Consider the following 60,948-nt stretch of genomic DNA (forward strand, 5'->3'; position numbering starts at 1 on the left):
GGGAGCCAGTCCTGCTAGAGACCCTGGAACAGCGAGCAGAGGGGCTGCCCTTGCCTGCTTCTCAAGCCAGGTCTGAGCCCACCGAGGGAAGGAAGACCTGGGGGGGTCACCGCCACAAGTGGGGGTGGGGAACAGGAGAAACATGTCCCCCAGCCCAGCCAAGGTGTCCGAAAGCAGCAGCCGAGGACAGTAGAGGGGTCCACGCGCGGCCTCGTCCCGCATCCTGCGGCCCAGCGGGCTCTGGTGGTGACCGGCATGGCTGCAGCGCCACCTTGTGGCCGCGGGAGGGACAACGCCCCCACAGCACCAGGCCGAGGAAGGTGGCTGCGGCACCAGGCCGAGGAAGGTGGCTGCGGCGCCAGCCCTCCCAGCCGGGCTGCGGAGTTGGGGGGAACCAGGTGCCGGGTTGGTTCCCTCCTCTCTGTATCCCCCTACCCTGACCCCCCACCGGGGGCATTTGAACTCTGTACCCAGAAGCAGCCCACTGGGTCGAATCCTCCCGGTCTCCATCAGCCCCAGACCCACTCGAGAGACAGGACAAGCAGATACAAAGCACAGTGTTTACTAAAGGCACAAAGTGGGGAGCCTGGAGGGGAGCTGCTCTTCCAGCAGTGACTCCACACTAAACTGAACCCAACGCCCCCTCTGCCGGCCACCCCCGCCCTCACACCACCTGGTGGAGAGCTGTTAGCACCAAAGGGGGGCTGGGGGGTGCCCCACCTGTGTGAGGGGGGCAGCCAGGCTGGAGGACCGGCTTGTTGCCATCTGAGTCCCCGGAAAAGCAGGCATGGGCACCCCCTGAACCAGTCACTGTTTCAGAGAAGGAACTTCCTGACCACCACCCCCAATGCATCCTCCTTCGTTGGTGGGGGTGAGGAGCTCAGGCTCAGAAGACAGGACCCTCCTAGGACCTCTTCTTACCTCCAGCACACCCCCGGAGCCAGGTTGAAGACCTATTCCTGCCCAGCCCCATCAAGAGGGCTGCCCCCGGGGAGCACTGAGCCGGGTGGGGGCTTCTCCTGACCCCACAGGCTGCCAAGCGGGCACTAAGTCCAAACAAGGGGCCAACAGGGAGGAGTGAGGCATGGCAGGTGGCTACTTCACACACAAGTGCAGCCCAGAGGGGGGAGGGAGGCCGCCTGGCCCTCCCAGCCTCCAGGCCTGCCCCATTCCCCAGGGTCACAGCACATCGCCCTCCTCCATGCTGAAGCTGCTCCTGCGGCTGCTGGCCTTGGAGGCCTCAGGGGACATGGTGGAGAAGAGGGGATCGGAGGCTAGTGGCAGCAGTGAGTTGTCCAGGAGCATGAGGTCCAGGTCCTTCTTGGACAGGTTGGGGAACAGGGAGCCATGCTCTGGCCCCAGAGGTTCAGGGTAGCCTGGGGGCCCTTCGTCGCCTCCGCCCCCAAAGCTCAGGCTGTGGCTTAAGTCCAGATGGTGGAATGGGGATGGTGGCTGGGGTGGCTGGGCTGGTGGGGGTAGCGGGGCCTGGGGGGGCAGAGCTGGCAGTGACTCAGGGTCAGGGACCTCGGCCCCCAACAGCAGGGCGTCCCCCGGGCCCTCCTCGCTGGGCAGCTCCTGCTTCACCACCTGCTGGGCCAGCTCAGCCATGTTCATGCCAGATGGGGAGGTGGTGGGGAGGCCGTGCACTCGAGCCTGCATCTCCAGCTCCTGTGGGTGGGGCAGACAGAGGGCTAAGGGCACACACCCATGGGCACCAGCTGCCCCCTGGACCCCTGCCATAGCCCTTGCCCCTCCCCCATGGCACCCAAGACCACAACAGGTCTCAGCATAGGGTAGCTCTAGAGTCTAGACCAGTGTTTTATCAAACTATAAGTTGCAACTCATTAGTGGGCTGTGAAACCACTTAGTGAGTCTTGACCAGCTCTTTCTCTATTTTCCTTAATTGAAACAGACTTGCCTAGACTAGACTAGACTAGAAATTACCAGAATGCACTGCATCTATTAAGGATGAGGGCTCTTTGACGAAACTTTGATCTTTCACATTGAGTGTGGCTATGTGTGCTGGATTGTAATGTAAATTAGAGTATCTACTAAGAGACATAGGAAAAAAAGAGAAACAGAAATAGGAAAGTTTAAAAGCTTCAGTACAATTGCCCTTTATACAGATGACCAGCCTCAGGTCCAAAGCGGACAGAGGCCCTCACCACAGAGCCAGGACTAGACTAGGACTCTTGGCCCCAGGTGAGTCTCCCAAGCCTTTGTTCAGTTTGCCTCCTATGCTGATCCTTAGCATTACCCAACTCTCAGCCTCCCCCACACGGTAGGTCTGCACTCTCCTGCCCCCTAGAGGTTAGATATAAACATGTGCTTGCATTGATCAAGAAAACGTACGCAGGTCTGGCCGGGTGGCTCAGCGGTTGAGCATCCACCTAGCATCCAGGAGACCGCGTGCGGTTTGAGTGCCAGTCAGGGCACATGCGAGGTTACAGGCTCAATCCCCAGTGGGGGGCGTGCAGGAGGCAGCCAATCAATGACTCTCTCTCATCATTGACGTTTCTATCTCTCTCTCACCCTCTCCCTTTCTCTCTCTGAAATCAATAAAGATATTTTAAAAAAGAAGAAAAGAAAATATATGCAGAAGTGATAAGTGTCACCTGAAGAGTAACATATGGCTTTAAGAGCCAGTCTAGATGTACCTGCCCATCGCCCTTGGTCCCAGAATGAAGGTCTCACAGAACAGAACCTCCAGCTGATATTTGCTGCTTAAAGTTGCTGGGAATGTTTGTTACCAAAACAACATCCTGACTGATACATCTTCCTTTCTCATGGCATCATTCCCATGACCTCAGTGTAAGCCCTGCCCCTGAGGTCAAGATCCAGGCCAGGGGCCAGGAATCAGAGCTACCCAAGAAATCCAAGTTCAGGGCCCAGACCTGGATGCGGAGCCAGAGCTGCTTGTTGGTCATCTCCAGGCGCCGAGAGTGGTTCTCAAGCTCCCGGGACTTCTGCAGGTCCTTCTGCATCCTCCGGATGTAATCGACAGAGGCTTTGAGGATGGTGCCCTTGTTCCAGCGCACATCCCTGCAGGCCAGCAGAACCAGAGTGCATGCTCAGGGTAGCCAAGTATTTGCCATGCACTCGGTGGAAATAAATCCCTGCTTTGGTTTCAGAAGCCGATGTCACCTGTCCCAACTTTGCTCACAAACCCCAGAACCAGCCAACCCCTATCTGAGGATGAGGCTGATCTACATATGCACAGAGCAGGCCCTCCCAGGTGACTTTGTAGCCACTATCCACCTCACTAATCCCATGGAACCAAACCATTCAGAACAGCCTCCTTCCCTAGGCCTTCCATTTCTGCCACCAAAACCCATACCTGTCCTTGACCCTCACTACTCCTACCCCTGGACCACCTCTGTACCAGTCCAATGTCCTCAACAAACTTTTCCAGCATGGTTCCTCCTCCAGGAAGCCTCCCTGACCCAGCCTCACTTCCAAACATTTGCTCATCTGTCTTGAGTTTCCTGATTTGGGTGAAGGATGATCTTTTTTCCCCAAATAGTTGATAAGCTCTTAGGAGGCAGCAATCAAGGGATTCTCTTCCCTCCCTTCCCTCTGGCAACCACCATGGGGCTGGTAGTTCCAGCTCCTACCCAGCCCCTATCCTTCCCCCAGAAACCCAGCTCACAGATCGTTGGCCTTGGGGATCAGCATTCCCAACTCCTTGATGCGGTCGTTAATGTTGAACCTCCGTCTCCTTTCAACTAAAGGTAACAAATTCCGGAGGGAGCAATTAGAGGCAGGAGAACCCCACCTGGGGAGAAGGGCCCAGCCCAAGGAAGGGTGCCTTAGCCCTTCTGGGAAGTAACACGTGCCCAAAGGAATGGGATTTCTACGGGGTGAGGGGGTCTGGCACAAGCCAGGCACAATCAGGGGCTCTGCAATGAGGGCTTGCAGGTCAAGCTGCCTGGGTTAGGACGCCCCCCACAGCCCAGGACTCCTTCCCAGGAATTCCCAGGTTCCACACCCAAAATAAAACAATCTAATAAACTCATTCACTCTGAAGTGCTGGGGATTTCATGAATATCTCTTCCGTGGAGCCCCTCTCCCACCCCTTCCAGAACAGGGCAGTCTGAATCAATCTGGTCCTGCCAAAGGCCTTGGGTAGGGAAGGCTTCCTGGAGCCTGGGCAGAGACGGAGGCAGGGGAAGGGGCTGGGTGGGGAGGACTCACTTAGGTTGTGATTGTCCTTCTTCTGCCGCTCCTTGGCTAGGGCCCGGCTCTCAGCATCTGGAGGCCAGGAGAGAAGCAAGGAGGAGCTGGGAGGGAGGTAGAGGAGGAGGGGGAGGAGAGGGCCAGAACACAGGGAGGCAGGTAGGTGGTACCTGTAAGCTCTCGCTTCTGGGTCAGGTCAGCTGGGCAGGAGCTGCTAGTGACACCCACCAGTGAGGCTGTGACCTGAGGGTCACCACTGTACACGTTCAGGTGGCTGGTGGACAGCGGCAGCTGCGGGGCGAGGTGGGGAGAGGGACCCGGTAAGCAGTCCCCTCTCCGTGAGGTGTCTTCCCCAGGGCCCACGAGCTGGGGGAAGCTGTTCTATTGTCACCCGGGGCACAGCTTTAAGGGATCTGCTGCCAACAGCAGGGATGTCAGAATTCACCCTGGGCCTCTTCAGGCAGAGATTCCACCTGAAAGTCTGCAGAGTCCAGAGCTAGATAAGATGCAGGCCCTTAGGAGCTCCAGCCTATACACCGGACCTTGGAGGAGACTGATCAGCCAGGTACTAGAGAGAGAGGATTTGCGCCCTAGGCATTAGGAGGTCCAAGGGCAGGGCACCTGATCTATTCCCAAGCTTCTCCAAGGTATCCTGGAGGTGTGGAACTTGAGTCCTGAGCAGAGCTGTGAGGAAGATCCTACAGGCTGGTGGGGGAAGGGGAGGGGGGGTGGCAGGGGCTGGACAGAGAGTGGTTGTCACCGCAGCTCAAGCTGCAGGAATGTAGTGTGATTCAGACTGGACAAGAGGTGAGGCTGGATCCTGGAGTGCTGGGTTCAACTTGCAAAGACCCTAGGATTGGGGAATGGGTAGCCAGTGGGGGTTTAAGCAAGTGCCTGACAGGAACAGATCTGAGCTCTGGAAAGATCTCCCCAGCTCCTGCCACAGAAACATACAGAGCAGATCACAGGCCCAGAACCCTACAAGGTCCGCAGGTGCCCTACAGGGCACAGAGACCACTAAAGGGACCAGACACTTGTGCCCGCCCTCCCCCTCTCCCTCCCTCTCTCCTTTCCTAGACCTTGGTGCCCTTGCTGGCAGTAGGTTTTGGACCCAACTGGCCCTGGCCAGCTCCTGCTGAGCCACCGGACAACGTCACAGGGCGCGGGGATTGAGGAATGACTCCTTAAGTCCTCACTGCAAGAACTGGGGGTTTCCCCATGGTGGCAATGGGCTGGGGCCAGGATCAGAGTAACAGGCTCAGGTCCGAGGGGCAGCAGTGAACAGCTGAGGTTCAAGACCTCCAAAAAAGGGGTGGGGCCACCTGCAATTCCACCTGCTCAGTGTGAATACCTGTCACCTTTATGCACAGCTAGCCCCCAATCTCTTGTCTTATCCAATCTTCCCACAATCCTGGGAGTAGAAGGTATCCTCCCTACTTTGCAGCTAACAGCACAGGCTCAGAACAGTTAAGAGACTTCCCAAGGTCACAGCCAAAGCCAGAGCCAGGCCTCGGATTCCAAGCCTGGCTCCTTCCCACCTACTGCCCAGGAGGCCCAGGGAGCGTTCAGCTGCCAGAGGCTGCTGGAGGAAGGGGACAGAGCCAACCCATGTCCCTCGCCCCATGGAGTGAGGGGCACAAGCCTGTGCCCACTGGGCCCTAGGCCTGGTAGAGGACAGGAGCCCCAGGTCCCAAAGGAAGTCACCAGCTTTGGGCCTCCCTGTGGCCACACTGCTGCCCCCAGGAATGCTCCCCCACCAGGGTGAAGCCGAGCACCGGTGCTTCCTGCCCCCACCCCACCAGGAAGCTCCCCCGCCCCTGCCCAGGCACCTCTCCCAGCTGAAGCCCCATCATGTCTGCAGGCTGGGTGAGTCCCTCTGGGTTCATACTTCTCCTGGGCCCTGGGCCCTCACTGCATGATTTGGTGGAGGTGAACCAGTTCTGGTTCTCTCCAGACTCAGAGCCAGGTAGGGCCTCTGCCCCTCCCTCTGACACAGCGGCCCCTCCCTCTGATGCAGCGGCCCCACCCTGGCCAGCGGTACCGTATTGGGCATCTGGGATTCAGGATTGATGAAGCCCAGGACATCGTCCAGACACATAATGTTGTCGATGACGTCAAACTGAAAGAGAGAAAAGTCTGCCTGGGGAAGGCCCACCAGGAGAGGGGCAGGGAAGGGGCCTTGGACTGCCCCTGACCGGAGGGCACCTTGCAGCCCACCTTACTCAACCTACTCATCTGGGGTAGAGGGAAACAGCCCAGAGAGAAGAGGAGCTCTGAGGTCCACAGGCCCCAGGGCCCAGGCCAGGTCTCTTCCCAAGGAGCCGAGTCGCCCGGGGGGATCGCTTTATACACTTCTGTCTGCACCTGGCTATGCAGGTGTGCTGGGCTTTCCTGGAGGAGTCTCCTAGCAAACTGGGCTCCCTGAGGACAGGGCCGTGTCCCCCTCAGACTGGGGACCCTGAGGGCAGGGCTGTGTCTCTCCTCAGACTGGGGCTCCCCGAGGGCAGCACCTTGCCTCCACCATTAGACCAGGGGTCCCAGGAGCACAGCACCTGGCACGAGCTCTGTTGGCGGCAGCCACTGGCCAGCTCCCCTCACTCACCTCCCTCTCAGGGTTGGAGCCAATGTGCAGCATGGCCATGGGACTGTTGGGCGCACTGTTGCCCGCTGAGGAGGACACCACGTGGCCAGCCCGCACCCCAGGGGAGGCCGCTGGCAGGGGCTTCGGGGAGCCCTGGGCAGGGCTGATGTGGGCAGCAAACTTGTTCCCGTAGGTCTCAGACAGGTACTCCCGCACCTTCTGGTCCCGGGACTGCTGCAGGTGGTAGGAGGTGGGGTTCTCCAGGTAGGACTGCACCTGTGAGGGGAGATGGCAGGGCTCTAGGGTGTCCTAGGACCAGGGCAGGAGGGGACAGCCGGAGCAGGCCTACCTTCAGCACCTCCCCAGGCACAGGCGGTGGAGACTGGAAGTGGACAGGGGTGCTGATGGCCGGAGTGGGCGGCCCCCCCAGCTGCTGCTGCTGCTGCTGCTGCTGCTGCATGTAGTGCATGACAGCCTGCTGCTGCATGCGCTCCCGCTGCTCCTCCTGCTGCGCCTGCTCCCGCATGAGCTGCATGCGCAGCCCGATGCGTGACGCCATGGCAGCTGCTGGTGCTGGCTCCCTGTGGACAGCGGGACAGGTCTGTGAGGCACGGAGGCTTGGGGGAAGGGCCAAGACAAGAGGGATCGCACCCACTGTACAGGAGAGGACACTGAGGCCCAGAGAAGGGAAGGGACTTGCTCACGGTTACGGAGCGAGTGAGTGACCCAGCTGAGGCTGGGGGACTAGTTTCCTGGGTCCTCGGGCAGAGTGGAGACTCCCGGCTTCACTCACTGCAGGTGGTCGGCCCCCAAAGCTGGCATCAACCTCACTCTGCTCTCTCAAGCCACATGGTGGCACTGTCAGATTTGCTCTCAGGTACATCCTCATTTGCCACCACCTAGCTGCCACCATTATCTGGCTTCCTGAAAGAGCTGCCTCAAGCTCAGACACCCCTCTTTTCTTGCCTCACAAGATTCTACTCACAACTCAGGAATCAGAGGAATCCTGTTAAAGCGTAAGTCAGACCATATCCCTCCTCTGCTCAGAACTCACAGTGGCTCCCACCTCACTCAGTAAAAGCCGAAGCCCTTACCAGAAAAGGGCATCTAGGATCTGTGCCCACCTATGGACCCCTCTGACCCCATACCCTCCTGCTCTCCCCTGTTCCACCTGCTCTGGCCAACCCCAATCCCTCAGACACCAGGCATGCTCTGGCCTCAGGGCCTTTGCGCTTGCTCTTCCCTCTGCCTGGGACGCCCTTCCACTGGTACCAAGGTGGCTCATACCTTCATCTTCTCCAAGGCTCACAGACACTTTCAGAAACTTTCCATGACCACCTTATTTTCAATTGCAAAATCCCTACCTCTTTTATGTTTTTCCACATCACCTATCATCATCTTAAATGTTATGCATTTTTGCTTTAGTTCTTTTATTCACTGTCTATCTCTTTCTTACCAGGAATGCAAGCTCCCCCAAAGGCAGGCATTTTGTTTGTCTTTCCCCATTGTCCCTTTGGCCTCTAGCCCAGGGCCTGTGATGGCAGATGCTCTCTTTCAGTATGTGCGGGAACATTTGCTATTTACGAACCCGGCGCTGGCCACACAGCAGCAAGCCCACTGTAGTCCCTGAGCTCGTGGAGGCTATAGTCCAGTAAGAGAAAGGCAAGTCCACAGGCCATTACAGCCCTGTGCTGGGCGCCAGTCCTGCCAGGGCTCAGAGTGGGCTTCTCATCACCCAGCACGTCAGCCTGATCTCTGATGGGATCATGTGGGACCGGGGACTACGGCCTCCAGGCCTAGTCTGGGAGGAGGGAGGACAGGACAAAATGAGTCTTGCAGCTGGGCCCACTCTGCCCCTAGCTCACTAAGTGACCCTGGTTATAGCCCTCCCCCTCTCTGAGCCTCCACTTCCCTGTGCGCAATATGACAGGGTTGGACCAGGGGATTTCTAAAGGTCCTCACAGCTGAGATGGGCTGAGATACTGAAAGGTGCAGGGCCCCTGCGGGTGCCCAGCCTCCATATACATCCTGGCAGGGGCTGGAGGGTCCCATTCCAGGGATATTGCAAGAGGCAGCTTACTTCATGGTTGAGCAAATGCTATCAAACAGCAGGCATGGGCTTGAATCCCGGTTCTGCTGCTTCTTTGATGTGTGACCTTGGGCAAGTCACTTAACCTCTCTGAGCCTCAGTTTCCTCATCTGTAAAAAGTTTCTACTTTACAAGATTGGTCAGAGTGTTAGGTAACAATAATGTGTCTTGAGCAGTACTTGGCACTTGGGAGGCTGAGTGGGTGAATAATGGATGGGCACAGACTGGCAGGGTCAGCTGCACTGCAGACCAGAGCCAGAGCTGCACCTTAGGGCCTAAGACTGAGCCTGAGACCTCTGCGGGTGGCAGAGGAAAGCAGTACGGGCTGACAGGCTTTGTCAAATGCCAGACACCAGACCTAAGCATGAGCGGGAGGTACTGGCCAAGATTCCGTGTACTGGCCGGCACGGGCGTAACGGCGATCTGCGTCTGTGTGAGCACTTACTGTGCGCGGGGTGCTGGGCGGGCCCTTTAACCTCCAACAGCCCCACGAGGCAGTTTGGGCTATTATGCCCCTTTTGCAGAGAAGGGAAACAGAGGCGCAGGGAAGCCAAGGGTCTTGCAGTGAGGTCAAAGGCTGGTCCCCCATCCCAGGGCATCCGGCTCTCTGGCCCATGCTGGGGGTGTCTGGAGACCACCACGTCTCCATGTGGAGCTGGGAAGGTTGCGTGTCTGGTTGATCCAGGGCCAGCTCTGGAGCCCAAGCCAGCTGACCCCCAGGCTCCGTCTACCACCACAACTGCTTCCCTACGGCACCATCCACCTCGAGGTCTGAGCACTCAACCACCCTCCCTCGCCACCGTCCTCCCTTCTCTGCCCTGCTACGCCAGGAATTAGTCAAGGGGCTGCCTCAGCCCAGGGGTCTCGCCCAGCTCCCAACAGGATCGTCCCCAGGGAGACAGGGGCAGACACCCCCCTTCTCTGTCCTGCAGCAGGGACATGGGTATAGCGGCCACCCCTTTCCTGTGCCTTTACAGAGGGGCAGCCTGTCTCCAGCTCCACTGTCCACCTCACACAGTCCCGTGGGCTCTGACCCCAGCCCAGCCGTCCCCCTTGCAGCTGCACTCACACTCACACAGCAGCACTGGGGAGCTCTTCCACCGCAGGAACAACCTCACTTCAATTGGCCTCTGCAGGGAGGAGACTGGGCCTGGCAGTGCCAGCCGGCAAGGGAGACTGGGGGAGAAGGAGCCCCTTGTTTCTCTGACAAAGGGCTGGGCTAGAGCTGGCTCTGCCCAAGGAGACCCAGTGGGCCCTGCTCAGCCCGTGCTGGCTGCCCCAGCTTCAGTCTGCTCGTGTGCCAGAGGGACGCAAGTCTCCCTGCACCACCTCCCTAGGGTCTGTGTGTGCCTCCTAGGACAAGATATTGGAGACTGTGAACTGTGCGGGGTCTGTGCATCAAACGCTATGGGTGGTCTTAGCCTGTCCCCTGTCCTCTGGCTGGATGACTCAGTGGCCCATTGTCAAGGTTGTCATTCCCTCACAGAGCTGCTCTTCCCACAAAGTCCCAGCCTCCTCCCCTGGCCCCTGGGCTGGGTGGGATGGGTGTGGGGTTCAGGAGGGACTTGAGAGGGTCAGAGGGCAGATGAGGTGGTCCAGGAGAGACCCTGGGCATGCTAACCACCTTCTTACCCCCCAAGCACACCTGCCCACCGTCCAAGCCAGAGAGACCATTCGTGGCCTCCCCAGTGCTAGGTCTTGACAGGAAGAACTGAGAGGAGGGACAAGGGAGCCAAAAGGCCCCAGGCATGGTGAACACACAATACAATACACAGATGTTGTATTATAGAACTGTACACCTGGAACCTATGTAATTTTATTAAGCAATATCATCCCAATAAATTCCATTTAAAAAGTTAAAAAAGCCCTTCCGAGCGTGGCTCAGCAGTTGAGCATCAACCTAGGATCCAGGCGATCGGGGTTTGATTCCCGGTCAGGGCACATGCCCAGGTTGCGGGTTCGATCCCCAGTCGGGGGTGTGCAGGAGGCAGCCGATCAATGACTCTCTCATCATTGATGTTTCTGTCTCTCTCTCCCTCTCCTTTCCTCTCTCTGAAATCAATAAAGATATATTTTTCAAAAATAAATAAATAAAAAATAAAAAGTTAGAAAAAACAAAATGCTCCCAGACCCTTCCCACCATCTAACCTCCAGACCCATGGGACCTGGAAAGGGTCCACCGTGCATGTCCTCAGTAATGTCTCAGTAACACACACTGGGGCTGGAACTGAGTTGTGAAGAAGAACCTTCTCCCTGGTCCCACCCCCGAGTAACACCCTCCTCCTTAAGGGACCAGGGGGTCTGATGCCCCAGAGAAGTCCTGCCCCTGCCCAGTTGCATGAAAATGTAGCAGGGGCTAAAGTTTCAGCCAAAAGAATGAGAGCCACCCCCATCTGCACCCAGAACCCACAGGCCACTTCCTGCCACTCTTTACCTAGAACCTCCCACCCGACTTTACCCCTGCCCTAAGCTGACGCTGGGCTCTGGCTTAGTTATGACCAAAATGAGCTTCACAGTCCAACAGAATCGGCCGGAGCCCCTGCTCTGCCCAGACTGGCTGGGTGACTTTAGAAAAACCACCACGTAATCTCTCTGTGCCTTGGTTTTCTCCTTGGTAAAATGGAACCAATAACATCAGCTCCTCATGGGTTGTTGTGAGGATTCAAGGAGACTGAGTGTGCAGAAACGTCCTCAGCCGAGACTTGAGTCCCTGCTCCATTTTCCATGGGGCTGGGGAGGGGCAGGAATCCTCAGGGACAGGCCCTTGGATGCTCAGCAACAGGTGGCTGCTGGGCTCCCTCCTGGGGCAGGTTTCGCCCCAGCATGTGTGGGCCTCCCCTCATCAGTCACTCACACCTCAGCGTGAACAGGCTGAGCAGGCCTCTCCTGAGGGAAGATAGGACAGAGGAAGAGGAGACGCAAGGAGAAACCACTGGACCCCCGCAGGAGAAAGAGGGCCCCAGAACAGAAGAGTCTCAGGCAGAGGAAAAGGGTCTCATACAGCAATGCGTGGAAAAAGCAAACTGCAGAGTGCAGCGTACAGCCTTGGGCCACCTGAGCAGGAAATGGGTAAATGTGTAGAATAGATCAGAGGACCAGAAAGCCTCTTGAATGCTCGCCATGAGTCAGGGCTGTCTATGTGCTTTTCAAACATTAACTCATCTATTCTTCACAACAGCCCTATGAGGTCACTACTATTACTGCCCCCGATTTTCAGGGAGACACTGAGGCACAGAGAGGTAAAGTAACTTGCCCAAGGTTTCACAGCTGATAAGCAGCAGAGTAGAAATTTGATCCAGGCAGCCTGGTTCACAGCCCCCACTCTTTATCCACTGTTCTGAGCTCCCCTAACACCCCAAACTGTTCAGAGTGGTTACCTCTGGGAAAGGGAGTAGGAGCGGATGGTGGAGTGGGGAATGGCAAAGAGGGGTTTTCATAGTTTCTTATTCCATTTTCAAATCACTTATTCTTAGGATGTGAATATGTGTTACTTGTGTAATTCTTTTAAAACAAGGGAAAGGAAAAAAAGTTAAAAATAAAAATAAAACAAGGGAAAGGACCCAACCTGCTTCCAATCATGTCCAAAGTTGGGAGTCCCATCATGTCTACCTGGAGTCTGGCCCAAGCCCTGCCCTGCTCGGTGCCATGTTGTTAGGCTAGCCGAGGACCCTGGTTGAGGACACTGACTAGCCACCAGAGGCAAAGGGCCAAGGTCAGAAGCCACATGCCAATTGGAGTTCTAGGGCCGGGGCCCAGGGCCCATCTTAGTTTCCACTCTATCCCCAGACAAGAGCCTTCAGAGACAGCACCCACTTCATGCCCTTTACACTACTCTTAGCTGTGGCAGGTCCCTTCCACTGCTGGGCCCGGAACTGCCCTGGGGATTTGTCTGCCTTTCAGGTGACCCTTTAAAAGCAGAAAATGCACATGCGCCACGAGCCAGCAACTCAGTTCCTAACTGAAGGAGTACAGAAAAGCATCCATGTGCTCCACGAGGAAATGCGCTAAGGTGGTCACAGCAGCTGTGGATGGCAGCCCACGCTGGAAAACACCCAGGTGCCCATCCGCAGGAAAATGGGTAGAGAAGTGTAGTCTGTCCAAACACTAGAGTGCCACTCAAGGAAAATCAACCCGCTACTGCTACACACAAGTCAGGTGACTCGCAGACATGATGTTGATCGAAAGAAGCCAGACACAAAATGCATATGGCACGATCAATGTCTATAAAGTTCAGAAACGGGTGAAACAGATTGTCTGTTAGAAGTCAGGATCCTGGCTACCCCTGTGGCAGTGACTGGACAGGGCACAGGACAGCTTGGGGTGGGGGAAGGGAGGAATGTTCTGTAATTTGATGTGGGTGTTAGGGACACGGGAGTGTCAAGTTTATGAAAACGCATCCAGCTACTCACAATTTGTTTATCTACTCTGTGTTATACTTTCATTAAAACTATTACATAAGAATAAGGGCAGACATTAAATAATTTAAAAGAAGAGTTGTACAAATTACCCTCCCACCCAAGTGTGGCTACGACCTTAAAGTTCCTTTGGTACCAGGCAGCTTCAACACAACTGCCCCGTGTAGCTGGGCACATCCTCTTTGGAGAAGCAACTGGCAGTACGTATCCAAGCCTCCGGGGAGTAATCCCAAGTGCAAAAAAGACAACCATCATGTTATAGGGAGAAAAATCTAAAATAATCTCAGTGCGCAGCACTGGATGCTCACATAGAGTATGGTGTGTCCCTCCGATGGGCTATCATGTTTACAATAAGCAACGTGGGGATGCGTACATCCAGTGACAAAATGTAGGGTGCAAACTGTATATAAAATCTGGTCACCATCCTGTACAAATATGTGCAGGAAAAAACCTCAGGGGGATACATAAAAATATTACTGATTTCTTTGGATGATGCAATTGTGTGGTTTTTTTCCTTTCTACCTTTTGGAATGTCGTTCTTTTTCTATAGTGAAATGTATCTCTTTCTAATTGGGAACAGTATTTTATACTAATAGCTAACGCTAATGGAGTACTTACTGTGCGCCAGGTATTGTTCAAAGCACCTTATTTAATTATCACAATTATTTCATGACGTGAGTACCAGTGCTGCCCCTCCCCCCCTTTACAGATGAGAAAACAGGCACAGAGAGGTTGTCGCTGCCAAAAGTCACAGGGCTAATGAGTGGCAAGGCTGGACCCTGGCAAGTCTGGCTCCACCACCCTAAAGCCTCAGGTGTAGAGTTTGGCCTCAGTCCTGCACTTGAGGTGAGGGGGGTGCCACATTTTATTTTGGGGGTGCCCACTGATCCCCACTATAATCAAAGAGTTTCAGTTGATCTCTTTCATCCAGCCTGGGGGCCAGAGAGTGCCTGGGATGATGAAACAGCCTGGAATCCCCAAACACAGGCAGAAAAAACTCTACCCTTCCTCAAAGGGCAGAGATAATTTCCTGTATTCCCAGAAAAACACATGTCTGGCGGCTGAAACAACAAAGTGTGTGAGCCCAGAGGCCAGGACGCCTGTTTAAGCCATTTATTACGTTCTGTGCCTCTGTGGTTGGAAGAAGTTGTCTTCTGATCCAGTCTGTTACAAACTACCAGTTGCATGGGAACTGCGCTGTGCGGCGGAGGGAAATCAAACCGACCACCAAAGGAAGGCCTTCTGCACAGGTGCCCCGGCTCCCGGAGGCAGGGGAAGGGACCTCGTGACCTCCTGGGGGAACTTGCAGCCTTGGGAAGGGAAGAGAGAGAAAGATTCCAGGATTGGGCTTGTCTTGTTTGCTCTGAGCCCCCTCTGGCAGAGGAGGCCGCAAAGGAGGCCAGATGAACAGGGAAACAGAACAAGTCTGTCTACAGAATCCCCACACCTTAGGACAAGGCCATTCCAAATTATCAAGGCGGTCGTGGGTCCCGTAGGGCCTGGGGGCATCAGCTGGGTCAGATCCAAAGAGAGCTAGGTGGGGAGGCATCATAAGATTCCCAGGAGCCAGCAGTCCTGCCCACAGGAGTCCGTGGGAACTTACCATCAAGTCCTTGAGCCTGACTCAACGTCTGAGCCTGGCCTCAGTCTTTCCATCAGGCAAGTGGGGCTTGCCCACTAGGGCCACCTCTCCTACAGAGCTGGGATGCCTCTGCCAGGGTGAAAGCATGGAGCTACCACCATTCCATCACCATTCCATCACTGTCCATACCCACAGGGGGCATCCCTGGACAAGTCTCTTCTTCCTGTTTTGTTTCTCTTGAATTTTTTGAGAAAAGGGTCCCATCTACTCTCTCTCTCCCTCTTACACACACACACACACACACACACACACACACACACACACACACTCACGATGAAGGCCCCAGTCTGGGGCAGAGCAGTCTAGTGGTAACCCCAGCTCTTTCTCCCCGGATAGGACAGGGCAAGATGGCCTTAACCAGCTTTTCCCATTACTGGGCACCCTCTTTGCTTCCTCTCCAAATGCCTTGGGTTTTAAAAGTTGTTTATTCCCCCCCTGCCCCCCCAAAGCTTGTAGATCACGTAATCCACAGCAGTGCTATGAGAGACGCAGTGGACAATGAATGATCCTGCCTTTGGGTTCTGAAGAGATCACAGTAGGCGGGCACTCAGCACACAGGAGGTGCTTACTAAGGCGGTGGCTGCTACATTGCCAGACCCAGCGGCCCTGAGGTCCCGAAGGCAGCAGGGGGGCTCTTTCCACTGTGCAGACAGAGGCCACACTTGCCCCTGGGCATGTGCGTTGTTTGATTGGAAGGCATTTGGTGAGGAACAGGAATAAGGTCAGTGGTTCATGCTTCTAACATTTTCATTTTAACATCCTGGCCTTTTTCCCTTGTATTGAGGTATAATTTATCCCAGCGAAATGCACAGATTAAAGTGTATAGCTCGACGTGCTTTTTTTTTTTTAATCCTCACCCAAGTATATTATTTTTTTCCATTGATTTTCAGAGAGAGTGGAAAGAATGAGGGGAGGAGGGGAGAGAGAGAGAGAGAGAGAGAAAGAGAGAGAGAGAGAGAGAGAGAGAGAGAGAGAAACATCAATCTAAGAGAGACACATCGATTGATTGCCTCCCACACAGGCCCCAACTGGGGGCCAGGGATGGAACCTGCAACCCAGGTACGTGCCCTTGACCAGGAATCAAACCCAAGACCCTTCTGTGTGCAGGCCAACGCTCTAACCACTAAGCCACGCCAGCCAGAGCTCGATGCACTTTTACAGGTGCGCACACACATGTAACCACCACCTAGATCAAGATGGAGAATGTTTCCATTCTCTGGAAAGCTCCCTCCAGGACCCTCTCCCAGAGGGACACTTGGTCTGACCTCCATCGCCATGGCCACATGTCACCTGACCTTGGACAGACATAAAGGCTATCGTGCAGGATGTGGTCCTCTGTATCTTTCTGCCCCATAAACTGCCAAGTGGGAACACTCTTGGCGCAGGCTGATCAACCCCTATTTGTGATGAATAAGACTGGGGAGCACACAGTCAATTACAGGAGGAAGCTAAGGCCCCAAAAGGGTGAAGCAGAGCAAGACTCAAACCCAGGAGCACTCCGCTCGGCCATGCTGGCATCTGCCTCTCCAGGACCCAGTGCAGGGTTCTGCAGGAGGCTGCAAGGCTGAGGGGAGGGCAGTGCAGTCGGGAGTTGATTTTGAATCTCTGTTGAACACAAGTGGGAGGTGGGGAAGAGGGAAAGGAAGGAGAGGCGACGTGAAGGGATGCCACGGGAGTTCCCAGCCCACTTAGTGGCCTCCAGTGCTCACAGCTCATCAGCCACACATCCCAGCTCAATCCCACTGGAAAGGGTAGGAGCTGGCACCTCCTGGCTGGTAGGCCTATTGGCCCGGGGCAAAGCAGGGCAATTATGCAGCAAAGGGGGCAGCTTCGAAGGCAATCCCAGACCAGAGAGGAGCCATCCTGTCCCATAGGGTCTAGCTGGACCCTGGCATGAGGCCAGCCCCAGGAGAACTGCAACTGGGCTTTGAAGGACAGTGGGGACAGGGCGACATGTAGCTGAGGGAAGCATGCAGAGGAAAAACAAAAAAGGTCCTGAGTGGTGTCCACCCTTGTGACATGCATAGATACAGCCCAGCCACACATGCAGTCTCTCTCTTTCCCTCTCTCTCTCTCTCTCTCTCCCCCATACACACACACACACCAGATCCCGAACCCTGCCCCTCAATGGGCAGCTGCCTTTCTCCTGGGTTCAACTGGGGCAAGGGCCTCTCTCTCCCTTGCTCCCCTGCACCCCCCTCCTGGTCACCTGGTGCACTTGAGCATCCTGCCTGCATCCACGCTGCTTTGTTCTCTGGTTGTTTCCTGGCCACCTACCAGTCTCCCCACCTGCAAGGAAGCTTCCAGAGCAATCACCTTTCTTCTTCTGGAATCATGCCCCCCCCCCCCAGTCGCACCCCTCAGACTTCCCAGAATGAGACCCCGGGCCTTCAGAGGCTGCTTGTCCAATGACCCAACACCTGCTCAGTTATCACCACTCTCTCCTGCAGCAAACACTCCCCGAGTCCCTATGGTGGACCAGACACTGTGCTGGTCCATAGGACCTTCTGCCGGATCTCCCTCTACAAACATCTCATGGGACAAATAGCACCTCTGGCAGACGAGAAAGCCAAGACTCAAAAAGTGACCTACCCGAGGTCACACTACAAGAACACAGCGGAGTGAGGGTGCAAGCCCAGGTCTCTCTCAGGTGTGTGTCCACCACCAGCTCTAGCACGGGTGAGGAAGCCAGGGCCCGCAGGGAAGACCCATGGAGATGGATTTATTGCGGTAGCCTTAGGGACCCAGCCTTTGCTTTTTCACCTGCAGGCTGCTTGGACAGGGAGGGCTGGTTGACTCCAGTATGAGAGGACGCAGGCAACAGGGCCACAGAGGACACACAGCCACAAGTGGAGTGGCTCTGGCTCCCATCTGAGGGCTCCTATCCCAGCCCCAGTGCAGCAGCCACCCCACTCCTGCCCTCCCTGCCCCAGGCCCGGCCCACAGACCCACCAGTGCCTGTCCCTGGCTCTTGGGGGCCCCTCTCCTCCATCACTTGCACCCACTTGCCTCTCCAGTCTCCCTGCAGCTTGGACACTGCAAATGAATTCCTACTATTTGGTTCCCTTTGTAAGAGTTTCCTCTGCCTCTGAGTACTTTGAAAACAACCTCTTTATAACTGGAGACTCCAGGCTTTGCTAAATTAAAGAAGACACTGGAAGAGGGGAAGGGACAGGAAGGTGGGGAAAACACCTATAAGCAGGGACAATTGCATTAAGTTCACAGAAGGTGGCCTATTATCTCTTATCTCCCGGTACAACCAACAGGTTTACTATGTACCAACCAGGCAAAGGGAGCAACTGAAGCAGAGAGGCCGACAACTAGCTGAGGGTCACGCAGCTGTAGGCAGAGGATCTGGGCACCTGGTCAGGGAGTCCACACTCTCAATCTCTGCCTACACAGGGTCCTGAGCGCATGGAGCACAGCAGTGTGCTAGGCATCAGGTGGGGAGTCTGTCTGGAGAGGGCCTGAGGAGGCAGGTAAGGGGTCTTAAGCCCATTAGTGGAGGGGCCCTGGGTTAGGAAGGTGGGGCAGGACATGGGCCCACTCCGCTCTGGCCTCCTCCAGCACTGTTCTCCATTCAGTCCCTCCTTCCCCTCATGCACGGCCCATCCTCCCATCCCTAGAACCAGCCAAGGCTGCCCCCTGCAGTTCCCTGACAGCTGTGGTCCATCCCCCTCACCCATCCCCCTCAGCTGCATCTGGTCCTTCTGAGTCTGCTCTCCAGCAAACAGTTGGGTTTAGCAGAAAGTGCTCTGGACACTGACAGACCAGAGTTCAAATCTCACTTTGCTGCTTATCGTCTATGTGACCAGGAGAGGTTCTTAACCTCTCAGAGCCTCAGTTTCCCCATCTGAGGGGATCAAGAGATCTGAAGTGGGTGATGTGCCTGGCACCTAGGGGGTGGTCAACAAGTGTCAGCTCCCTGGCCAGGTGAGCATCGTCAATCTGGATGGAGTTTAGATGGGAGTGGGAGGGCCTTTTAAGTCCTTGCCACTCAAAGTGTGATTCCCCAGGCATCGCATCCCCTGGGAGGTTGTTAGAAATGCAGACTCGGACCCCAGCCTAGCCCTACTGCGTCAGAGCCTGTGCTTTACTATGGCATCCTAGGAGACATGCAGGCCATTGAGTCACTCTGCTTGCAGACTTCTGGAGTCTTGGCCACCTGGTTCTAAGCATGACCACTGGTGACAGGTAGGAGGGGACAGCAGAGAGGTACAGGTTCCTGGTGAAGTGAGACACTGTAAGAGTCAGGCAGAGCCCTTCTGAGCCCCATGGTGAACCTGACCAAACAGCCCTGACTCAGGCCCAGGAGTCAAGGTGGAGGCTGAACTCAGGGCTCCAGGCCAGCTCCACTCTGGGCACTCACTGGTGCAGAGGGACAGTTCAGGCCTGTGGGGAAACAGCCTGGAAGCTGACATGGTTACCAATGGAAAGGCAACCCAGACAGGCTATGTGAGACACACACACATACACACACACACGCACCATTGCACATACATGTACACTTAATATCTCAGCACACCACCCAGCACCTTCCTGCCCTAAGAGCAGCTCCAGCAGAGCAGACGACCTTGAGAACAGTGTGTGCCCCCTGCAGCTGGCCTAGAAGACCACTCTTTTTTTTAAGATTTTTTATTGATTTTTAAGAGAGAGAGGAAGGGAGAGGGAGAGGGAGAGAAACATCAATGTGAGAGCGGAACATCAATTGGCTGTCTCCTGAACACCCCCTACTGGGGATAGAGCTCACAACCTGGGCATGTGCCGTGGCCAGGAATTGAACCAGCAACCTTTTGGTGCATAGGATGATATTCAACCAACCGAGCCACCCCGACCAGGGCTAGGAGACCACTCTTCCCTCCACACTGTTTCGTCCCTCCCTCTCATCTCTCTAAGCCCCAAATCCATCTGAGCAATGAGAAATCCAAGTCCTGCTCACTTGAGGTTGACAAGGACCCACATTTTAATTGTCTGCCTGCAACATGCCTGCTGATCTACACCCCCCCATGCATGAAACTGACCACCGCAGGTTGCTGGCAAGTAAAAAGCAGGATGGAGCTCTGGCTGCATGTTCCCCTGAGAGGCAGCAACACACAGTGGAGGCTGTGACCATCTCCCACACACGCTCACACAGAACAAAAGCAGAGCCCATCCTCACCCCGACCACACAGCTGCAGTGGGGTAGAGCCCCCACCCACCCTACCCACAGATGGGTGACAGCTACACCCCCATCTTTAGTTCAGAAACACACACCTCACTGACCTCGTTCACTACCGCAGATGGGACTGCCAGGGGCCCCCAGGCTCACGGTGTCCAAAGAAACCCTAAAATGTGGGGCCAGAACTCAAGCAGGCCTAGGAGGCCCAAGAAAGGACCATGGACAAGGGGGGGTCAGTTGGGGCTGCTGCAGGGTATGTGATACCACAGGTTGTGAAAAGGCCCTTGGCCCCAAAATATCTACCCCCGGGTCCGGAAATCCCTCCCAACCCTTTGAGAGTCACTGTCAGGAGAGGCTCCCACCTGAAGCTCTCGTCAGCTAACACCCCTGGGAGAGGCGGCTGACAGCTGGCCTGAGAGTGGCGAAAGATGGGCAGGGGGAGGGGAGGCCCAGATGGGCAGTGCTCAAAGCTGTGACCATCACCTCACCAGGGCTGCCCTGCCTGTGAGCTCCTGCCAGGAGGGGGCACTGTCCTCCCAACCTCCCAGAAAGCTTCTTCCCCAGAAGCCAGTTCTCTTGGCCAAGGAGGGGTAGGTCCAGCAAGGGGAGGGGCCTTAAGCACCCCCGCCCCATACATTCCAGGGGAAATCAAGCCCTGTCCTAACTGTCTCCATGAGGAAGGCAAAGTGCTGGGGATCCGGAGGGGTTGGGAGCACCGAGAGAAGGGAGGTGGGGGGACAGGCGGGGGAATTAACCAGGTTCCAAAATAGCACAGTTGGTTCTGCCTGGCTTCACCCTGCGCAACGTCTGGCAGCTTCTGCTTTCAGTCTGACTCACGACTTGTGCGGGTAGGACAGGGCGGCCAGTGCAGGCAGAGGCCTCTGGATAACCACAGACTTCTCCCTCCCTACATGCACCTATGGCCAGGCCTCCTGCCCTGCCCTGCCCATAAGCTGGGCTTCTGGGGACAGTTGTTAGGGGCACAAAACCCAGGAGCTCACTCGCAGCAGTCCTATCCCAGCCCTCACCCACCCAGGGCTTCCCCAGTCATGGCAGCTGCCCCAGCCCCAGAACTTGGGTTTGCTCCTGTCCTGCCAGGTAACCTCTGCTGGCACCGCCCCCATCTCCATGGGAAAGTCAGAGAGACCTGCTCTGAAGACCAACCTGTCCCCCCATAGGAGGAATGACTTCCGCAGCTACAGTCCCACAAGCCGAAGAAGTGAGTGAGCTGCTCCACCAGCGCTACTCCCCCAGAGGCATGAGAGAAACAGTGGTCTTCCTCTCTAACTGCACGGAGCAGCTCATGCACCCCTTTTTTCTGTCCTTAAACTCCACAAGCAACACTGTGCCCTTGGCTGGGCAGAGAGAGGAACCGAGTACCCTGTTTCTGTGCGTGTTGGGTGGGGAGGGGTATCAGTAACCTCACTCTCCCCTTTCATCATCTCACATCTCCGAGCCCCCTCCTCCTCAGCTCCCCCCTGGGAGGCAGCTGCCTTATACTCACTCCTTCCAGATCAAAGATGCTGAAGCCCCAACCTGAGACTCCAGCCCAGAGCCTTATCATCAACTCCACCCCCTCGGTCCCTGTGCAAACCATGCAAATTGTCCCTGTCCTCCCAGCTCTCACGCCAACTCCTGCCCGGAATAAGTACAGCCACCTTTCTATCCAAGTGGGACAGGTACAGAGTGGCTGTGTGCTCTGCCAGCACAGGCCCTGTCCACGGGCTGGGGGGTAGACGGCACTAGTCAGATGCGGGGGGGGGGACACACATCAAAGGGAAAAGATTGGCCAGAACAGGCAGACAAAATCCTGCCCTGCCACCCTGGCACACGCACTGTGACCAGACCTGGTTTGCAAGTGAAAACATCAAGGGGAAAGGCTGTGGGTGGTGGGCAGAGAGCTGAGTGGAAGGGCCCAGGGTCTGGCATGCCTGCCTTTATAGCCCAACGTGGAGTTTCCAGTGTGAGTGGACCAGCCAGACCCAGCGCCTACCCCATCCCTGTTGCCTGTCCTTCCATCCCCACACCAGCAGGCTTAGTACACTCTGAGGCCTGCTCTTAACTCTTCCCATGCCCTCGGCCCCAGAAGCCATGAGGCTGTACAGCGTGAGTCTGGGGGAGGGGCGAGCAGTCAAGAGGGAGGAGGCCCCTCTCCAAGAAGCAGGTACCAGGCACAGCCTTCGCCAGGAACAAAGAAGGGTGCCCTTGAATAAACTGACTCCCCCCCCATTGCCCATGAATTGCATACTGTTCCGCACAGAGATGCAGGGAGAGCACTAGAAGGTTCAGTACCGATGGACTACAAGGCAGCCGTGTGGAAGCCACGGAGCTAGTGGCCCCAGGAAGGGAAGAGGCACAGGCAGCGAGAGAAAGGAGAAGGAAGTCAGAGAAACCACCCCCGGCAATCACAGTCTAGATGCCAGAGCTGGGAGGGGACCTGAAGGAGGCTCCGGGCCATGCACTACCCAGCAGTCTGTCCCAGGCTCTAGGAGAGGATGCAGCGCAGACAGGCCCACATGCCTTGGACAGGGCCTGGAAAGGGCCGCCAGTGTCTGGCACATGGTAAGGACATTCACACTGGGACCCTTTCCTCCACTGTGAATGCCTGGAGGGATCCTGACAGCTTCCTCTTTCTCTCTGTGGCACCTGGCACATAGTAGGTGCTCCTTAAGGATTTGTTGAACACAAAATGAACGTGGTGACGGACCCCAGTGGGAAGGGTCTGTCCAGGGGAGCTGGGAGGGGGTGGCAGCTCCACAGGCCTGGAGAGAAGGGAGCTGTGGAGAAAGGGCTTGACAAGTGTCACATTCCAAGGGACCAGCCAGACCACCAGTCCTGGGTACAGTGAGTGCAGCAGAGGCTGTCAGGGCCCCAGCCACATCCCCTGGGTACTCAGTCAGCCAGCCCACCTGAGCCTCCCAGCTGCCAGCACCTGTATCCGTGCTAGAGCTAACGGAGGCAGTGCCCTGCTTTCGCCCAGCACCCCTTAGCCAAATAGTAAGGGGAGCAAGTGAATATACACCCTGTTCCCTCACCAGGCCCCACTGCGGGTAACTCTAAGGCTCCATCTACAAAGGTCCCCAAGGAGACTGGGCCTCAGGTGCCTGCATTAGCCACTGGTCCCTAACACACATTTTATTGGCTTCCTTCCCTCTCCTGTCTCACTAGTCTACCCCACTATCATTGCTTCCTGGGGTTACCTCCCCAGTAAACGGCCTGTACTCACACCCTTGTCTTAACCAAGGAGGCCTGAGGAAGCAGCTTTGACCTGAGATGAGCAGCTAACTCTAACGCTTAGAAAGAAAAGCCAATAAAGGGGCCAGAGTAAAATGAGGGCTGCCATCCTGTGGAGACTGGTGAAGCTGGTGCAGCAGCCAAGGGTGTACCTGGAAGTCTCCCACCTGTGGAAGGAAAGACCCCCCTCAGAAGCAGAGCTGGTAAGACGGAGAGGAGAAACAAGGACCTGACAGGGTTGCAAGTTACGTGACGAAGAAGCCTCCATCTCAAGGGTGGTGATGGCTACATTAGGTTATAGGAGGCAAATGCCTAGAAGACTAGAAGCCCAGCATTGCCTCCCGCCCCCAGGCTGTACCTAGAACAGAACTACAGAACCCCAGCACTCTAGACCTCAGCAAGCCTGTTTACCCAGCAGCGCAGCTGTTACATTCCACGCTCACAACTCAGCACTGGGGACACCAAGGGAGGCTGATTGATTCCACACTAAAAGCATGTGTTTTGAAGTAGGTACAGCTGAATCCCAGATCTGTTGCTTACTGTCTGCATGATCTTCAGCAACTTAGCTTCACGGGGTCCCAGTATCCTCCTAATAATGTCCATCTTGGAGAATTTCTGCAAGGATTAAATGTAAAACATCTAATATAGATGCTCAATAAATATTTGATGGATACGTGGATGAATGCATAGATATAACAGATGCATGGGTGAGTATAATGTGTGCATGGATTAATCGATGGATGCATGCATGCATGGATTAATGGATGCATGGATGGATGGATAAATGTGTGGATGGATGGACAGATGATGAGTGGATGGGTAGATATTTGAAAGGCGACAAAAGAGAGAAGTACTTGTCTGTAGTCTGATTCCTGTCTAGTTAAATATCCCTTTTGGCCAAATGACAAGACAATGAAGGCCCATCATTCTATTTTGTCTGTTGGAGAAATCTGTGTCTCCATTTATCAGAGTGACAGATACAAAGTGAGGTCCTCCTCATGAGCCTTAACTACTATAGGGGGAGGCTATAGGGCTATGTCAGATCAGAGGGCATCCTCCTGGCTCAGTCACCATCACACCCGTTCCCACCACGTGGTCCCACCATGCCCGTATCCCTTTCCCCTCAAATCCAACTCCACCCAACCCCTGCCCAGGGAAGGTGGGTCAGGGGCCAGGCAGAGGAAGGGGAAGCCAAACAAAAGCAGGGCAAGGGGGGACAGGCCAGGCTGGCTGAGCAGAGGGAGCCAAGAGCAGAGTGTGGACAGGTGGGATGGGGTGAGCAGAGATCAGAGAGAAGGGACTGAAGAGCACAGAGAAGGGTTTTATTGTCTTTGGAGAAAAAGAGAAAGAAAATAGCCCTGAGAGAACAAAGAAACAGAAGTAAAATGGACCGAGCAACAAACAAATGTCATTCCCTGCTCCATGGCCCCCAGTGGCTCCCCACTGTCTGGCAAATAAAGTCCAAACTCCCTAGTCAGGACTTCAAGGCATCCAGGGTCCTCCCCTCCCTAAACAAGCCTTGGGCTCAGCTTGGGGACCTCCTCACTCCCTCTCCCCAATAATCTGGGCCTCCAGGTGCTCCCCCTGCCCCCTCCCCCTTCCCACTGTCCAATCCCCACTCATCTCTGGAAGCCCTCGGACATGCCCACTCCTGTGGCCTTGGATGAAGATGTGTTGACTGGTAGTGGGAGTGGCACAAATGGAGAAAGATGAACCCAAGCAGAGTAAGGAAGGAGATGAGGCTCCAGGCTGGAGTGAGAGGGGGCCTAGCATTGCACAATCTGTGGTCACTGCAGAATGCCCTGTCCATTTGTTAAGAGGGCTAAGGTGGCACTGAAGGAGGGAACCAGGCCTCAAGTTCAGGACAGAGAGGGAACAGGAGGGAGGCTGAGGGAGAAAGAAGCATTTCAGCTCTGCCGAGCCCCAGGGAGTCAGGGTTCATGGAGTGGATAAGCTGAACGCAGAAAATGAGAAATGGGGCAACCCCCTAAAAGTTGTGTCTGGGTACCCTCCATGGCCTGAGAGGTGTGGGTGCAAGGCAGAGATAGGACCCCTCACAGCCTAGAGCTGGGCTGTTCCCTTGGCAGGCTCCCCAGCCTCAGAGGCCCCTTCAGGCTGGGAAACCTGAGGACATGGGGCAGCTCAGGACGGACTCTCAAAATAGAACCAACCAGAGGCCTTAGCACCCCTGCCTGCAGTGAGGTCTAGGCTGAGGAAGGGGGGCTTCTCTGCCAGCCCATGGAGCACAGGCCCCAGCCCTGGCCACACCTCACCTCTACATTCCTGTGCCCTCCTAAAGAGTATAGGGGATATAGTGTAGGTGGAGCAGGGAAACTGAGGCACAGAGCTGGCCTCCAGCTCTGGAGACTTGCTTCACCTGTTCAGCCATCAGCACCATCCCTGAAAATTAACCATGATGCTTCACACAGCACATGGGGACCCTACTGTTCCAGGGTCTCTTTCCACCCTGGGGACATATACTTCTAGAAAATTGCCTGTCTTGGTCCCTGAAGTTGCGCTGCCTTTCCCTGAGCCCTGACCTGGAGGCCTGTGTGTGGCAAGTAAAAGGTTCAGAGCACAGACTCGAGGCCCAAGGTTGTCTGGGCTAGACCCCAGCTCTGCCATTTGCTGGCTGTGACTTTGGGAAAATCACCGAAGCCTCAGTGCCCCATTTCCTCAGCAAATAGGAATAACACTCTTTGCTTTTGCACCTCACAGCTGATGGAGAAACAAACCTATTCCTCTGGCTCCTCAGGTATCGGAATGGTCTCAGGACACTCACACCCTAATGACCAGCCCTCTAGCTTCCTTCTTATGAGGGCCCAAGGCTCAGGCCCTGGCAAGGGGGTGCGAAGGAGCTGATGGAGCCACTGCTGTTGATAGAGCTGGTGCCAGGCTCATTGTAGGCACGGGGCCCTGGGCATACAATGGAGCTGTGTGTGCACCAAGTGTTACCCTGGAGCAGAGCTGGGCAGGCTGGCATCTAGGGTCAGGCCAGGAATTCATTTCCCTGGAGAGGGCCTCCCCACCCCCTCCCAGGCTGCACAGCCCTGTGGGGGGTGGGGGTCAGGCACCACCCTTTCCCCCAGGGAGCCCAGGCAGTGGAATGGGGACATGCCTGGAGGGCACTGGGGAATAGGGACTCCTTCAGACTGGGCTGCTCACTAGTGAGGTGTTTTGGACCCATTACGTAATCTGGAGCTGTGGCCTTCCCCGAGGGCAAAGATCTGTGGAGCCAGAAGAAGGTGCAAGAAAAGTTTGCTCCCCCCTCACTCGTCACTCCTCAGCCAGTTGGGCCCTGGGCTCAGCACCAGCCCGGGGCTGCACTGGGAGAGGAGCTGCTCACTCCCCAGGGGAATGAGTCACCAGCTGGCTGCAGCCTGGACGGCAATTCGGGCAGGTGGAGCCTCTCCCTCCCCTCCCCGGAGAGTCTTCTCGAGCTAGAAAACCACAGGGCTGCGATGGGTGCTGACCACGGCAGTCCAGCCCAGGCCAGGCTACTTCCTCGGGGGCAGGGGACCACCTACTGCCAGGATGCGAGGTCCTGAAGACCTCCTGCCCCACACTGACTCTAGCTGTAGCCATGGGTGACCCCCCAAAATGCCCCCAAGAGGGTGTCAGACTGCAGGCCAAGGCACCTAGTTACCCCTCGGTGAGAAACTGGGTCTGAGGCCGGGGGGGGGGGGGGAACATGGGCCTCTGGTGGGTGGGGAAAGGGGGGAGGCCTGGCCACCCTATACCTCGGGCTGTGGCCAAAATTCGGAGATGTGGTCCTCTCCGTGATTCACTTCCCATTCTCCTCAGAGCCTGGGACAGGGGGCAGCAGGGGATAACTGCCTGACTCACACCCAGTCACAGCGACACAAATATGTGCCCGTATGGCTGCCGCCCACACTCCCAGAAGGTCACACACAAAAGTCACGGTGGTGGCCCCAGCCCAGTGGATACAGTTGGATGCCCACCCTTCGCCTCACACCTATAGGCCCCCACCTCTCCCGCTGAGCCACAGCTCAGCACAGCACATCCTGGTGCCCCAAGGAGCACCAGGGCACCCTACCGGGGCACTGCAGGAGAACCTGAGGGCTCTGCCTGGGACAGGGAGAGGACCTTCCCCACCAGGCCCGCTGAGCCCTTCGTGTACGTGGGGGGAGGGGGGAGGGGAGATCTGCCCTGAGAACAGAGGCTGTAAGAGCCAGAAGGAGCTTTCTGAGGCTGAGTCCATCACCCTCATTTTACTGATGAACAAACTGAGGCTCAGGTTGGGGACTGTCTTGTTCAAGTATCTGAGGGAGGCTGAGCCTCGACCCAAGGGCTGAGGTAGCTTAAGGCTGGTCAAACAAAGTAGGGGAGGGGGAGGGTGGGGGAGGGGCAAGATGGAAAGGAAGGCGAGATGGAGATGGGAAGATCTGCCACCATACTGAGGGACCGCTGTTCTCCCAGCTGTGCTGGTACCATTTAATTCATTCATTCATTTCAAACATTTCTTGATCACCTGCTACATGCCAGCACTGTGGCAGGGGCATTTCTGACCAATCTCAGCCCTCAGTCCTTCCTCGGAGATTTTGCTCCTAGGATTGAGTTTTGTCTTCAAGGCACCCGCATGCCACAGGTACCGAGGCTGGAGTGGCACTCAGACCTCTCCTCTGAAGAGTGGTCTTGCAGCCCCTGAGCCTGTGGGAGCCCTACACCCTCTGGGCATCAGTGCTCATGTCTCACCCGAGCCCCTGCACAGGTCACCTCCCAGGGTCGATGCCAAGTCAGAGGACACGGACGTCAGGTGGCAAGGAGCCTGGGAGGTCACCCAGTGGCAGAACCCCGTTTTCAGACAAAATTTATTAGGATCCTTGATATGTGAAACATGAGACTAAAGCAGCTCTGAGGGGACGGGAGGGGCCAGACCACCTGGCCTCCAACTGGGGGCCCCCAAAGCACCCCTGGGGGTTCTGAGGAAGAGTCTGAAAACCACAGCTTTCTCTAGCCTCTCCTTGTTACAGATGCCCAAGGGGAGGAAGTCACATATGTGGACCCCATAGCTCAGAGAGAGCTAGGACCACAGACCCCTCCAAACCTCCAGGCCAAGTCCCCCCACCCCGACTCCCAGGGCAATGGCATCCCATCCTCACAAGGGAAAGGGACACGGCAAAAAGTGTTACGGATTCAGCTCCTACGGTGTGCCCAGCAATGCTCCACAAACATCAGATGCTTCACAAACTTCAGATGCTCCACAAACATAGGATGCTTTGTTTCCCACAATAATTCTATGACCTGCACATTACCATCTTGTAGGTAAAGAAATGGATGTTCAGGAAAGTTAAGCAACTCACCCAACCTGTAAAAGGCCAAGCCCACACTCTCACCCTGTGTGCTCCTGGCCCCTCGCTGCAGCCTTGCGGACCCACCATGTCCCCTGGCTGGAACCACTCCCTCTGAGCCCCAGCCCAGGCTTCACTTCACTCAAAGAAAAGCTGAGAAGCCTCCCACCCAACTCACTCTAGCAGCATAGCACACAGAGCTTCTCATTAGTCATAACAATAAAAATAATAAAAGTCCACGTCCCTATTACACAGCACTTAGATTTAGGCACTTCATCTATTATTGTTTACTTAATCCTCACAACACCGTGCTCCCATTACTCCCATCCTCATCTCGCAGGTGAGGAAACTGAGTCACAGAGAGGTTGATGACTTGCCCAAGGTCACACAGCTTGGAAATAGCAAAGCCGGGAATCAACCCTGGGTAGTCTGGCCTATAACGTCTGTTGCTCCTCCTTCGGTGGTGACTATGAGAAGTGGTGACTAGTGTGGGGCCTGCCTTCCTCCTGAGGTCCCCTCTGCAGAGGTCAGTGGCTGCCTGGCGCCCAAAACCTACTTGATGAGTACCACCCGCTCATGCTCTGTGGCTGGCTGGTAACACCCATGCCATCCCCACCCCAGGAACCGGAGCTCGAATGATGAGATCAGGGGATCAATCGATGCACAAGTATAAAAAGGACGCCTACTGCGTGCCCAGCTTCAAGCTGTGGCAGGTGCGGGAAGTAGAAGTCTCTGTCCTTGCTCTCCTGCCACGGGCTCCAGTCCCCCACAAAGTCCAAAGGGGTCGCCTGCCGCCCCCACCCCACTCGCTACTGGCACCAGATGTTGGCAACACTTAGAAACAGGGCCAAAAATAGATTCTATAATGAGTCAGTGCTAAGAATAAATCGGGCAAACAGCCCTCCTGGAGAGGACACTCTCTACCAGGGAGGTATCACCTCCTCCCACCTCCCAGCTCAGCCTGGCCCACCTCCTAGCCTTTCACTTGGAGGCCCCCACACTCAGCAGAGGGTCTGGGGTACTTACACCCAACTGCCATGGGACAGAGCCTGGCCAGGCCCTACCAGAAGGGTGGGGATCAAAGGTGCAGAAGTGGAAAAAGATCGCCCTGCCCCAGGCAGAGTGGAATGCAGTGCCCAAACACTTGGGTTTCCTTCCCAACTCTAATACCAGCTCCCTCAGGAAACCAGGCCGCCCTGCCCAGCTCCCTTCCCCTCATGTCTCACCTGTAAAATGCGTCCTAGAGTCAGCCACACTGGCCCATTTCATGGGTGACAGGGGGGTGGGGACTGAGCCCGGAGAGGGACAGCAATATACTAAAGGGCAGACATCAAATGTGGGCACACATTGGAACTTAGTCTGAACCATGCCAGACCTCATGGCCAGGGGTCTCCCTCATTTCCTCCATGTTCTTCCCTCTTCACCCCCAGAAATGATAAGAATTGTTAGACTTGTGGATGTCTGTACATGAACTGAATGTTAATAGAGCACATTCCTACATGATGTCGAGTGAGCCTCTCAATACCTCCAGATGACAGACAAGGGGATGAGTTTCAGTCCACAGTGGAGGAGCCTGGGTTCCGAAAACTGAATTACTTGCTAGGGGCCCTGCAGCTGGGATGACGCCTTATTGCCATCCATCAGCCAGGAAAGATCTCCAGGAGCCCACATGCTGGGCACAGACCCATCTCCCCAGCAATGCCCGGGGAAACGAGACACCCTCTAATGCTGCTGGGAGCCAAGGGGATGGGGCCAGAAAAGGGTGAAGAGACTTTGGGAAGGAAAGAGCACCACAGACAACATTTCTCTGATATAAATAGAGGAAGGAGGGAAAGGAGGGGTGTCCTGAGCAGAGCCCTGGCCATGGACTCAAGGAGCCTTGGGGTCTAGCCCCAGCTCCGTTCCAGGTAATTTCATGATCTGGGTAATCATTTCCTAGGCTTCACTCTAGATCTGTCTCCATCTAGAAAATGGTGCTTTGAGCACTAGGCCTTTGAGATATTCTGAGGTATATCATGACCACATATTGGGGGTATACAATGAATATTAGTATATCAAAGGCTCTGACAAGTTCTGCAGCAAAGAAACTAATTTTGTTTTGTTTTTTAAGATTTTTTTAATGATTTTTTTTTTGAAGAGAGAGAAGAAAGGAAGGGGAGAGAGGGAAACATCAATAAACATCAATCTGCTGCCTCCTGCACGCTCCCTACCAGGGACCAAGCCTGCAACCCGGGCATGTGCTCTGACCAGGAATCGAACTGGCAACCTTTCGGTGCACAGGATGACATCCAACCAAATGAACCACACTGCCAGGGCCCATTTTGTGCTTTTTGACTCACATACTGCCACATCTGCTTGACCACCAAATCCTTCCATAGAACATATCTTGGGAAACCCCAGAGTAAATCTGGGGTCACCAACTCAAATGCTTGTGGGGGCCAGCAAGAAACATGAAAGCTTGATGCAGGCCCAAACAAGATGCAGCAGGACCTTGCAGTTGGTTCCAAGCCCTGAAAAATTCCTGGCAGCTCCTGGGGTCTGGGAGTCTAGCACATCTTTTCTATGAAGGCCTCTCCAGGACCCACCCAGGGAGAGATGATCTGCAGGGAGGAGAGATGGTAATGTGGATCCCACTTACTGCACCCTGATTATGCACGAAGACTTTACCGCTATTAGCCCTTATAATTCTCCTAACAGCCCTGTGACGAAGGCACTGTATCCCCATTTCACAGAGCAAGAAACTAACAGCAAGAAAGATTTGGCCACTTTTCCAAGGTCACATGGCTAGTAAGTGGTACAGCCCAGATTTCAATCCTGGCAGCTCGAACCCAGAACTTGTGCCCTCAGCCCAGCTCTGCCATTCACTAGCTAGGGAACCCTGGGTGAGAGACGTAACCATCCCTGGCCTCGATTTCCTCACCTGTAAAACAGGATAATAAAAAGACCTGTGTATTAGGTTACCGTGAAGATTAAATTTGTAATATGCAGAGGTACTCAGCACAGTGCCTGGTCCACGGAGGTGCTCAATTGTGTGACCTTTCAGTAAACACCACACTCACACCTGAGCCTCTGGGCTCTGGACTCGCTAGAAGCACCCGCAGCTTCCTGGAAATTGGCCCTGCCTATAAGTCCCAGGGTGCTGCCCCTCCACCTGGCAACAGAGACCTGCACGCTGGGGCTCCTAAGGTACCCTATGTAGGTGGGGACTCTGGAAGCTGGGGTTCCCAGACCTAGGTCAAACTTGGGTCTCATCCTCTGAGGCCCCTAACAGGCTACTTCCCCTACAGGGCTGGGGATATCCCCAGCTCAGTATGGGTCACAGGCCTCTCCCCACCCTTGTCCCACAGCCCAAGGTCACGGGGTGAGGAGGCAGGGGGCTCTCCAGCCAGACAGCTGATGTCCTCATGACCTCCCCCAGCCCGCCTAGCCTTAGAGATGACAATAACAACCCACCCGGAGCTCTTCACACTTCCTACAGCCAGCTCATCCATGCTCAGTCACAAGATGAGCATCACCACCCACAAGGCCGGCTGTGCAGGGGTCAGTAAGCCCACTTTACAGATGAAGAAACTGAGGCCCTGCTTTGCCCTGGGTGGGGATATAAGTAGTAGAAAGGTTTCTGTCTCCTGGAATAGGGCCCAGGGCTGAGCTAGGTCCCAGGCCAGACCCACCAGAGCCAGCTGGGGCAACAGAGGGGAGGAGAAGTTTCAAGATACTCATGGGGCCAAGGCGAGGGGAGGAAATGGTTCCATAGTGGGCCCAGGGTCTCACCCGGACACTGGGGAATCCTGCAAGTGATGGGGGTGGGGGAACATCAGTAACCCTGAGTCCTCCTCTTCCCCTCTCCACCCCAGCCAGAGGAGATAGGTAAAGCCCTTGCCCAGCACCCTAAGATGACCCCCACCCACCCCTCTGCTCTAGCAGCCCTCCACTGACAAGGAGCCCTACCTCCCAAGGTGGCTTTCTAGCTCCAGACCCAAGCCATATGCCCACCCCAGGTATTGTCTCCTGTCACTGTCCTCATCTAATGCATGTCATCACGCAGAAAGCCCTCCCTAAGCAACTCGCCCTCTGCCTCTGCTGGCCCCCGAAGGGCCTGCTCACCCATGCCCACCTTGCTAAGAATTGGGTCCGCCTCCCCAGCCTGCCCCTGGCATGTGGTGCTGGGTCCCGCACAGGAGGGAGATAATCTCTAAGGCACTGGCCTCAAATATTTTGATCATGACTCACAGAAAAATATTTTTATTTGACCCTGTTACACAAACACATACACACACACACACACACGCACACACAAACATACAGAGAGCATGCATACACATGCACATGAACATGAAACAAAAAAAGCTGCACAAAACCCTTACCAATACTGTACAGTACACGTGAATGTACGTGAATGTTTTCTGTTCTTTTTCATTAAAAATAATGTTCATTGAAACCCACTAAGCTGATTTCCTGGCCAGTTAGGGTCCAATTAGTGGCCCTGATCCACAGTTTAAATAACGACTCTCCAGGGATATCTGTGTGGCCCAAACTCGCCACCAAGCGCATGACCCGTCTACAACAGGTGCCTAATAAAGACATCCAGTTGTGGGACACTTACTCCAGGCCAGGTCTGTGCTAGGCATCTTACTGTGGTATCTCATTTCATTTTCACCATCACCCGAGGAGGGAGGGTGCTGCTAGAACCCGCATTTTACATGTGACAAAACTGAGGCCCAAGGTCATAGAGTAAATGGCTCAGGCAGAATTCAAAGCCAGGTCTGGCTGAATCTGGAACCACACTCATCACCCTAGCACCACACTTCCCATCAGCTGCTCTCCAGCCCCTCTCTTAAGTCTACACACTGGCAGAGGGCTTGCCCCAAGAAAGTATGCTCCAACTCCAACTACTAAAAAGCCATTCCCTACAGTAACTTAATTCTCTGTATAAGTTGATGGCTTGATTGGAGCTGGGCCAGAGGCCAGGGGCTGTGAGGCCAGCCCTCACACGCCTCACAGCAGACCCCACTCCCTCCTCCACACCCACCTCCAGCTGAACACAGAGAAGGAGCTAGGATGAGGGTGAGGGTCCACCTCAGGGCTAAGGACCATTCTGCTGTTCCTCCTCATTGATATCACTGCCCTGGGACAAGTCATTCAACCCCTTTGTGACTCCGTGTCCTAATCTAGGAAATGGGGATGAAAACAGCACCCACCTTCCAGGGTGACTGGGGGGGTTATACAGGTCAAGCACTTGGCATAGTGCCTGACAGGGAGTGTGGCCTGGGAAACGTGAGCTCGTACTATCATCCCAGTCCTAACTCAAATCCCCATCATCAAAATAATTGCCATGAGCTATTCACAAAAGCCAAGATATGGAAGCAGCCCACGTGCCCTTCAACAGACCAGTGGATAACAAAGCTGCGGTGCATCTATACAATGGAACATTACTCAGCTATAAAGAAGAATGAAATCCTACCACTTGTGACAACATGGATGGACCTAAGGGTACTGTGCTAAGTGAAATAGTCAGAGAAAGACAAACATCACATGATTTCGCTTATATGTGGAAATTAATGAACAAAATAAAGGAACAAACAAAACAGAAACAGAATCATAGCTACTGAGAACAGACTGATGGTTGCCAGAGGGGAGAGTGGTTGGGAGACTGGGTGAAAAAGGTGAAGGGATTAGGAAGTACAGATTGGCAGTCACAAAATAGTCGCAGGGATGTAACTTACAACATAGGGAATGTAGTCAATCATATTATAATAACTATGTGTGGTGCCAGCTGGGTACTAGAAGTATTGGGGGGTGCTTTGTAAAGATATGATTGTCTAACCACTATATTATACACTGAAACCAATACAAAATAAACTGTAGTTGAAAAGTAAAATAAATAAATAAATAAATCATCGCCAGGAACCCTAGGCAGGTTTTTGCTATTTGCACACAAACATGCTCATGGACCACTAAAATGCTAACCTGTACAGAGCGCTTACCCACTGGAGCCAGGCACTGTTCAGAGCATGAATTCAAGCTTTTAATCCTCACAATGAACCCACATGGTGGGTACTGTAATTGTCATCTCTATTTTACAGAAGAGGAAACTGAGGCACCAGGAAGCTAAGTAACTTACTAAGATCATGTAGCTGCTAATGGCAGAGCCAGGTTTCGAACCCAGGCAGGCTAGCATTGCACACCCAGGTCAGGTGCTCTCAGTCACTTCTCCCAATCTCTGATGTAAGCAGGCTTTTACTGCAGCTTGGCCAGCGTCGTGCTAAGCATATCATACCCACTACCTTCTCACCATAGCCCAAACAAGCCTGGGAGATGAGAGCAGGCAGCTCAAACTGCTCTCCAGCCAGAAAGCTAATGTCCCTGTGACCTTCTGCAGCCCTCCTAGCCTTAGAGACGGTAATGACCCACCCAGGGTTGCATGGCTTCTCAGAGGTGGGGCTGGCAGCCAGCAACTCTAACTCCCGATTTCACAAAGTTCCCACCATCCTGGGCTCAGGGGAGCCTGGTCTTCTCTCCCCTGAACTTGGGCACGGGCCCCTCCCATGGGCCACCTGCTTTCCCAGTCCTGACCCTGCTCATAAAGTATCCCCATGCCAGCACAGCCTGTGCGCCTCACCCCCACTCACCCCCTCCCCAAAGACATACAATGACACATGCACACGCACACATCCTCATACCTGGGAGAGGGCGACCCTCTAGAAGGAGGCCCCCTGGAATGTCCAGGTCCTCAGGGGGCCCAAGCTCAGGGCCGTGGCCCTGCTCCAGTGCCAGCCCCAGCCCCAGTTTCCTCATTTCCCCCAGAGCTGTTTCTCACCCAGCCCCCTGCACCTCAGTCTCAGAGGAAGTTGCACAATCCCCTGGGAGCTGCAAATGTGGCCAAGGATTACTCAGAGTGCCCTCCCGGAAGGCCTTCCTCACTCACAAGTCTACCCAACTCACAGGGACTCCCAGCTCCAATCTCACCCACCCAGGTCTCCAGGCACCACAGTGCCCCTGCCTCCTCCCAGACTGAACCTCTGACAGCCACCTCCCACCCACACAGCCAGGACTCACAGGCCCCAGCCCACACCAAGATAAAGAGGCACTGCCCTGGCTGGCGTGGCTCAGTTGGCTGGAGCATCGTCCAGTACACCAGAGGGTCATGGGTTCGATTCCTGGTCAGGGCACATACCCAGGTTGCGGGCTAGGCAGCTGATTAATGACTCTCTCATCATTGATGTTTCTATCTCTCTCTCTCCCTCTTTCCTCTCTCTGAAATCAATAAAGATATATTTTAAAAAAAAGATGGAGAGACTCAAGACAGAGCAAATCCTACTAGATTCAGTGCATGCCTAACCCACTCAGCCTCCCAGTGCCTCCCGGAGACATGTGCCCTCTGAGCCAGAAGCCCCCAGTTCACCGCCTTCCTGACTGTCCTCACTCCTGTCACTGTGGTCTTGGGTCTTCCCAGGGCCTCCAGACAACCAGTTCAAAGTCTTGCTACAGCCCACCATGAAACAGACCTGAGGCCAAGCATATTCCTCGCAAGTTCTGGGACGATCTGAGCCACCACACAATTTTCACTCATGGGAAAACGCTCATTACCCATGCGAATTCAGAGGTTCCCCGGCCCCGAGAGTTCTCTAACAGCCTGTCAAAGACACTTACACTTCACTAGCGCTCCTTGCCAGCAGCTAAGGGATTCCCACCTCTGGTAGGTAAATGCCCCTTGTTGAGAAAGGCTGCCAATCACTGAGCTGTTACCAGTCATCTGCACCTCAGGGTGCATGAGTTTCTAGGCCCTTTCATGAGGGGATGTTTCAAGGAGGGCTAGCATAGCAGCAGGAAGACTGGGCAGGCCCTGGCTCCTGGAGAAGGCAGGAGAGGCCACTGGGCGAGGCGAGGCGAGGACGGGAGGGCGGAGAGGCCGGGGGAGCTCTGGCCCGACTCTGGCCCAACCCTGGGCTCCTCCCTGGGACAGCAAACTCTAGAAGGGCAGAGGGTGAGCAGGAGCCTGGCCGGGTGTGCAGAGGCCCCTAAGGGTGACCTCTGGCTCCCACCGCGCACTGACCTGCAGGGGGCCTCCGATAAGGAGCATGATAAACGCCTCTTATCCTTATCACCCACACAACCTTGGACTCCCACCCAGCTAAGGACAAAGTCAGAAGTGGTTCTGCCTGGGCCCCAGGGTTCCCCGCAGAGTCCCTTATTTCTGCAGCCCTCATCAAAAGGCGGGGGCCTCGGGCAGCTCCTCCACAGCCCTTTGAGGCCTGGAGTGGCAGGGAACCAAGGTGGAGGCTCATGGCCGGTCACCTGACACCTCCAGCTCAGTGGACAGGGAGCACAGTCACCAGCTCAGGCCAGGCTGGAAAGCCCTCCCTCCCCTGGAAACAAGGGCTGCAGACCCCTTCACAGGGATGCTCCTCAAAAGGCCAACACGGCCACCCTCTCCCAGTCCTGATAACAGCCCCACGAAGGGGAGAGGGCAGCAACCCTTGCCACGCATTCCCAGATGAGGAGACTGTGGCTCAAAGCATTCAGTGGCTTCCCTGAGGCCGCGCAGCAAGTTCAGGGCAAATCTGTTTCCTGATTCTTTTCCCAGGCCAGAGTTTCTCAACCTCCACACAAATGGCACTTGGAACCAGGTAGTTCTTTGTTGGGGCTGTCCTGAGCATTCAGGACATTTAGCAGCATCCCTGCTCTCTACCCACTAGATGCCAGTAGCATTCTTTGAGTCGTGACAACCAAAAATGTCATTAGACCTTGCTAAACATCCCCTGGGAGGCAAAATCGCCCTTGGTTGAGAACTACTGCCCTAGAAGTCCCCGAAAGACAAGCACCTGCCAAACTGAAATTGAAGGGTAGCTGCGAGGGCAGAGCCTCCCTCCTCTGCCAGGTGGACCTGGCGGGAGGGTCTGAAAGCGCTGCTGAGTACCTGGTGAACTCAGCACCCCCTGGCCACAGGCTGCCGCACCGGCAGGTCTCCTCCCAAGACCACCCTCAACTTAGAAACCAGCCCCCTCCCGGCATTCAATATTATAATTGCTTTTCAACTGTTTTGATCATATACTCCTCTGAGTAAAAATTTTTGAGACCTGCCAATATATGCTTCTTTTCTCATAAATTGCTTAGAAATACCAATGCATGAATATATCATGCATGTCAGCAAACATACACAAAAATAGTTCTATAAAAAAGGAGAGAAGGGGGGGTGTAAATTACACCCATGGTAAGGCACTGTTACACACTCACCAGCATGATAGAAATTAAACAGTCTGCCAGTGGCAGCTGTTGGCGAGGATACGGAGCAACAGAAACTCTTCGGCACCATGCACAATCACTTAACACGATTATTTACTAAAGTGGAAATATGTATTGCGTATCCTGTGTCCTAAGAATTTCACTCTGGGTTATATATGCTCTGAAAAAATGCAGGCACGAATATACTAGGAAGCACATAAAAAAATGTTCTGACAGTATTGTTCATAGTAACCAAAAAAGGAAAGCAACCCAAATGTCCACAAGCAGCAGATGGATATAAACATGGTAGCAAGTTCATACAGTGGAATACTATACAGCAATGAAAATGAACACATTACAGCTACACACAACAACATGAGCAAACCTCACAAATGGACTACTGAATTGAAAAATATGACATAAGAGAACATGCTCAGTGTTGTTCCAACTGTTTTGTGTCCACATGTTAAGAAACAAAACAAGTCTCTACAAGTTCAAGAAGATTGAAATCATATCAAGCATCTCAGATCACAATGGCATGAAATTAGAAGTCAACTACAGTTTTAAAAAACACTCAAAAACATTCAAACACATGGAGGCTAAATAGCATGTTATTAAACAATGACTAGATTACCAATAAGATCAAGAAAGAAATCAAAAACTTCCTGGAAACAAATGAAAATGAGCACACAACAACCCAAAATCTATGGGACACAGTGAAAGCAGTCCTGAGAGGGAAGTACAAAGCACTACAGGCCTACCTCAAAAAGCAAGAAATATTTTTAGTAAACTATCTAACCCTACAACTTAAAGAATTAGGAAGCTCCCCTGTGAAGCCATCTGGACCAGGGCTTTTGTTTGCTGGGAGTTTTTTTATTGCTGCTTCAATTTCATCAGTTGTTATTGGCCTATTCAGGTTCTCTGATTCTTCCTGGTTCAGTTTTACATGATCTCACTCATATATGGAATCTAATAAACAAAACAGACTGAGGAACAAAATGGATCCAGAGACAGAGACTAATGGAACAGACTGATGAATGTCAGTGGAAAGGCAGGGGTAAGGGAGTGGGTGGGGAGAGATTAATCAAAAAATTTATGTGCATATATGCATAACCCATGGTGACAGACAATAGTGTGGTGAAAGCCTTGGGGGGGGGGGGCGGATGAGGGGTGGAGGGGATCAATCAGGGGAAAAAAGGGGGGATAGCTGTAATACTTTCAACAATAAATATAAATTTTAAAAAAATAAAAAATTCAAAATCAGGCAAAACTGAACTCTCTTGCTAAAGGGTGCAAACGTAAGTGGCTATGTGATAAAGAAAACAGGAGGCGATTATTAGGGAGGTGATGGTTACCTCTAGTAGGGGGTTATGACCAGGTGGGCACACAAGCTGATTGTGGAATGAAGGCTACATTCTGTTTCTCCACTGGGTGGTGAATAATTATTTATTACATTATTATAGTATATGTTTATGCTCTTTTCACTAAGTGTGCTATATTTCACAATAAAAAGGGAGAGAAAAGGATAAGATATAAATAGAAATACAAGCTCTAATATTTTCTTCTCACACCCGGCTTTGAAAACCACTATAATTAGGCCAAACACACTGGATGAGAACCTATCGGTTAGTCGCAGGTCTGGAGTATGCGGTGACACTTGGGGCTGTCTATGGAGGGGCCCAGGCTGCTGGCTGCCCCTCAGCCCACAGGTACTGGGCAGCATGGCTGCTCTCATCTCCCACCCACCTCACCCTGCCCTAGGCCATTCCTCCCCGCCCCTCAGAGGCAGGCACTGAAGGAACAGGGTGAGCCTCAGTTCCCCTCTGAACACACCAAAGGGATGGAGGCAGAAAAAAGAAATAAAGAGTATGGAGAGAGAGGGACACAGAGCAGGAAAGACCTGATGTTCCAGATGCAGTGGAACTAGATGGAGAGTCAGAAGGATTAGGGGGAGGGAAGAGGGAGAAGCGAGAAGGTGCTGGGGAGGGAGGGGGCAACAGGTGCAGTGTCCCAGGATCCAGGCCTAAGTCTGGAGCTCCAAAGAGGCCTGAGCTGTTGGGCCTGATTTAGCATCCCATCCCCCATGGCCTAGGGCTTCCAAGTGGCAGGTGGGTGGCTCAGGGGCCTTCCCTCATACTCAGCAGCCTCTAGTCGTCCTGGAAGAAAGGATCTGTCCAGGAAGGAAGCCTCCCAGGCCTGCAGAGGTGACCCCCAGGTGAGAGGACCCAGGGGGAGGCAGAGCTGCCCTTTCTGGGGCCCAGAGGGTAGGAGGTTCTGAGCCAAGGTCACTGTGCTGGTATAAGCCCTTTTGTAAAAACTCACTCCAGACCACTCTTTAGAGGAAAGGGTCGGGCATGGACACATTTACATTTACATTTATTTAGGACATCATTCCATCCTGTCTTACATTTCTCTGCCCTCTGTGGTTACTGAAATTCCTGCTAGGCTGTCAGCTTTGAGGAGGAACCATGTCCTCATTCCCAGCCCTGCACTAGGCACCCAGGAACTGCTCGGTTCATGCCTGCTGACCCCAACGCTGATCAAGGCCATAGGGTGCCGGAGTGGTGCCTTCATGCTCCTTGGGCCTTGGGCCCCTCCTCTCGGCAACGTGGGCACAGCACCAGCGGGCCTCTAAGGCCCCCAGCCCCACAGTCCCAATCCACCACGACAAAGCCAGCCAGTGCCACACTGGCAGAGGCAGGGGAGAGCACACCTGGCTAGAGCCGGGAGGGGACAAGAGGCGGCCCGGGGTGGACAGTATAGTGTGTCAGTTGGCACCCCTCAGGGACTGTGGGGGGCCGAGGCAGGTGTTTTCCCAAACCAATTATAAACACAGCAGAGGACAGGCTGTGACTTCCCTTGGCAAAGAGGAGAAAACAAACCGAGCCCCACCCCACAGCCCCACTGGTAGAAACAGGGTTGGGGGGGCGGGGCAGCAGGCAAACCCTCCGCCGGGAGGGACAGACTGAGCCCCACGCGGGAGCAGGGCTGGGCTGGATCACGGGCAGGCCGAGGCAGGAGCTCCTCCTTGCCAAGCCGTGTACAGTCCGAGTGCGAGATGGTGAAGCTGATACCCAGCCGGCTCTCGGGGCAGAGCCCGTGCCTACAGCAGCTGCTGCGTCCCCGTTTCTAGGCACATGGCGGAGCTCAAATCAGGTTCACTCACTCTGCAAAGATCACTCCACAAAGATATACTTTGCTCTCTTCTAGGCACTGGGGCTACTGCATTGAGCAAAACAGACCCAAAACTGTGCTCAGGATGCTGACATTTAAGGGTTCCATTCATCTGTTGACTGACTGGCTCCCACTCCAAGCTCATCCTCCCTCCCCTTGCAGGCCTGAAGGGCTGGCCACCATCTCTTCTCACCCGCCAGGCGCGTTGTTCCAGCTCCCCCAGCTTCTAAGGAAGACTCTATCCCCACCAGCCCAGGGGCAAGCCCCAGAGTCACCGACTATCTGCCGTCCTCAAGGCCCAGGACCTCCTAGAAGGTAATGGAGATACCCAGCCTCGAGCACTGACCCACCCCCCTGCCCCCACGTGCCTGCCTTCCCAATATCTCCTGTCTGGGTGAGGAAAGGAGAAAGGAATGGCTGCTTTTTGTGCATTTTTGCATTTTTATTATTAATAAGACATATAATTCAGTGATCCAATACTTGCCTTTCACAGGGTGGGAAAGTGAAATAACATGATGAGCCTCATTGCAACAAAGTGGGGGGCTGCGGACACCTCTCCTATTCCAATAACGCTGCTCTGGCTCCAGGCGCTTCTTCTGGAGCTTCAGACCAGTACCATGTCTAATGATTCTTGGGCTAGTGCATCCTTCGTTGTCCACCTCATCCCACCTGGACCAAACAGCAAGTATTTCCTGAGCACTTGTCCCAGAGGAGGGTGCCAAGACCTCAAGGCTGTGGTCAGTGTAACAGGAGGCAGAGGCACAGAGCCAGGCTGGGGAAGGGAGGTCTGACTATACCGGGGGCTGGGGGGTCGACAAGGGGACTCAGAGTGGTCCCTCCCCTGAGGATCTGGCTTCAAAAAGGAGACAGGACTCAGAGGCCCAAAGCAATCAGACCCAGGAGACAGCTCTTGCCTGGGTAGATGCAAAGCTGTAGGTTCTAAAATGTGGTCTGGGGACCAGCAGCATCAGCATCACCTGAGAACTTGTCAGAAATGCAAATCCCAGACCTATGCATTCCAGATCCACTTTCGATCAGAAGCCCTGGGGGTGGGCCCAGCAAGCTGTGTTTTAACAATTCCTCCTGGTGATTCTGATGCCCATTCAAATGTGAGAACCATTGTCTTAGAGAAAGGGCATCAGGATTATTGGGGGATTTTAAAAAAAATATTAATGCCTCTCCCAAGACTCAGAAGCAATGGTATTTTTTAAGAGCTCCCAGGCGATCATAATATCCAGCCAGGGCCACAGTCGAATACAGCAGACCCTGGATCTCCTGGGAAGTAATTGTGCCTTGATGGACAAAGGATTTGGATTGGGAGGGGACCCCAGGACAGGGTGCCAGGAGAGGGAACCGGCATGAACAAGGGCTGGGAGAAGGGACTATGGACGATGGGTTTCTGGAGTCTGTTGGGATTCCTGGACTAATCTTCATGGCATCACATTTTACTCTGGGACCTCTGCTGTGTGGATAAGAGCCAACAAGGAGGCCTGCCCCCGAGAAAGCTGGAAAAGGATGGGGACTGCCAGACCCCATTTCTCCTTCTCCTTATGCCCACACTGAAGAGCCAGGAAAGAATACTGGTATCAACTTTGCCTCTTGCTTCTGCCCCTCTGAGCTGCCCTGTGCCCTTACCCACTGCCCCATGCCCCCACAGCGAAGCACTTCCTTTGGGCATGATAAGTCCCAGACCCCGCTCTGTCACTGGGATTGTAGCTCTACCTTCAGTGACACAGCAGCCAAGGGGATCTGTGTCTCTGGTGTAGAGTGGAGGAGGGGCAGGCAGCAGCAGCACAGGGGAGAACCACGGGTCAGGAGTGGGTAGTAAGGGACAGGCCAGATGCCACCCAAGGAATCCCAAGGGATAGGCAGGACAGGGATGGTGGAGATGTTGCAGGCACTGCCAAGTCTCCTATGCTAGTCTGTTAAAAGTAGAGACCAGGTTGGGTGTGGTGCAATAGGGAGTGGTGGAGACTGTGGCCATGGAGTCTGCAAAGTCATGTAAGGCATTTCATTTGCAGATGTTAGATGCACAGGGGGCTATTTGCAACCCATAGATCATTATTTCTTCCCTAGAGCTCTCTATGCCTCTATTTCCTTACTTGAAAAATGAGAAATAAAGAAACAAATGAGTTATAAGAGTTAATGATGATAATAACTAACATTTTGTTTAGCATGGCACTATTCTGAGTCCTGTACGCGCAGCGTGAACATACTTAGCCCTTACTACAGCACTATTAGGTAGCTGCTGCTGTAATCCTCACTGTTTAGGTATGGAAATGGAAGCACAGTGGGGTTAAGCAGCTTGCTCAGGGTCACACAGCTAGTAAGTGGCAGAGCTATAATTCCAAGCCAGGAAGCCTGGCCCCAGAGCCCATGCTCTCAACAACCCCTGCCTAGGTTACACTTGGTCTACTGCTCCTTACATAGCTGTGGCTCACTTCAGCAGGGCCAGCCTCTGGCTAAAGTTCTACTGAGTGGCAGGCAGCAGTCCCCCACACCCCCTTCTGAAGCCTCTCCTGTTCTGGGGCCTCTGCCAGGGACCTGTAAGAGGTTCGCATTAGAGGGGATGCAACAGATGGTTTAGGGTCCACGACTACGAGGAGCAGGGCCCTGCCCCAGCCACACAGCCTGTGAGAGGCAGGGTTGGGCCTCCGTGTTCTCATGACTCTTGCTGTTGTCTCATGCTCACCCAGTAGTCCCCACAGGCTTTTCTCCATTATCTGATCAAACAAGTGCCTACTGAGTTCAGCTTCACTGTACATAGTCTGTGGTTTCCAAGGAGACCCAGGAAGCCTTGTCTGAACTCAGGGCAGTCAAGGGAATTCTTGGCAGGGGTCTTTTGATCACCTGTAACAGCAACTCAGAGAAGCACCCAAGACACAGGTGTGGTCCTGGGGCACTGGCTCATCAAGTCCCACCCATGCTCAGAGCAGGAAACCTGGGGGGAGGGGGGGGGAAGATTCCCAGACCACCACACCCCTACCTTTTAAGAGAGAACTTCAGGAAACCGTGAAGTGGTCCTTAAGGATTCAGAACATGGATTTTGGAGTCATTTGGGCCTTGGTTAGAATCCCCACCACTTCTAGGCTGTGTAACTTCAGGCAACTTACTTAACTTTTCTGAGTCAGTATAATGAAAATAATAATGCCTACCTCATTCTAAAGAGTAAAAACACAATAAATGTTGGCAACTATTGTTTATAACTAAGTTTTATTATAATATTGTTCTATTATAGCATAAAGAGAAGATTCTATTAATATATTGTGTTGTCAGTCTCACACACATGCATATACAAATTCATCTATACATACATGCTTAGATACCTCTAATCTCATAATCACACACACAAAAACACCTATCAATTCCATCAATTACACCCCACACTGATACCCAGAGCAACACCATGGACTCACCAGGCAAAGTTCCTCGTGAATCTTCACAACAACCCATGAGGTGTGTGCATTTTGATCTCTTTTCAGATGGGGACACACACATTACATACATCAACACTGCATCCTGAGATATGGGCACTTCTCAACTCAATTTCCATGGTCATCTCCAGGGCAGCCCCAAGCTGGGCCCCAAGTGCTGACTGCCCTCCATCCACAGGACAAAGGCCCAACCTGGCTTTCATGCCAGCTGTGGTTGGGGAAACCCCTGCTGCCGGCAGAAACCAAGTTGACTTTGAAAAGGAAGACAGAAGTCAGGGGTAGCTGGGCCACTCCCTGTGGGGGCAGGTGCTAAGTAACTCTATAAAATCTGGCTAATGATGCAATTACAGCCATAAACAGAGCCCCAGGAGGGATCAGGGCCAGAAGCCAGACCCTCAAAGGGCAGCCAGGCCTGAGGGGTGGGAGGCTCCTCCTACCTACTTTCCAACAGAGAGACTGAAAGGGGGTCCTGACCAGCCATGGGGATGGGCACTGAGTATCTCCACTATTTCAGGACCCTACATGGGCTCCTGCCTGGCCTGGCCCAGTCCCTGCCCACCTCTGTCACCACGCCATCAGCCCTCAGAAGCCAGCTGGCTTGCTCTGGATTCAGTGCTCACCTGAGGAGATGTCCCCTGCCCCAAGTCCTGCATCCTTTCCATGGGACCTAGAACCAGACCAGGGTTCCCATTTGGCTTCACCTCACTGAGCTAAGGCAAAATAGCACTGCAGCTGTAACAGGCCTTATACACTGTAAGCAACACTGGCTCCCTTGGGGAGCAGAAGAGAGTCACCCCAGACAGCCCTTCGTTTGCACTCTGGTTCCTGCTCTCCTGTCCCAGCCAGCCAGGAGGCAGGCAGAAAGAAAGGGGCCAAGTCAGCTGCTATTTTTCTCACAGCTGGGGAAACTGAGGCACAGGACAAGCATACCAGCAGACTACCAGGCTGGACTCTCAAGATGCCCGCCGTTCCCCTTCCAGTGCCTCTATTATAGACACCTTTAACTATTGCTGCTGTCTCTTCCCCAGACTGTGATCTCCCTGCGGGCAGGCTAGGAGCTGTCTCCCAGAGGGCACAGAGAAGGCCTCAGAGGGTACAGGCCAAGGTGCCAGGAGCTGCATTCAGATCTGTGCACACCGGCATCTAGTGGCCCTAGAGGAAACCCGGTGGAATTTCGGCCAGCTCAAGTGCAAGGGCCTGAGTCTGCATCCCAGAGGTGTCACTGGAGGCTGCGCTAGCCTTGTCCCCCTCCCTGCTCCACTAAGCACCCCCTCACCTGAGGGGAGGGGGCTGGGCGGTAACTGACACTTGCCCAGCAAACGAACTCGAAGCCAAAGCCCTGCGCTCAAGTTTTAGTCCAGAAACTGCCCACGCAGAACCATCCCCAGAACAGACAGGCGAGAAGACCACGGCTGGAGTGGACGGGGGTCCGGCAAGGACTCAGTGGTGAGGGGCTGGCAGCGAACCGGGAGGGGTAGCCCCGGGCAGCGCGGGGGCCCAGCCTCCTCCCCCTGGGCGCGAGGCTGGGGTGCGCCAGGCGGCTGCGGCGCGAACCTGCTCTCGCAACCAGAAGCAGCTTGGGGCGGCCGCGCGTGAAGCCAGAATCCGGGCGGGGAGGGGGCCGAGGGGGGGGCCGAGCTGGCGCCCGCTCCCTTCCGGGAGGCGAGCGCGGGCTCTGCCGCCGAATAGCTGTCCCGCGTAAGGGGAGGGGGACGAGTGCGCGCGGACTGGGGGGCGGGACAGCCTGGGGTTGGGTGGCGAGGACCCGCGGAATAGGGGGAAGGGGGTGTGTTTTCCGGGATTCCGGACGGAGACGGTGTGGAGGAGGGGGCCGGCACATGGGGGACGGGTACATGGCTGGAAACTCCCGGGAAAACAGAAAGAGGGGCGCGCGGAGGGTAAGCTCTGGGGTTGGGATTCCCTAAGGTCGTGGAATAATGCAAGGGGGAGAAAAAGACTGCGCTCAGGGGTACCAGGGGACTCGAGCAGGAGAGGCTTCTTCAAGAGGCGGAGGGGGAGGAAGGGACGGGAAGGGAGGGAGGGAGGGGGGATGGTTCTTCCACCCGTCCCCCCCCCCCCACACACACACCCTCGGCAGCCCAGCCCCCGGGGCGGGGCGCCGCTCCGTCCCTCCCACTCCCCCAGACCATCCCGGCAGGGCCTGGCCGGGCGGGACTCGGCCCCCGCACACCTCCCCTACCTCCGGCGCCCTCCCCCGCGCCACCCGCCCCCACCGCGTCCGGTGAAGAAGTGGGCGCAGGGCCCACACGTCCCTCAAACTTCTTGCAAGTTCACTCCCACTCCTCCCGCCCCTTCAGACTCCCAGCTCCCGGGCCGGGAAGGCCCATGCCCGCCCCGGCCCCTCCCGCCTGGTTACATAAGGTCGCAGAGAAGCCGCCCCCGGCCCGGGCCTGAAGGGAGGGGCCGCACGGGTTCTCCGGATCGACGGGCAACACCGCTCGGGCCATGTGCCGGGCGGTCCGGGCTAGACGGTCAGCCCGGCCGGTGGCGGCGCGGCGCACACCGGCCCGCTCCCCTCTCCAGCCCGCACTCCCACCCACCCACCCACCTGTCTCCCGGACCCACCGGATGGGGGTGGGAGAGTCTGGGCCGGGGGTTCCAGGCCCTCCGCGCACCCCTTACCCCCCAGCCCCGCTCACCTAGCTCTGAAGGTCAATCCGTCCGCCGCCCGCGCCCTGGGTCTCCGGCAACTTGTCCTAAGTTCAGGTGTCCGGCCCGCAAGCTGCGCCTGCCAGCCCCTCCCGAGTTCCTCCGGCTCGGCGCCACCAGGGAGGCCCCCCCGGTCCGCCCTCCCCGCCGCCGTCGGCGCCGCCGCCGCTCCCTACGTCTAGCCAGCGGCTGCTGCCTCCGCTGTCACCGAGCCCCGCGCCGGGCGCCCCAGCTCCCGCTGTCACTCCGCACCCACTTCCCCCGGCGCCCGGCAGAGGGCAGCACCCGCCCCGCGGCCCCGCCCCGTCCTGCCCTGCCCCCGTCTGTCTGCCGCGGTGCCCGCTGGGAAACGTAGTTTCCGCAGCGGCTGGAGCAGGCACGCCGGGGTTTGTAGTCCCACTCTGTGGGCCAAAGGCTGTTATACAGGGACTTGTTTCTGCTCCTTTTGCAAGTTTTCCTTCTCTCCTCAGTCAGTGATGTCCCGAACCGGAGCGCATTACTATACACTGTGGCCTGTCTGACCCCAAGGAGAGGCACACAGCAGGCTGTCTTTCCCAGATTCTGGGAAACACGTAGGGTCCCAGGTGGTGTGCTGTTGCCATAGGAACTCCTCGGGCAACCTCAGTTTGCCACCTGATTTGCAATTGGGTAATGGGCCCGCTCTTTTACCCCTGACCCTGAGCGTAAGGGACAAGGTTGCGGTCAGCCTGCTGAACAATAGGATGAAAGAAGTATGACTGGAATGAAGCTCACCTTCCCTCCCATTGTGAGTCTTGCATTATAGCCAGGCCCTCCCCACCTAGGTTTCTTCAGTCGGAGCTTTCTGATGCACTCAGAAATGTTCTGATCTATGCTGAGCCACCATCCTCTGCTTTCTCCCCTCCCCGTTCTCCCCCTCCTTCTCCTCCCCCCCTCTTCCACCCCCCTCCTGCTTCTCCCTTTGGGTCCTGCTAGGTGGCTCCTAGGGAGGGCAGGGATGAATCCAGAGGGACAAGGCCTCTTGTTCAGTTGGTTAGAGCAAGTGGGCTTGATTTCCACGTGATTTAAGTAGCTCTCCCTCTTGTCCACTGTTGAGGGCCTGCCCTTCTTCAAATACAGGCCCTGGGACATAGGTGTCTGGGTGAAAATATGATCAGCTTAACTCAGCTCAGACCTTCAGAAGCTCTCCTGGAAATAGGTTCTGGTGGCATCCGCCTCCTCCCTAGAGGACCCATGACTGTGACAAGTGCACGTAGGCATCCTAGGTATCCCGCATGCCTCAGGAAGCTCCCAGTGCAAACTTGATCCCAGATAAGGAGGTGGATTTGGATTCGTTGGACTCCCTGGCCACACTGCTAGTGGACATGCATGGGGACCTGCATGGGTAATTCTGGTGTTAGTTTGGTTAGTTAGGTCCGCAGAGTATTTGGGGTTGTCAGAGTAGGGTTCCTTTTCCTTTCACAGCAGAATGCCCTGTCTTGATGCCACTACCACTGTCCTCCTTCTCCAGGGAAGAGCTGTGAAGGGTACAGGGCCCATCCACAAGCCCTACCCTATGCCCCATTTCTCTTAGAATCTCAGTGACCCACCCAGAAACCTCGAAGCAACTAAGGGACAGCATGGTTCAGCAGGAGCGAATTTGCCCGATTCTCATGCCCACTCCTTGAGACCAAGCGCTGCCTTACGGGGCCCAGCTGCCCTCTAAAAACAACAGGCTGACCAGCGTGGGAAAGAACTGTTTATTATCAGAAAAAGTCCAGAGTCCAGAAAAGAAAGGCTGAATCCAGAGAAGCACAGAGAGAACCCCCTGCAGCGCGGGGGGCCGAGAGAAAGAGGGGAGCCCAGGTGTCCGGGCGCTGCGTCTAGGCGGCAGTGGCAAAGCCCACCCTGTTGTTGCCCATGTCGTAGACGGAATAGTAGGACCTGAGGAAGACGTCCCCGAGGATCCACAGGGGCTGGCCGTTCTGGGAAGGCAGGTAGGTGGGCTCCACCCCCACGGTGCAGTAGCCATTGTTCTGCCCAAGACAAAAGTACAGCCTCATTCATTTCACTCACACATGGATGGGGCACAGCTCAGCCCTGAGCCCCTGGCCAGGGGTGTGCAGGCACAGAAATGAGTGCACCAGGGTCTCTGCCCTTGAGGGCCCAGGCCAACTGAGCTTCCAGAGCAGAGACGATGGGAGAAACTTCTAGAATGGGGAATTTGGGCTGTAGTGGCCCTCTGCAGGGACTCCTCTCTTCATGCCCCCCCCCCCCGCCTCCTGCTCCCAATTTAGAGCAGGTCGGCCTGGTGGTCAAGTGTTGGAGGAAGACCAACTTGGATCCAAACCTTAGTTTCACCCTGACTTGCTGTGTAGCCTTGGGTGTGTTACTTAACCTCTCTGAATCTTCCAGTGTTCACTTGTAAAATAGAAATTAGTATCTCCCTCATTGAATATTGGGTCACTTAAGTGGGATAGTGTATACAAAGTGCTTCGCACAGTGGGTGACCCTCGTAGGTGTGCAACAGAGAACCCAGTGTCTCTCCCCACTAATTTATAATAATAATTAATAACAGATGATACTCTTCACAGCATCGTTCCAGAGAAGGGAGTTAGAATCAGTGAGTGGGGAAACTAAGTCAGTGCTACAGGAAGCCTGGAAATGGCACAGGGTAAGGAGCCAGCGTGTCTGCCTCCCCAAGCCTTCTTCCCACCCCAGTCCTGTCCCTGCTGGCTCAGCCTGCAGGGACCAGCACTTACGTTGAGGATGTAGGATGAGGGCGGCAGAGGGAACTGCACCCCATTGATGACGAAGCTGAAGGTGGGCAGGTTCTGGATGCTGTTACAGTTCACGACAAACTGCAGAGAGAGGAGCAGGGCCCAGGTCGTCTCATCTGCCACCTGAGAGTACTACCAACCCTGCCGCCTCAGCCCCTCTGGCCCCAGGCCTCGGTCCCGAGCCTGCGTTTGCTCTGGAGGCAGCAGCACCAAGGGAAAGTCCTGTGTCAGTACTGCTGGCATTACTCACAGGGACTCCCGAACAGAGGTGGGATTTGGGGAGACCTGAGCATCTCCCCCACCCCAAAACATTTACTTTTGCCTGAATTTCCCCTCACGACAGATTGAATCTGAGCCTCACCTCTGCAGCTGTCTTTTGAAAACAAACAGGTCTGTTGAAAGAGTAGCCCGTCGGTCCCCCAAAGGTAGTGGGAATGCATGACTTAGGTAAACCCTTTGCTGGGCCCCGGACAGAGGGGGAGAAGGGGGCCTGGCCCCATGGAGGTGAGGGACATGTGGGTTAAAAAGTTATCCCTTCCTGGCCACCATGGCTCAGCGGTTGAGCATTGACCTAGGATCCAGGAGATCGAGGTTCCATTCCCGGTCAGGGCGCATGCCGGGGTTTCGGGCTCCATCCCCATCAGGGGGCGTGCAGGAGGCAGCTGATCAATGACTCATCATTGATGTTTCTCTCTCTCTCTCCCTCTCCCTTCCTCTCTCTGAAATCAATAAAGATATATTAAAAAAAAAAAAAAAAAGTTATCCTTTGCCCTGGCCGGGTGGCTCAGTTGGTTGGAGTGTCATCCTGTACACCAAAAGGTTGCAGGTTTGATTGCTGGTCAGGGCACATACCTAGGTTGCCAGTTCGATCCCCAGTTGGGGCACATACAGGAGGCAACTGATCGATGTTTCTCTCTCATATTGATATTTCTCTCTCTCCCCCCTTCCATCCCTCCCTCCCTTCCCCTCTTTCTAAAACTCAATAAGAACATATCCTTGGGTGAGGATTTTTTTTAAAAAGTTCTCCCGTGTTGCTCACCAGCATGGCTCCACTTTCCAGTTACTTCCTCTTACTTCAAAGTCCGGCAAGTGTTCAGCCTGCCTCCTGTGAGGAGCTGAGGCTCAGGAGAAATTCTGCCCAGTGGGAACCCTCACAGCTCCTCAGCACAAGCCTCTGCCTCCCTGAATCAGGCTCCAGGCCCCTGCCCCAGTCATCCCAGGGTCCCCGACCTCCAATGCCTTGGGAGGCTGGAAGTACAGAGGCCAAGAATCAGGCTATTCCTGGACTCCCAGGAGAAACCACAACTGCCTCCTTCTGGCCTTGCCCAGGGAAAGGACACCTCCACCAGACACACCTGTCCGTACTGGTCCTCCTGGGCCCCTGTGGCCTGCAGAAGAGCACTCATGTACTGCTGGGGCACGGTGAGCAGAGATGTGCCTGTGTCCACGATGGCCTGGCAGCCCTGGGAGCACCAGCCGGTGGCCTGGCCACCAATGAGGAACCTGAATGAGGAGAGGAGAGGAGCGACCTCAGCTCCCCCAGCTCAGGGCAGCTAGGGGTGAGCTTTCCCCACCTCTGGGGGACTAACAGCCGCAGAAGCAAGGTGCAACCCAGGAAGGTCAATCCAGTCATCCCCCTGCTTCACACCACACCGCAGTCTACTGAAGGCCACCTAAACCTATCAGAATCTATTCCGAGGAATCTATTCCGAGGAAGGTTCTAGAAACACTGACAGCTAGGGCTACTGATTTGTTGTAAGTACTTTGAGCTAATTAGCTCCCCACCAACCACCAAACATCCCAGTTTCTAACCTGTAAACCCACAGGATTGGACGACAGGGTCTAAAATGTTTTGGATTCCAAATCCTGTCCCTTCCTATGTTGGCCCCATCCAACTCCTCTTCTCCAGGCCAAGCTGGGCCTTGAAACTCCAGCAGAGGGCTGCTGTGGCTTTGTGGGGTCAGGCCTGAAGGAGGGGTCCTCTGTACCCATCCTAGCAGTACGTGTGTGTGTGTGTGTGTGTGTGTGTGTGTGTGTGTGTGACACGAAGTGCCTCAAAGCTGGCTGCAAGAAGTGCCCACCTTCCCAGGCCCCACCACAAACTCACTCCTCAATGCCAATCTGCCAGTAGAGCTCCTGGGTGACAGGAGCCCAGTAGATCTGCCCCTGGTACAGGCTGTTGTCCACACCGCCAAAGATGACTGCTCCTCCATTCTGGGAACCCTCCTGGCTGCAGGAGGCAAAGGGAAAGGCACATCAGGGAGTGGCTGTGGGAAAGGACTTCCCTGTGGAGCAGTCACCCTCAGAGGGTCCTGCCCTGGCTCTGGGCTGGGGCTCCCCGAGGGCAGGGGCTATGTCTCTCCCTTAGACTGGGGCTCCCAGTCTGGGCCCCTCAGAATTCCAAGTGCCTCAGGCTCCTGAATAATTCTGCCCCACAAAGCCCTGCCTCTAAGGAAGCCGCTGGTGTGTGCCCCTGCCCCCTCCCCAACTCCGTTCACTCTCCCTTCCATTTCATGACCTGGTGGAGCCTTACACAGGCCGAGCTTGCTATTTTCTGCAGGGATTGAAGGGAAGGAGGGCCTGCTGGAGGGGAGGGGAGAATGTTTGTTTGAGAGGCCTCCCCTGGTAGCTGAACTTGAGCTTGGAACTCAGGGAAGCTCCTAACGGCTAAACTCAGATCATTGTAACAGAGGTAGCGAGTAAATGAGCAGCCTTAGTAACAGGGTCGTGTTGTTGAAAGTCAGATCCCAGCGATTAAGCTCTAGCTAGTAGACGCTCTCTCTACAAGGTGGTCAGCTAAGTCGGAGAGGAAAGAAGGAAAATCGGTTTCAAGCCTCGCACCCACTCCCACCGCCTGAATAACCTTGTTTGCTTGGGTTTGTGGAGTTAATGTTGGGCCTAGACCACACCCTGAACCTGGCTGTTGTTCCAGGACCCGGCTAGAACAACAGATCGAAGATGAAGCAATTGATCACTATACAAAAGAGGTGTCCAGGTAGTAGACCTCTGGGCCGACGGAAATGAGCTAACCCAGGCTCCGGGCAGCAGGTAAACGCAAGAGCTATTGAGAGTCAGCAGCAACACTCAAAGCAGAGCTGGGCCCAGGGCCAGAGGTGCCTGGGGCCAAGCGACTGCTGGGAGGCCTGTTATCCAGGCTGAAGGGGGGGCTGGGAGCTGGGGACCCCCAGGGGAGGCCTCACTTGCTGAGGTAGAAGCTGAAGACGGGGCTGGTGAGGGCGCCCTCCTGCAGCATGCCCTGCAGGGCTGTGGTGGCCCCATCCACGGCCAGGGCAGGGTAGGCCATGCCCATGATGCCATCAAACTGCGCGTAGACGAAATTGGTGCCCGGCTCGTTCTCACTCAGGCCAAACTCTTGGTTGGGGACCTGGATGTTCTGGACCTGGAGGGAGCACAGAGGACAGGAGGTGACAAGTGTAACTCCACCTGCCTTCCCCAGACATCCCCAGGGACCCCTCAAGGTTCGATCTTCACCCCTCCCTCACGTGTCCTCCTTTCCTTCTTGGCAGGTCTTGCAAGAGCCGCTTTCTCTTCTGAGTGCCCTTCCCTGACTGCAGACCCTGTCCCCCCAGGACAAGGTCACCACGGTGTCCTCAGGGTCCTTCGTGGGGGTTCAGTGAGTGAGTGAATGAGCCCTGATTGTACTGATTTCCCGTCCTGTCCAGCAGAGCACGAGGTGTTTTTTCCGTATTTGTCAGGGTCTCCGTCTAAATCTCCCAATCCGACTCTGAGGCCTGTGAGGTTAGAGTCAGAGCCCAGACCTGGGGTGGGAGTGGCAAGGGCATCACTCACAGTCATGGTGTCATAGCCGAAGAAGCCTGTGAGGCTGCCACTGCCGTACTGCAGGGAGAAGGCCTGCCCGTTGGTGGAGTAGGTGGAGGACTGGCTGGGGTTGAAGCGGCTGTGGCCGGCTGGGGGGGACAGGATGCAGGAAGTCAGGCTGGCCAGTGGGGGCTGCCCTGGCAAGGGGGGGCCTGTGCTCCCATCCTGGGGCCTCGGCACACCCTGCCACCCATCAGAGGGTGGCCTGCCCAGGTTCCAGGCGTTGGGAGGCCCATGGGAGCCGGCCAGTCTTGCCCCACAGCTCCCCCTGATTTACAGACTCTGGGGAGCCCTGGGACTGGGACCTCTATGTGGTCTCCCTGCCCCAGCAGATCCCAGAAAGCACTTATCATATGAGGGAAGGAGTGACTGACTCTAAGGGGCGGCCCTGCTTTCCCCGGCCCTCTCCAGGTCCACAAGCTGGCCATACTGGGATCCGGAGATCATGTAGAGTGGGGCCAACAGGGGACCCTCTGAGTCATAGGTTTGGGGACCCAAACCCCAAGGCTGTGGCAGAGACCATGCGGCCTTAAGAAAGTGAGCATTGGACAGGGACCATATCCCCTTGTGATCCCTTGTGCCTCGGAGACCCTCAGTGGGAACTTGGTAAAGAATGGAGCAGAGCAGGGGCCGGAGCAGGTGAAGGGGTAGGTATTGGTGAGTGGGGAAGGCAGAGGTGCGGTCAGCTCCACGACAGCCTCTTCCCTCTGGCCTGGGCATGACACATGCCCCTGGACAAGCCCCTGGTCCTCTCCAGGACTGAAGCTCTTTCCAGCAACCCCTGTGAAGACTGCCCTTCTCCAGAGGGCGTCGGTGCCCTCCCCTGCCCACCACCCTGCACTGCCCATCCCAGCACTCACTGCAGGCCTGGCTCTGGCAGTAAACAGAGGGCACCCACAGGTTGGAAGAGCCGGTATCAAAAAGGACCAGGAAGTTCTGTGGTGGGGTCCCGATGCTGATCTCACCAAAGTAGGCAGCCTGGAGGGCAGAGAGCAGGCTGTCAGCTCTAGAGGGATCCAGAGACTGGCAGGCCCAGCATCCTCCATGGGCAGAGCAGGGGAGGGACCAGCCCCTGCCCCACAGCCTGCACCAGAAGCAGGGGCCTGAGCCTTCCCTGCACACTTCCCCGGAACCCGTAGACCCTCAGCCCCCACAGCCCCTCAGCCCCCATAGACCCTCAGCCCCCACACACCCTCAGCCCCCATAGTCCCTCAGACCCTCAGCCCCCATAGACCCTCAGCCCCCACACACCCTCAGCCCCCATAGTCCTTCAGCCCCCACAGACCCTCAGCCCCCATAGACCCTCAGCCCCCACACACCCTCAGCCCGCACCTGGCCCGCTCGGCAGGGCCCCTCCCATGCTCTGCCCAGGGAATGAGGTCCAGGCTGGCAGGCCTGAGCAAAGGGAGCAGGGACGGGGGCTGCAGAGAGGAGGGGTGCAGCTCACTGCCCCTGGGAGGCTCAGGACTCACATCCATGTAGGCCATGGGCTCGTAGTCCACGCTGAAGTCACCAAACTTGTACTTCTGAGCAGGGTCGTACTTGTGGGTCCTCAGGAAGTCCTCCAGCACGCCCTTCTCCTTCATGGTTTCACGGATGGACTTGAGCTTCTTCAGGGGGACTCTGCAGAAGATCTGTGTGTCAGGCAGGTCCTCCCTTCTTCCAGCACTGCCAAGCAGTCGCCCCAGCCTCCCCACCCCCCACCTCTAACTGTAGACCTCAGTCTCCCTGCCACTCTGTACCCGTGTCTGTCACTTGTGTGTGCCTGCGTTTTTCCCTTTCTCCGTTTCTGTTTCTCTCTGTCTCTCTGTCTCTTTCTCCCCCTGCTTCTCTCTTTCTTCCCCGCTCCTTCCCGTTCTTTCAAAACTCTTTTCAGGACCTGCTCCAAGTTTCGGGGAAATAATGGCCTCCACCCACGATGCTCCCTCCCCATCTCAAGGGTCCTCATCCCACCCTGGCCCTCTGCTCTCAAATATCCCATAAATTCCTCCCCAGGAAGGGGAGAGGGACTTCAGGCATTACCCTTTGCAGGATATGTGTGTGCATTTTTAAAAGGTTTAGAGATGGCAAATTCACCCCAAAGAAAATCCTCTCCTGCGGTAGCCCTTGGGTACCTGGCACCACTGAATGTGACAGGTTGTGGGTTCAGGGGAACAGCACTGGACTGGAACTGAGAAGACAGGGTCCTGGTGCTGCCCCTGTTGCTCAGTGTCTGGCCTGGGGCTCTTCCCTGGGGACAATGGGGAAATTGGCCTGGCGGTCTGGAGCCCAGATCAGCTCTAGAATTGGGATTTAAGGATTATGGGTTTCTTCCCATGTCACCCTGGGTATCGTCCCAGACCTGCTTGCTGCCCTGCCTGTGGAGCCTCTGCCTGACCACCCAGGCCACCAGCATTCCTGCTTCTTTCACTCCTTTCTAGTCTCAATCCCCATTCCCTCAGGACCTGAATTCTCCAGAAATTCTCTGCTATCCCCTTTCCCATTGAGCTGAGAGCTTCTCCAACCAGCCCTACAGAATTTGCATTTTAAAAGAAGTTTCTAAGGGAAGCCCCCTCGAATCGCCTAAGAATCACTCTAAGGGTGGAAGAGCAGGTCCTCGGCCCTCCTGACGTCCTGGGAGCCCTGCCCCTCACCTCTTTCCCTTGATGCCTCAGCATACAGAGATTTCAATACTGGTGTTTCTGCTTAGATGATTGTGTCATCTGCCAAGTCAGTGTGGGCCCTCAGGGAATGTTTTGCAAATGTCCTCCTATGCAGAGGTAATTCCATCTACTGGCAGGAGTCACCCCTCTTCTCTGTTTCAGGTCCGTCTCGTCACCATTTGACTGGAAGTTCCCTGAGGGCAAAGGCCCTGTCTCTACCCACCTGTGATTCCTGTCCTACCTGTCCCAACTGGCCGCAGAGCAAAAGCCACTGTCCTGTCCCTGGCAGCAAGTCTGGGGCAGAGGCAGGTGGGTGTCTGCTGGCCAGGCCAGGCCTCGCAGGGGTCCTGACTCCTCCTGCGTGCCAGGCCCCTGCCCCAGCAGCCAGGCCCCAAACTCACCTGATCACCTTGGCCTCCAGGAGCTGGAGGCAGAGCAAGGCCACCACTATCCACTTCATGATGCCGACTCCCAACTGGCCGCAGAGCAAAAGCCACTCAGAGTTGGGCACTTGCAGTCGAGTGAAGGCCTGAGCCCTCCTCGGTCCTTTATACCCCCCGGGATCCAGAGCAGTCCCGCCTCCCTGCCCTGGGCAAACATGACCTCCGTCCCTGGGGTACCTGGAGCTCCAGGTAGCAATTGCTTCTGTGTGTTTTCCCCCGCGAGGGTGGCCGCAAGGACTTTTCATCTTATTGACTTTTTAATACAAGTGTGGAGGCCAGGAGGTACCGGCGATAAGAGAGAACAGAGTTGGAGTGGCAACGATAACTTCTTGTCCAGGAACCAGAGGCGTGATGTGGGCGTTTGGGGAGGAAGGTAGGGCCGGAGTGGCGGCCTTGGGGTCCGCTGCTGCCTTTCTCACCCCAGCACTATCGACATTTTGGAACAAATAATTGTGTGTTGTGGGCATTGCCCTGTGCATTGTAGGATGTTTAGCAGCATCCCTGGCCTCTGCCCACCAGATGCCAGCGGCAGTCCTCCTGTTGTAGCAACCAAAAATGTCTCCAGGCATTGCCCCATGTCTCCTTAGGGGCCAAAATTATCGAGAAACATTGGTTTACAGGTGACCGGCTTGGGGACCTGACTCAAGTCCTGCTTCCCATCACCCGCAAGCCAGTGGTGACTGCAGTTAGGGGTGTCTGGGGGGTGACGGGGTCAGTGACTAGGGTAATGCTAGTGGTACCAGTGGGGTGAGAGTGTCCCGTGGTAGTGATGACCGTATCATTAGCACTGATGCAGGTGGTGGGCTGGGATGCCAGTGGCTGAAGTCAGAGCTCTTTGGGGCAGCTTGGGAGGCTTTCAAGGTCAAATGGGGCATTTGGAGAAATTCTCCTCATAATTCAGCAAGGTCTCACGAAACACCCATCGTGTAAGCTGAACTGGCTTCTGGCTGTGCCTCTTGAACTTTCTGGAACAGACTTCCTGCCCCAAGTCTGCTCTATCCTGTGCCTCTATCCTCATCTCCAGGTCCTACCCGCTTCCCAGCTACATGTTTCTCAATGCCTGAGGTGACCTGGAGCTGGCCCAGTGCCCATTAAGCCGGCACAGGAGAGTTCCCCATTTTGGGGTGAGTGGAAAAAAGTTCCCACACCAGTACCCTCTCTGACACCTGGTACCCTGCACTCAGGGCTCCAAATAGATTTGTTAGGCCCTCGAGCCCTAGGCAGAAGGCCAAGACCAGGCCTGCCAAACACCGATCTAACCCAGCCAGTGGGGGATTTTCCACTCTGGCCACCACCTCCCACTGCCCAGCCAGAGCCCTGGAGCCTACCCTGGCCCTATGGTGGGGGAGGGGAGGGAGGGAGGACATTAGAGGTCTGCCCAGGCCTGGCCTGATTGTGTCTCAAGGCCAGATCAACCCCCCTTCCTCCCAGTAGTCCCCTGGGAAACTTTGGACTCTGGGGTTCAGTGCCTTCCTTGGGGTAGGGGATCTGCAGATTTGGAAGCACGGGCAAAAGAAAGTCATTGGATCCTTGGAATCTTGCCAAGACCTCTGACTATAGTAGAATCCATGGGATTCCCCCAAGTCTTTCCAGGCCTACTAGGCTCCCTAGCATGGGCCTCCAGAGACCTTTCCTTCCCTGGTAGGACCCTCAGAGTCTGATGGCTGCCTGGCTGATCTTCCCCAAACCCAGTGGGACCATATCCCTTCTGGGCGCCCCCACTGCGTCAGGCCAGGGCGTCTTGCCTGGCTGCCAGGCCTTGGGCGTCTGCAGCGCCTGCCTACCCAACCTGATCTGACAGCTCCATCAGTTTCCTCAGCATCCCCCTTCATCCCCAATCCTGCCCTGCCCCTCCACCATCCAGCCTCCCATACCTGGAGAGCCCACTTCTTTCCCTTCCCTTTGAACATGTCCAAACTCTGCCCACCCTTCAAGGCCTCACCTCCTAGAGCCAGGGATGTGCAGAGTCTGAGGACACACACCTTCGAAGGCATCTAGGGCCACCCCTACCAAGGTCAGGAGCCCCAGGGAGCCTGACGCACTGGTTCCCGACCAAGTTCATTGCTCTCCCCTTGGTACTGGATCTCACACTGTCTACGATCAGTCTACAGTGGTTTCCTGGGTGTGTTTCCTTTCTCCATAAACTGAAAACTCCCAGAGGGCAGAGACTGTAGCTTCCACCTCCCTGTGTCCAGCCCAGAGCTCAGGAAATCCTGAATAGTACATGGAGCCCATGAGATAGTTCCCAGTGGACCTTGGTCATATCTCCCACACCCCATTACCCCAGTGTTTGATTTCCACCCCACGCTCCACAGGGAACTAGTCAAAATCCAGGCCCTGGGACCCTCTCTTAGTGATGGTCTCCCAGGAAGAGGCATTTCTCATCGCCCTCTGGTTTCCTCTCCCTCTAAGCACCACCTGCTTCAAAACTCCTCAAAGGCCTCCCCGTGGCTAACTAAGTAAAATCTGAACTCAGCATCCTGGCCTTCATGACACGCTCAGCCTGACCCCTTCCTATGTTTCCATTCTCATCTTGCGCTACTAACCTCCAAACACTCATAGTGACCTCCTTGTTTCCTCCCGAGGCGGCCTGTTCTTTTCCAGCCTCCATGCCTTTATCCATGCTGCGCTCTCCATCCGGAACACCCTTCCCAAGCGTCTCCACCTGCAAGATCTTGTCCTCCTTCAAGGCCTACTACAAATGTCACAGTCTTCTCTACTGTGCCCCCCTACTCTCAGACTGGCCTTGATTGTGGATGACATTGCTTTTTCTCCCCTTATGTACTTATTTCATACCATCTTATATCCCAGTGACTTGCCCTAAAGTCTACCACTTGTACCTGAAAGAATAGGTCTCTTCCTGCACATGGCTCCTTAAACAGCTCATTCATCTTTCAGTGTCTACAAAAGTGACACTGGTTGCTGGGAATGTCTGAAGAAGAGATGGCAACTACGTAGCATGCACACTGCCACTGCTAATCCTTCACCCATGGCAGACATCACGGATCAAACATATCACTCTTTCCCATAGTGCCGAGACATGGCCTTAGGATCCTTCCCAATTTAGTGCTCCATGCAGACATTCTCAGTCAATCCTGAAAGGACAATCCCCAAGCCCTTTAATGGAGGGTGTCTTAAAATTCTGGATTCTAAGTTTTATTTAGAATTGTATACATACACAATTTTTTAAAAAATCAAGGCAACGTGAAACTGGAAGTATTTGTACCATTCTAAAGTATCTTCTAGCCCTTAATGTGCACACGTGGGTTTTAGCATAGCTGTAACCAGTGCTTAAATGCTCGTCACTTACGACGACACACACGTTTCCGTGCATTAAGATAAGCCTCAGTCTTATCGCTTGCGGTGGCCTTAGGTGCCCTATCATCCTGGTAGCGAGGGTTACTTAACCCTGTTCATTTGGGTGAATTCCAATTTCTCCTTACTATCAATAGCACTTGGGCCCATAAACTAAAAATCATCCAAAGGGAAGAGAGTAGTGAGTTCCTCGTCATCAGAGTCATTCAAGCAGAGGCTAAAGGAGCACCTTCTGAGGATATTGGTAGAGGGGTCTCTTGCAGCAGTTGTAAGACTGAGCCAAGGATCTGAGTTTCTCTGTTTTCTAACCCCTGAAATAAGCTCACAGAGCTAAAAGGCCTCAGCTCTGGGGACAGGTGCTCTACAAACCTTGTCTTTGGCAGCTGTCTACATGAATTTTAGTTACAGCTTCAGCTCTTATGTTGGTTTTGTAGTTTTTTCCTTAAATTTTGTACATGTTTTATACTTACACTAAACCTACTGGGGACATACTGGACCAGTGGGTTTTTTCAAGTTCATGGATTTATGCCTTTTTTCCTTTTATTTAGATGTAATTTTTGACTTACAGAAAAGTTGCAAACATAGTACAGAGAGTTCCCGTATACCTTTTACCCAGAATCCCCTTGTTAAACCTCTTACATCATAACCGTAGTCCAGTGATCGACAAAACCCAGGGAATTAACCCTGATCTGCTACAAGTAACCAATCTATAGGCCTTATTTGAATTTCACCAGTTTTCCCACTAGCGTCCCTTTTGTGATTCAGGATCCAATCTAGGTTCCCACGTTGCTTTTAGTTTTCATGTCTTCTTAGTCTCTTCCAATCTGTTACAGTTTTCTTAGTTTTTCTTTGTCTTTTATGAC

General features: G+C 54.9%; 2 protein-coding genes across 5 annotated transcripts; both read right to left on the reverse strand.

Annotated features, from left to right (window-relative positions):
• Positions 1-538: 538 nt before the first annotated feature.
• Positions 539-47,337, reverse strand: TFEB (transcription factor EB). 3 transcript variants are annotated; one of them, XM_081141355.1, is made up of 9 exons: positions 47,098-47,337; positions 7,107-7,338; positions 6,779-7,033; positions 6,218-6,295; positions 4,347-4,467; positions 4,195-4,251; positions 3,650-3,725; positions 2,895-3,042; positions 539-1,668 (listed from the first exon to the last, which is right to left on the reverse strand). In XM_081141355.1, exons 2-9 carry the CDS (start codon positions 7,314-7,316, stop codon positions 1,180-1,182), a joined length of 1,434 nt encoding a protein of 477 aa, XP_080997481.1. In that variant the 5' UTR covers positions 7,317-7,338; positions 47,098-47,337; the 3' UTR covers positions 539-1,179. The 3 variants fall into 3 exon arrangements, with proteins under 3 accessions (XP_080997481.1, XP_080997483.1, XP_080997482.1); XM_081141357.1 differs by lacking the exon at positions 47,098-47,337 and adding an exon at positions 41,484-41,556 and having other exon boundaries at positions 7,107-7,334; XM_081141356.1 differs by lacking the exon at positions 47,098-47,337 and adding an exon at positions 35,288-35,445.
• A 1,466-nt stretch (positions 47,338-48,803) lies between these two features.
• Positions 48,804-56,846, reverse strand: PGC (progastricsin). 2 transcript variants are annotated; one of them, XM_081141358.1, is made up of 9 exons: positions 56,729-56,846; positions 55,158-55,308; positions 54,546-54,663; positions 53,656-53,774; positions 53,046-53,245; positions 51,953-52,075; positions 51,201-51,348; positions 49,828-49,926; positions 48,804-49,101 (listed from the first exon to the last, which is right to left on the reverse strand). In XM_081141358.1, the coding sequence occupies exons 1-9, from the start codon at positions 56,785-56,787 to the stop codon at positions 48,949-48,951; spliced, it is 1,170 nt and encodes a 389-aa protein (XP_080997484.1). In that variant the 5' UTR covers positions 56,788-56,846; the 3' UTR covers positions 48,804-48,948. The 2 variants fall into 2 exon arrangements, with proteins under 2 accessions (XP_080997484.1, XP_080997485.1); XM_081141359.1 differs by lacking the exon at positions 56,729-56,846 and adding an exon at positions 55,428-55,500.
• Between the last annotated feature and the right edge of the window lie 4,102 nt (positions 56,847-60,948).

The sequence above is a fragment of the Miniopterus schreibersii genome, assembly GCF_964146895.1.
Source record: "Miniopterus schreibersii genome assembly, chromosome: 6".
NCBI classification, from domain to species: domain Eukaryota; kingdom Metazoa; phylum Chordata; class Mammalia; order Chiroptera; family Miniopteridae; genus Miniopterus; species Miniopterus schreibersii.

Coding starts and splice junctions, on each gene's coding strand:
- TFEB (XM_081141355.1), bottom strand. CDS start 7,316: ATGGCGTCACGCATCGGGCTGCGCATGCAGCTCATGCGGGAGCAGGCG. Junction 7,034..7,106: donor TGCCTGGGGAGGTGCTGAAG/GTAGGCCTGCTC, acceptor CTCCCCTCACAG/GTGCAGTCCTACCTGGAGAA. Junction 4,468..6,217: donor AATCCCAGATGCCCAATACG/GTACCGCTGGCC, acceptor CTCGCCCCGCAG/CTGCCGCTGTCCACCAGCCA.
- PGC (XM_081141358.1), bottom strand. CDS start 56,787: ATGAAGTGGATAGTGGTGGCCTTGCTCTGCCTCCAGCTCCTGGAGGCC. Junction 53,775..54,545: donor CTGCCAGAGCCAGGCCTGCA/GTGAGTGCTGGG, acceptor TGTCCCCCCCAG/CCGGCCACAGCCGCTTCAAC. Junction 49,927..51,200: donor AGGAGGACCAGTACGGACAG/GTGTGTCTGGTG, acceptor CTCTCTCTGCAG/TTTGTCGTGAACTGTAACAG.